The 51,168-nt window shown below is 36.6% G+C and overlaps 1 protein-coding gene across 8 annotated transcripts; it reads right to left on the bottom strand.

Annotated features, from left to right (window-relative positions):
• Positions 1-380: 380 nt before the first annotated feature.
• On the bottom strand, positions 381-42,149 carry LOC143273251 (sulfotransferase 2A2-like). Of its 8 annotated transcripts, none has more exons than XM_076571767.1 (7): positions 41,903-42,143; positions 40,637-40,845; positions 38,659-38,785; positions 28,303-28,419; positions 21,388-21,482; positions 4,708-4,885; positions 381-516 (listed from the first exon to the last, which is right to left on the bottom strand). In XM_076571767.1, exons 1-6 carry the CDS (start codon positions 42,033-42,035, stop codon positions 4,748-4,750), a joined length of 819 nt encoding a protein of 272 aa, XP_076427882.1. In that variant the 5' UTR covers positions 42,036-42,143; the 3' UTR covers positions 381-516; positions 4,708-4,747. The 8 variants fall into 8 exon arrangements, 5 of the variants coding, with proteins under 5 accessions (XP_076427882.1, XP_076427891.1, XP_076427910.1 ...); XR_013051180.1 differs by lacking the exon at positions 381-516 and adding an exon at positions 12,291-12,408 and having other exon boundaries at positions 4,747-4,885; positions 41,903-42,146; XR_013051184.1 differs by lacking the exons at positions 381-516; positions 4,708-4,885 and adding exons at positions 11,815-11,931; positions 12,291-12,408 and having other exon boundaries at positions 41,903-42,146.
• Positions 42,150-51,168: the final 9,019 nt, after the last annotated feature.

Raw genomic sequence — 51,168 nt, 5'->3', positions numbered from 1 at the left:
GGACACAAATCAAGGAGCCTACAGCACATGCAATGGCATCTCCATGGGAACCAATGCATTCTTCTCATCCCTAAAGGTATTACACACAGAAATGTATGTGCACACCCATGTGCACGATGCACACCTGCAACATGCACTTGTGTACACACACACACACACATACACACACACACACACACACACACACACACACACACACACATAGACTCACATAAAACAACCACAACTACTCCACTACTACTACCACTATAATTACTGGTATTATTACTACTAATATACTTTAGAAAAAAAACTACACAATTCAATAATAGGATATATTCTAAGACCATATCCACTCAGTCAACTGTACAATGACAGGAAAATAAACATCAGTGTCCATGTAAGATTTTAAAATTTTAAAATTTTATTTCCATGGAAACAGCCCTGGAGGAAAACCAGCCATTTTCTCCTGGAATACTTTATCAAAGTTTTCAGCTTGAGCTACTGTAAAGTGATTCTTCCAATCCCCAGGCACACCTGGAAAATGTGAAGCAGACAGAGAGATAGGTTAATGATGATTGTAAATCTGCTCTCATTTCTTTATTCACATGATCTTACCATCTGCTTAAGTAGGACCACACAGTTAATAAAGTACAACTAACAGTTACTCTATGGAGAACAACTTTTATGTTTTGAAAAGTATGCAAATAGACTTGTATCTCTGTGTAAGTAATGTCAACCATCTCTTATACCAAAATATCAACTCCACAATCTAACAACATGGACACTGCATCTATATTTTTAATGGCCATATTATTTCTCCTTCTCACTAGACATGCTTCCATCATACTATCGAGCCCAAGCCCAATAGAATTTCATATCTCAATTAACCAAACACACTTCAATTGTTCTTTCTTCCTTTTAGGGTTTACTTATAACTGTTCTGCAAACCATGCCACAACTTTTAAAACACCTTTAAAAATAATTCTAATTATGTGTCTGTAGCTGCATATGAATGCACATGCCTTCAGAGATTGAAGGTATCAGATACCATGGAGCTGGATATACATACAATGTTGAGGTACATATCAGTCATCTTGCTATTTCCAACAGATATAAGAGACACAAAATACTGCCTGCTGAGAGCCTCCCAGGATGCCTGTTTTCAGTCAGTATGGAGTTAGCTGATGCATGAAGATGATTTCACACCAGGTATTTTTTTTTACCCTACCTTGGTTCTCATAATCACATTCTAGGAGGTCTTTAGGCTTGGACTTAGATATCTCCAATAGTCTAAATTCACACATTCTATTATGTGTTCCTTATTCATGAAGTGCTGATGTGTTCCATATAGTCACTTCTTGTTTGTCTGTTTCCTTATTTGTGTGATGGTGAACATCTCTTTCTATCTTTTTCCATGTAGAATTCTACAGGCCCTATCCATTCTGTATTTTATTTCATAGCTGTGAAACTTTGATGAATTTCCTCTTTTTAAACATGCTTGAAATATGCATCTAAGATGTTTGAAGAGTAAAATATTTCTTAAATTATCAAAGGCTTCATTTATCAAAGTGTATCAGACATACAAAAACATTCTCAGTATGGAATTATTGAAAGGATTAGTGAATGAGTAAGGAAGATAGTGGCCTTGTTGTCATTTTGCTGATGAAGAAAAATTAGTACTGGAGATCTTTCCAGCAGTATAGTTATGCATGTAGATTTGAAGCCAAAAAGACTGACAATAGAAGTCATGTTTTTTTTCCTTTACTAAAATACAATATTTGTGTATAAGTTAACTTTAAATGCCCAGTGGTACACATTAAAGGAAATAGAATTATTGATACACAATAGTCAAATAATATACCATTACTTGCAATGTCTATAAGAGTGTCATCTATTAATACTGGAATCTATCAATGCCTATTGCTACTTTCAGCTTCATTATAATACTTATTATTTGGAACAAGTTGCGTTATTGTATCCCACAGCAATTTTGATCCTTATAAACCAGACTGTATACTGAGCTACCAGAATCTCAGCAAAATCACTATGTCTGCCAAATTGAATGAATCAGTCCAGATGAAAGAATCATGTTTGTGGAGGGGTACTCATGAAGTTCTCAGTCCAACCATCTCAAAATCTTGTGTACCTTTCATGCATGTATTTTTCTTCAGTGCTTCTTTCTAAAAACCTCCTCAAACTCCGATGTATCCAGGGTCAGTAAAACCTTAATGCATAGTGGCTTAACTCCTGTTGGAAAGGAACTTCCTCCTAGTTTCAGAGGCTGCAGGTCTCATAAAATGTTGTTGTCCATACCCTCCTGGCTTTTTTGACCTGTAGATAGTGGGCTTCTCCATAAGTCTTCCCTCTGTGTCTCACATTAATATCTTTTTGTACACCAGAGAAAATGAGTACTGACTCAAGTACCATGTCTAGTACTTAGTACTACACTAAATATCTACGGTGAACTAATGAGGGTGAAACCTTTGAAGTTTGTCAGAAGACATTTCCTCCCATGTGTCTTGATTGTGACAATGTCTGTATAAAAGTTATATCAACCAAACAGAACATCTCTCTGGTCTGTATTTCCAAAAATATCTAAATATTGAATCATAATGTTCAAAATTGTTTGTGGAAAAATTTTCAATGGAACTTTAAACTAAATTAATCCCATCTAGCCAGATAAGTGAGTCTCCTATGTAAAGAGTAGTTCTTCAGAGTATCTCTCTAGAGGCAAGGAAATGTATCTCTATGGTGTCCTGAGAAAAGCAACTGAAGGACAACAAAAATAAGTAGAGAGAATTCCTCTTGGTCAAAGCTAGTATAACATTTAACACAACTTTTCATACATTATGGTTTAAGGATTGGGTATCTAATGGTAAGTAATGAAATAAATTTTAGAATTAATCTTTGATCTACTCATACTTTCCATATTAAAAAAGGAATCAATCTAATGTAGGAATTAAGAAGATCAACATTTTCATCATTTTTCTTATTCTTTCAAAAAGGTTTCCCAACATATGCATCTCAGCAACTTCTGTACTAGAGTCATGAATCAGGTTGAGGGGTATAATGAAGTTTGTCTCCCCCTTCATTGATCTGGTGTCCTGTGGGATTCATGGCTTATACTGAGTTTAATACAAGAAAAACAATTTCTCAGAATAAAATTTATTTTCAAATGCAAAAGAAATGGGTGTCTTATATGATCACTATGATAATTAAAGCACATTTGACTTTAGGGCCATATCAGTTTTTTGAAATAACTACTATATATTTTCCTCCAAAAATGTAATACATGAAAATTCTATATTTTAGAAGAGACTAAACTAAAATCCCAATGTGGTTTCATTCTGGAAAAACATAGCTGGAAAAGAGGAAATTACACTTTTCCTCATGGAATTTTGTTCCAAATTTTAATTCACCTTCTCCAGTGTGTCTCAGATAAAACTTTTGTTAGTTTCAGTAGCCTTTCTCTATTAAACAAGCCACCTCTTTTTTTGGCATTTCATTGGAGCCATTTATGTACACATACTCTTTCATCTCTGCAAATTGTTATTCATTACAGGAAATCCAAGAATGGGCAATTTCTTTTCTTACTTCAGGTTCTCAGTTGTAGTACAGAGAACTCTATGTCCACAGAACCTGGAGCACAGGAGTTTGAAATTATGGATCAATGGCAGTGGATCCTCCTATAGGCCTTAGTCTTTAGTGTATAGATGACCATTTTCTTGAGTTGACATTTTTGTGTGCCCAAATCTAAGTATAATTTTCTCCTGTGAGGATACCAGGAGTACTGAATTAAATGCAATATACTAATGTCTTTAACTTACTTATGTCTCTATATATATTCCTGATGTCCTTAGAGTCTTATGACCTTATCCTCACATGTAGGTTGGAGATTGACTAAAGATTAAGGCTGAAGCATGTAAATAATTGGAAGAGGGAAATTAAACCCATAACTCTCTACTTCCTGCATTTATACCCAAGTTTTTTAGTCATCCCCCAATACTTCACATCTGACTCATTCCTTCTTCAACCCTGAGTCCCATCCTACCAATTATTCGTTAATTTGGTGTGGTGTATTCTGGCAGTCACTCCTCAACTCCACAGCTATGAAACCATACACACAATTTGCTCATAACATAGAGTGGTGGCACAGACATTTGGATGGGTATTCCCATTCCAATGGAGACAATTAAAAAAAAAGACAGTAACTATGATCATGAATCAATCCAAATTTAGCTTGAAAAATGCCATCATATTTTAACACTGGAGGATAATTCACTAATACTCTTAGCCTACACTGGATCAGCAATCCTGACCCGTTGAACATCTTTTTCCAGCAGTGAATGGAAGTGTATTTTGTGGCTATCATCCAATATATATCTGTGGTTCTTTCCATTAAACATTTTCTTTAGAGTTTAGGGCTATGATACAGATAGCCTAACAAAAACTCACAAAAACATGTCTCTTATTTTCCATTGAGGATATGGCACACAACCCTCTAAAATGCCAACATCATCTCCCAGATTTAAAAAAAAATCAATCTTTTCAGTATTTCTGAAGTCCATGTCATCACCACGGAAGGATTCCCCTCAAAGGTCTCTGAGAAACTATGAGAGATTAGCAATGACTGTTGACACATTCACAGCCATTTCTTGGAGCCTCATTGGAACAAAAAACCCTCCATGTATTCTTACATATTTTGGAACTAAAGAATTTCTTCACCTTTTCTCATGAGGACCAAACCATTAATATTCACATCTTTTCAGGTGAGACTAAAATTAGACATTTTGTTTTCTTTCATGGCTTGGAAGGAGCTGTATTTGAGGACCAGATCTAGCTCATCTGGCTCCAGTTTCTTTCCTAGGAAGTCACATATCTTCCTTATGGTTCCCCTTGTATTCTAAAAGAAGAAACAAAACAAAAATGAGGGTAATAATTAGAGAACTGTGAGAAAGCAGATGCAGAGAAGGTGACTACACCTAGAAGATGGAAAAAGAAACATGAGGAATGAAATGGCACCATGAAATTGAAAAAGTATTCAATAGGGTTTAGGACAGAAACAGGCTTTGTAAAGAGAGCAAGAGTCAAACACAACATTTGCATATTTAGTTGGCTTGCAATATGACTGATCTCTGGCCCCTAAAATACAGAAGCTGCGATTTTTTTTATGGGGGAGTTGACATTAGATGAGTCTCATATAACTTAGAATGTCCTCAAATTCACTTGGTATTGAATGAAGACCATCAACTTCTGATTATATTTTCTCTAACTGTCTATTGCTATATTCACAGGTGTATGCCAACCTACCTACTAAATGCAATGGGATGTGGGACTTGAGACAGTATGCTATTGAAGGAGTCCTACCTGGACTGATGAAAATTGCTGTGGAGACCAGACTGACCTCAAACACAAAGAGGCTTTTCCCCTTAAGGGCAAGCATTAAAGGTGTGCACCACCATAAGCAACCTGCCCTCAGAAGTTTAAAGATACTTACAGAAATACTTCTAGAAAGCAGTCAAGGTGAATGAAGGCAATATGCACAAATAATTTGATGGAGGTTCATGTTTATGCCAAATGATACTTTTTCCTATGGGTAACTTAGAATAACACAGATTTAAAACACTTTCATAAAAAAATGTTCTCAATATTTTTTACTTGGGACCACTGCCAATATTTGATTTTGTTTTGGAATTATGACTTCATGCTTTTACTTAGATAAGCATCAAATTCACAATTTGTTTACCTCAGACCCACATAGACTGGGATCACAGCTGTGCACTGCCACAACTGGCTCACTTCTAGGGTTAGACATAAGAATGCAAAACTTTGGAATAAGGAAGACTTTGCTTAGAATCCAAGCCCTACACATGGGCTTATAAAGGAATTTTTGGCTCTAAACTTTTATTACATATTTTATGACAGATTCTGTTAATATTTAATGTAAAGGTAAACAACCATGGCAATAACTGAAAATATTGCATTGAATGGTTGCAAAGGAGACTAATGGGAAAATGAAATAGCATGCAGCAGAGATGGGAAATGAAGTTTCCCAGGAAAAAAATTGAATTTTTTAATGAAACATTCAAATATTTCTCAAAAAATAAAGTATCTGATGGATGGCTTTGCTTTTTACATAGAAAATTTCATCCCCTGGAAGATAAAATCAAGAGAGAAAATTATTTTGGAATGATTAATTTTTTTTTGTTTTTTTTATCCTTAGTATATTTCATCAAATATTACTTTGCTGCCTCATGCCAGGGAAGTAGGTAGGCTGACCACTTATTTTCTCCTTTTCCTCTTCTCTTCTAGTTCCAATACCCAAGTATGATCCCAAGTTCTGCCACAGAAAATCTGTGACATCTCCCCCCATCTAGTGTGGATCCCAAAAACCTTCTCCTGCTATCCTGACTCTTACAACTCATAGGATTATCCCATGCCCCTACTTCAACTGGCCCTTCTTGGGGACCCACAGATTACTCTTGCAGGGAAAAAAGTAAGCTAAGTTTAGATTTTTGGCTCACTCTCCAATTTTAGCCCCATCCCCCAGTGTTATCCCCAGTTCTGCATCAAAACACCTACATTAGCCTCCTCCCTCTCTAGTGGATCTCAGAGACCTCCCTAAATACCCCTGCCATAAATCGTTGATTTGTCCTACACCCCTACTCAATCAACTATTTCCCATGAACTCACAAGCAAAACTGTACATGGAAGTAGTAGACTCAATGCAGAGCTTTATCTCTCCATTTCCTCCTCAAGTCCATTCTCCTAGTTTCATCCTCATCTCTGTGCAGAACACCTGGTATTGTATCTCCCGCAAATTCCCCAATATAATGTGTATAACAGAGGTCTTATTCTCCAAAGTTCCTTCTCCCTACTCATTGCTTTCCCCTCACCTCCAAATCATGTAGTCACTCCATAAGAAACCACAGGTCACTCTGACCAGGAAAGCAAGTAGGCAATCTATAGATCCTCACCTCTACCTCTATTATCTCAAGACTAATCATTCAGTTTCATTTACAGCTTTATATCAAAATTTTGCTGTGTCCTGTCCTCACTCAGTGCCCCCATTTCCAGGTGATTATCTATGCAGTTTTTGTGGAAAACTCTGCTTTCTTCCATCCTGATGTCCTTCCTATCACCACTCATAGGCCAGCCCCTTTTCTACGTGCCATGGAATGTTCCTGTACACTGTATAAATGATGCCCAGATTTGTTTAATGAAAAAGCTGTGTGGCCAATAGCCAAGCAGGATATGGTTAGGCAATAAACCAAATTATGGAGGAGGAAATGAAGGGCAGAGTGGGAGTGAGCCACTAAAGAAGCAAGATGTTATGGGCAGTTGATGCCACAGAACATGTGGCACAACATAGATTAATAAATATGAGTTAATTTAAATGTAAGATCTAGTTAGTAACAAGCTTGAGCGATTGACTGAGCATTTTGAATTTAATATAAACCTCTGAGTGGTAATTTCAGAACTGGCATGTGGGAGAGAAATGTTGATTTACATATGGCACCCACTGTGTGTCCCACTGTGTGAGATGTCTTACAAAGGCTTCTAGACACACAAAAACAGAGCCAAGACCAGCATTATTGCCACACCAACTCCAGTGTCGTCCGTGTGACATGAACAATTATGTCAATAATAGCGGACGGGAGATACGTGTCCTACGGGACTAAGCTCCCTGGAGGTCCCTGGCAGAGTGCCCGTGTTATGCCTCCTTCTCGAAGGAGACATGCTTCACAGATCATGAGCTCTCTGGGCTATGGGTTCTGTATAACTGCTTTTCTGATAATGTTCTAATTAATCTATAAAACACAGCCAAAATTAATGAATGCTTGGGTTGTGAACTGTGGAGGAAAGGGGAAGCTGGACATAGACCTTATTTAGATATAGCAGAATGAACTATTCCTTAAAGACCTCAAGCCTCAAGCCGCTAAGTAATAGAAAGTATAATAGTTCAGGCACTTCTAGGGAATGAACACTCACCCACTAGGAATCCCAACTAAGGTGATTTATGGCAGAAAACATTATCTGATAGGAGGCAGATAGTGGGCCCCTCTGTTGAGGAAGTTCAGCATGGAAAACTTAAGGACTAGAACAGAACCCTTTCCCCTTACAGGTGTAAAAGTACAAGTGTCCATATTCCAGCAGGTAAAAAGGTTTTATATTAGAAGAGATATATGGTAAAGAACTAAAGAAAGACTTAGGGAGGATCTGTAGCATCCAAATTGGCTAAATGGGTCATGAGAACCAGAAAAGTAGAAGTGAATAATAAACTAGCGAGCGGCTGAGATAAAGATGAAGGACACAGCTGCAAGAAGCCTACACAAGTCTAGGAACTGTACTAAGTTTAAAAAACACAGACTGCTCTTTGGGTCATAAAGTTCTTGTGAGTGAAAGGATATGTCTAGCGCCGATTAGTAACTGTGTGCTTGATGTTTTTTAAAGATGATGTAATTGAATTATTGCCAAGCTCTTGTTGTTCCCTGTATGACTTGATAGTTTTCTTTTCTGTATATAAACTACTGATTTGCAGAAGTAAAATTGCAGCAGATTCAAACCACTTTTGAGTGTGTTTGTTGTCTGTCTGTCAGTCGCCGAATCCTTGCCTTCCTGACTACCCAAGCCCTGATTCTCCTACGGTCATGGTACTCCCGGTGGGCCAGTCCGTGGCACATTATGATTCACGCCTCTCATGTATGCCACTATACAGAGACACATTCCCTGGCTGTGACATGTGGGCTTGACCTGAAGCATGACAAGTCATCACAGTTTCACACAGGATGAGGTACAAAGAGGCATCTTCTAGCCACATGGCAGATGGCAAATTTATGTTTTTTGTTCATAAAGACAGAAAGTATTAGAGATACACAATAAGGACATATTCAGACATAAATGCCTCTAAGTGGGTCGCAGCATGTTTGAAAAATGTGTGTAGGCATGGGAGAGGAAGAGAAAGAATAGAAACAGTCATAGACTTAATGATTTAAAAACAATTAAGTAAAATCTTTAAAAAAGAATTAGAATAATAAAAATTATTATAAGCCATATATAGATGTTTAGATTCTATATTATGTTGCATGTTGTGATTAGTTTTTTGACTATTAATGAGTGAGTGATAATGTCTCAGAGACATTTGATATGCTTTTGTTTCCACAGAAAATAAGAGCCAGTGGATTCATCCTGAGTAAAAAAAAAATCAGGTTTGATCAAGAAAAATCCACTAAAATCCTGACTACAGACATGAAAAAACAAGGTTAAAGTAAATACAAGAAAAATGGTGTGTATTTTACCTGCTCCAACATAAAACAAAAAACCATTATTTCTGGCTAGTTTGTGTACAATGCACAGTTTATATTTTTAATAAAGGTATATATATTACCTTTAAATATATCAGACCAAGAAAACAAAACAACAATAAAAATGTTGAGGGTGATCCAACATCCAAAATAGCTTTAATATTGCTAGCTGTGATCATCTAGCCTCACAACATATTCAAGCCAAACCTTAACAATTATCCGGATTTTCTCAGAGTTCCTGAAAGTTTACCAGAACCTACCAATCAGAAAAAAATAGTCTAGGAATCTAGACATACAGTCCCAAAATATTGGTTATAAATGTTTGTTTTCATTTAAGAAGGGTTGTTTACAAATTGAAATTGGTCATAATCTCTTTCTAAAAGAAGAAAGGGGATATGATATAGAAATGATAAAAAAAGGTTAGATTATTATGATGGGGAAAAAAGAGTAGATTATGGAATATTTAATCCCCCCCAAAACTGTTAATCTCTAAATATTTTATGTTGGAATGAATTTTACTTTATTTATACAAATATAAAGTTACTTTTGTTACAATGTATGTATACTACCACAATTGCTAAGGTAATTTTTATGCAACTCAATAATAAATGTAATGTATAATTAAGCAATACTGTTCAGTAGTCATCTATAATACTCAAATTTATAGTCTTGTTAGTTAGATGTTCTAGGTATACAATCATGTATTTTAAATAGATAGGCAATCTTCAAAACATTCAAAGAAGTACAAAATATGACATTTTAAATGTTTTAATAATTTAAGCTTTTCATGAAAGTGAGATATGTCTGTCTTGGCAGCACCGATCTACTTCAGAATATCAAAGAACCTGTATGGAGTTTTTTTTTTATATGAATAAAGCTAGCATGTGGGCAAAGAAGTGGCCTTTGCTTCAATTGCTGACAGTCACTGTAAAAACTGGATAGGGGAATACAACAAGTGGAGGCTGCCAAACTTTGCCAAGACAAGGTAGGAAGTCTTTCAGAATTCTCTGCTGCAAGTAAAGTCAGTAGGATAATCCAGGGCTGTACGCCAAAGATGGATGCCCCATATTTGCAGAGGATCTTTGGGTGACTGTTGATATAGCCTGATGTCCCTGTCATTGAGTAATATTTCATCCTTCTGGGATTTGATGGAGTTGAAAAATAAATATTTATAGATAAATATTCCTTAGTTATAATGGAAAGAAAATTAGATACAAAACTTTAGACTAAGATAAGTTACATAATTATTTTATCTATTTTTGCTATACACAAAAGGATTGGGTATTGGTACTGTAAATCTTAATAACTTTTTCCATTTTACATAGCTTTACTATGTTAATGTTAAAACCTTCCTATTAACTTAAACAAAAAAGAGGGAAATGTTGTGGAATATGTCTACACCCTGTGTAAATTATGTTATGATTGGTTTTATAAAGAAGCATATTGACCAATACCCCAGCTGGATAAGGTTAGGAGGAAAAACTGAACTACAGAGGGGAAGAAGAAGGGCACAGTGGAGAGACACATCTGAGATGCCCAAAGAGTAAGGTGCTCGAGGACAGGTAAAGCCACAGGACCTATGACAATAAAAAGATTAACAAAGATGGGTTAATTTAAATGTAAAAGTGAGAATTCAAACCAAAATTATTCAAAAGAGAAGGTTGAAGATATTTTATACTTATTAAGGTAAAAATTCACCATGATGATATTTCAATTCTTAACATTTATTCTCCAATGAAACGGCAACCATATTTGTAAGAGAAACATGACTAACACTTAAATCAAACACCAAATCCCAAAGACTTATAATGGGACACTATAGCAGCAAATTCCTACAAATGGACATGCCTTCCAGAAGGAAATTAAATGGATAAATAATGGAATTATCAAACATTATGGTGCAAATGACCAGGATATATATCTATAGTACTTTTCACCCAAACACAAAAGGTTACACTTGTTTCTCATTCCCTCATGGAACCTTCTCCAAAATTGATCATATACTCAGTTACAAATCAAGTATCCACAGATTAAAAAAAAAAACTTGAAATAACCCACAATATAAAATGAGCCCACTGTGAGTAAAATTTGCATTTCAGAAATTATAGAAAGCCTATAAAATCATGAAAACTGAAAATCCCCACCTAAATAACAATGGGTCAAAAAAGAAAGAAATATAATTAACACTTCTTAGAATTCAATTAATATAATTCCATGACCTACCGAAACTAATGGGACACAATTAAAGCTGTGTTAAAAGAAGGTTCATGACACTTAGAACCTGATAGCAGAAATTAGAGAATTCTCACACCAGAGAATTAATAGCACAATTAAATGCTCTAGAACAATAATAAGCAGATACAAATACTACAAAAGAATTCAGCAAATAATCAAATAAAGGACTACAATCAATATAATAGAAACAAAGAGAACAGTGCAAACCATCAATGAAACATCAAGTTGGTTCTTGAGGAAAAACAACAAGGTAGAGAAACATTTATCCAAACTTACTAAAAGGCAGGGAGAGAATATCCAAATTAACAAAATCAGAAATAAAAAGAGAGACATAACAAGAGACACTTATGATATTAAAGAAGTCATTAGGTCATACTTCAAAAATGTTTACACCACAAACTTGGAAAATCTAAAAGAAGTGAACAACATTTGTGTTAGATATCACTTACTGAAGTTATATGAAGTTCAAAACAATTTATATAGATGCATAATCCCCCAGTAAATAGAAGCAGTCATTAAAAGTCTCCCAACCAATAGTAGCCAGGAGTAGATTGTTTAAGTACATAATTCTACCAGATATTCAAAGAAGAGCTAATACCTATACTCCTCAAATTATTCCACAAAATAGAAATAGATGGAATATTGCCAAATTATTTTATGAGGCCACAGTTATCTGATATCTGAACCACACAAAGAACAAACAAAAATAGAATTATAGACCAATTTATCTCATGAACATAGATGTAAAATACTCAATAAAGTACTCACAAACTGGATCCAAGAAAACAAAATGATAATCCACCCTGTTTAGGTGGGCTTCATCCCAGAGATGCAAGGATGATTCAACATATGAAAATCTGTTAATTTAATCCATCATATAGACCAACTGAAAGAAAAACACCACAAGATCAGCCTATTAGATGCAAAACAAAAATTCCTTTGACAAACAGGAGCATCCCTTCATGATAAACATCTTGGAGAGATCAGGGATATGGGGACAACCTATACATACTAAATGCAATATATTGCAACCACTAGCCAACATCAAATTAAATGGGGAGAAAAATCAAAGCAATTCCACCAAAAAAAAAAAACAGGAATGTGACAAGGATTTCCATTCTTTCTACATCTATTTAACACAGCACTTGAAATGTTGTATACAAGAATATGACAACTTAAGAAGATTAATAGGAAAAGAATTGTAATGGAAGTAAAAAAAATTACTATTTGCAGATGATAAAATAGGATACATAATCAAACCCAAAAATTCTACCAAGGAGATCCAAAACTGATAAACATCTTGTGTGAAGTAGCTGGATACATTAATAACTAAAAAATTCCCAGTAATCATCATATATACAAATGATAAATGGGGTGAGAAAGAAATCAGGAAAACAACTTCCTTTAAATAGCCACAAGTAAGATAAAATATCTTGGTGTAACTGTAAGAAAGCAAGTGAAAAACCGGTATGACAGGAACCTAAAGACTCTGAAGGAAGAAATTGAAGAAGATTTCAAAGCATGGAAATGCTTCCCATATTTATTGATCATCGGCTTTAACATAGTAAAACTGGTCAGCTTATAAAAAGAAATCTACAGATTTAATGCAATATCCATCAAAATTCTAACACAATTCTTTAAAGATCAGAAAATAACAATGCTCAACTTTGTATGAAAAAATAAAAAGAAAAGCAGGATAGCTAAAGCAATCTTGGATGAGAAAATAACAACACTATCCCTGATTTAAAGCTATACCACAAAGTACTAGTAGTAAAACTCATATGCTTTTCTCATTAAAAACAGAGAGATTGTTCTTTTGATAAGATCAAGGACCCAGAAGTAAATACACACACCTGTGAACATTTGATTTTTGACAGAGAAGTCAAAATTACACAATAGAAAAAACAACATTTTCAACAAATGGCACTGGTTATACTGGATGTTTGCATGTATGAGAATGCAAATAAATGGAAATCTATCATTGTATAAAAATCAAGTCCAAGAAGATCAAAGACATCAACATAAATCCAGATACACTTATCCTGATAAAAGAGAAAGTGGGATATAGCCTTGAACACATTGAAACAAGAGACAACTTCCTGAGCAGAATACTAATTGAGCAGGCACTAACACTGATAATTAACAAATGGGATATCATAAAACTGAAGCGCTTGTGTAAGGCAAAGGAAAGTCTCAACAGGATGAAGGGCCATTCACAGAATGGGAAAAGATTTTAATCAGTTCTACATTTGACATAGGTGTGATACCTAAAACATATAAAGAACACAAAAAAACTAGGTATCAATAAAATAAATAATCCAATTTAAAAATGAAGTTCAGATCTACACAGAGAATTCTCAACAGGAAAGTATCAAATGGCTGAGAAAGCATCAAAAAATTTTCAAATCCTTAGCTATCAGGGAAATGCAATTAAAAACAACACTGAAATTTTATCTTACCCCTGTCAGAGTGGGTAAGATCAAAATTACCATTGACAGATTTATGATGAAGAGCACGTAGAAAAAGGGGAATGTTCCTCCACTGCTGGTGGGAGTGCAAACTTATGCAGCCACTTTGGAAATAAATATGACAGTTTCTAAGAAATTTGGGAATTGATCTACCTCAAGACTCAGTTATACCATACCACTCCTGGGCATATGTCAAAAGAACAGTCTGTACCACAGGACACTTATACTATTATGTTTATAGAAGCTTTATTTTTAATAGTAAAAAACTGTAAATAACCCCAATAGAAAAATGGATACAGAAAATCTGATATATTTATATAATGGAGTATTACTCAGCTGTTAAAAACAATAACATCATTAAATTTGAAGGCAAACTGATGGATGTAGAAAAGATAGTCATGATTAAGGCATTTCTGACACAGAAATACAAGAATGGTATGTGCTCAATCATAAATGACTATTATGTAGAAAGTAAAGGAGAAGCAAGCTACAACTGACAGACCAAGAGAAACTAAATAATTAGGTATGCCCAATGGGTTGGTATATGCATGAATGTCACTGTGAGGAAGTAACGCAGACATTGCTATTGGATGGGGGAGGGACTTAGAAGGGAGAATGCAAATGGGAACAGGATGGATTATGTGTGTGGAGGATGGATTGAGAGAGAATTAGGAGAGACAATAGAATATGGGGGCATTACTGTAAATTTAATGGTCTTATTATTAAATAAGAAACACAGAGCCAAATGCAGAATGAAAAGCCCAAGAGGTCAGAGCAGTAGTAAGAGCTGTGACTTAAAACCACCTTCTTACCCTTCCTGGCACTGTTGTCCTTACCCTCAGCAAAAGATCTATTGACTTTCTATTCTGCCTTCTCATTGGTTGTAAACCCAACCACATGACCTCCTCATCACTGCTTGTCTATATTGACCTCCAGGAATTCTATGGCTGGTATTGTGATTAAAGGTATGTATCTCCATGATGGCTGTGTCCTTGAACACACAGAGATCTTTCTGTCATGTGATCTGGTTTAAAGGTGTGTGCCACCACCACCCCAGATTCTGCTAGGGCTTGCTATTAGCTCTGAGCCTCAGGTAACTTTATTTATTAACATACAAATAAAATCACATTTCAGTACAAATAATATATCACCATATATCTCTGACATGAGATGGAAACCTAGAGCAATGGAAACATTCAGGAATATATGTGAGTGACCCAGTATCAAGGAATATGGCAGTTGAATTAGCCAACTCCTGTAACCAGGCAATATTTCCCACAGAAATACTGGGACACCAGCACAGCCAAAAAACCTTCAACTCACAATGTGTCCAGCCAACAAAATTTGCTTGGATAAAGATGTAGCAGAAATTGGTGGAGTGAACAAGTAATGACTGGCAGAGCTACAGACCCATATCCTGAGAGGGGCTCCCCTCTGAGGGCTAGCACCCAGAGGCGTATACCCCAGAGATTTAGGATAGCAAAAATGTGAATGGCAAAGGAAGTCAATGAAATGATATACTGCATTTCTCATCAATAGACTATATTGATGTCTGTCATCACATTGGCTTCACCACAAAGGAACTGATGGAAAAATATGCAGAGACTACAGTCAAACATTAGGTGGAACTCACAAATATCCTTCAGAACAGCGCAAGGATGGAGTGTAAGGTCCAGTGATATCAAAGATACCAAAAGAAAATCCACAGAATCAACTAACCTAGGCTCATAGGGGCTCACAGAGACAGAACAAACAATAGTGGACATGCATGAGACTGATATAGGCTCTGTGCATATATATTACATTTGTGTAACGTAGTGTTCATATGATAATCTTAATAATGAGAGCAGGGGAAGTCTCTGACTCTTTTGCTTCCTTTCAACACCCATTTCTGATATCACAATACATCATCCAGTCTTATAGATAAAGGAAGAGAATAGTCATCCTGCTATTTGATATACCATAGCTGATTGATATTATTGGGAGGCCCACCAATATCTGAAGAGTAACAGTGGAGGGGAATTAAATGGGTGGGGGTAGTGTTGGAGGAAGTAGGAAGAGGGGAGTGAGGGAAATTTTGATTTGGATGAAAAAAACAAAAATAAATAAATAAACCAAAAATAAATCTTGAAAATAACTCCTTAATCTAAAGAAGGAGAGGACTATCAAAGTTAAAAAAAACAGACAGAACCCAAAATAGACAATAGACAACATCAGGAAAATAAGTCTGTTCAGCCTTATTAATGAAAGAACTAAGCATGGAGAACAAGTTATGGATGGATAGGTAAGACCTGGAATGGGATTATCAAATGAGGAGGGGAAAAGGAGAGGGACTTGAGGGAGGGAGCAAATATGAGAGTGATAACTAAAATTAAAGAATACATCAGTGAATGTATGAAAACCTAGTATAATAAAAACTTCTTAAAATACATACACATATGATGACAATCTAAATAATATTTCCAAATAATGGGGAGGATAGTGTTCCAAATGACCATCTCTTGTCACCAAAGAAGCTTCCAGTTCTCCTATTGGGTTACATCTAATGAGTTCTTGGCCAAAGAGATCCCATGGGAACCCCTAACACAGGCCATTGCCAAGATTATAGGTTGTTCTCCACAAACTGACAGCAAAGACATATTGTTGAGAACAACACCTTTATAACTCATCAAACATGGAGATGCTGGTGATTACATACAGCTTTCAGCTCTGCATTCCATCATCTTTATTAAAAGATGGTCTTATACATACTATCAAAAGAGAAATGCAAACATTAATCCAGCCACAAATACTTTGGTCTACAATTTTGTCCTGCGAGATATGCTAAAGTCATGGTGGCACAAAGCTCATGGGAGGAGACAACGAATAATTTATTTTACTTAAGGCCCACTTCATGAGATGGAAACCATACCTGACACCGCTTTGCTGACCAGAGGTTAGATATCCTGGGGACCTAGTGTAAAGGTAAGTAATACTGATCTAACAATTTAGTGACAAAATGACTCCTAAGGATATTCGACTATGCTCAGATTTGTGTCTTGTTCAGCCATCATCAGAGAACCTTTCTCCTGAAGGTGGCAAGAACAAATAAGAGACCCTCAGACAGACATTACACAGAGTGGATATTTTGAACAAATCAGTTCTTAATGGTATGTTTCCACTAAATCTGTCCCTCTATAGCTCAGAGAACTCCTCAGAAGAAGAAGAAAGTGTAAGAGCCAGAGAGGAGGGAGGACATGAAGAGAAAAAGGCCCTCCACATCAGCATGAGAATAACACATATGAAGCCACATTCTGAAGCATGCTGCATTGTGTTCCATGTCTGCACCAGTTCTCCACTTATAAATTAGAGTTTCTAGTTTCATGATTTTACGGGCTTCCCAAGTGATCAAACATTGAGATCTCTTATTTTTGTGCCATTTCTTGTGATGCTTTTGTTCTGTTGATTTGTCTTGTCCAACTCTAAGATGACAGTATTGTTTCATCATATTGTATTTTATTTTGTTATACATTTTACAAATGAATGAATGAATGAATGAATGAATGAATGAATGATGAAAATCTAGCCACTTGGAGTAAAGGTTAACACCTGAACTGTCAATTATTCCTGCTGGGAGAGGGAAAATCAGGTTTATCCAGTGCAGTGACCCTGTATCTATCAAACACTCCAGGCCAGTCTTCATGTTCAGGTGTAATTGAATGACATATAATAGAATCCATAGTTTTGTGTGTGTGTGTGTGTGTGTGTGTGTGTGTGTGTGTGTGTGTGTGTGTGTGTGTGGCGCAGGGGGCGGGAGTGCTCACAGTTAGTTACAATTTAGTGTTTTACTTTTGTTCCTTATTTTTATTAGTATTAGAAATGTTCTATTCATTTTACATACTGACCACAGATCCCCTTACCACCTTCCTCTGACTCCCATTGCCATCCTCTCAACCAATAGTTCCATTCCCATCACCTCCAATGCAAGACCTACAAAGGGCAGTCAGCAGAGCCTAATATACTCAGTTGAGGCAGGTCCAATTCCCTACTCCTGCACCAAGGTTGTATAAATTGTCCCATCCTAGGATGTGTGAACTCTCAAAAGCCTGCTATAAAGCAAAGATGGTTCCTGATACCACTGTAAGGGTGCCCATTAAGCAGAGAAAATGTTATTCAATTCAATTGTCTTGCCTACGCAGAGGGCCAAGTCCAATCTCATGGTGTTCTTTTGCTATTGTTTTCATTGGGGGATATTTTTAAAAGGAATTTAAAGTTGACTGTATAAGGAAGAGGAGATGATTTGGAGGAATTGTGTGAGTGAAAGAACATGATGAAAATATATTTAAATTGCCATGTGTGGCAGTGCTTGCCTTTAATCCCAGCACTCAGGAGGCAGAGGCAGGCAGATTTCTGTGTTCAAGGCAAGGCTGGGCTACAAACTGACTTCCAGGACAGGCTCCAAAATCTACACAGAGAAGCCCTGTCTCCCAAAACAATTATATATATTTATATAATTGTTTTAAACAATTAAAAATTAAAAGAGAAATCAAAGTGACAAAAAGAAGTTATATCTATCAGTAGCCTTTGTCATCACCAGAGTCTACTTCTATAATTTTAGCAGTGGCTGTAAGACTGCTTCTCCTTTCCAGGTTCTGGCTATTGCAAACAGTGCTGATATAACCATAGCTGAGCAAGTGCCCTGGGTATATGCCCAAGAGTGGTATAGCTGGATCTTGGGGGAGATTGATTCCCAATTTTCTAACAAAGCTCCATATTGATTTCCAAGGTGGTATACAAGCTTGCATTCCCACCAACAGTGGAAGAGAGGTCCCCTAGCTCCACATCCTCTCCAGTATAAGGTGTCTTCAGTGTTTTTGAGCTTATCCATTCTGACAGACATAAGGTGATATCTAGAAAAAAATCATCCTGAGTGAGGTAACCCAGGCTCAGAAAGACAAACATGGTATGTACTCACTCACAGGAGGATACTAGATGTAAAATAAAGATGACTAGACTGCTACACAAAAACCCATGAAGGCTACCTAGAAAACAGGACCCCAAGAAAGGCACAAGAATCACCCAATGACAGAGAAATGGAAGATATCTACATGAACAGCCTGGATGTGAGTGGGGGTAATGAAGAACAAGATTAGAGGAAAAGAGAGCTTAGCAGAGTGTGAGGTCCCAGCTGGATGAAGAACAGAGAGGGAGAACATGGAATAAAAGGCCATGATAAATGAAGACCACATGAGAATAGGAAGAAGCAAAGTGCTAGAGAGGTTCACAGAAATCCACAAGAATATCCCCACAATAGACTACTAGCAATGGTCGAGAGGCAGCCTGAACTGATCTACTCTGGTGATAGGATGGCCAAACAATCTAATTGTTGTGCTAGAAACACCATCCAATGACTGAGGGAGCCAGATGCAAAGATCCAAGGTCAGGCCCAAGGTGGAGCTCCAGGAGTCCAATTGGTGAGAAAAAGGAGGGTTTGTATGAGTGAGAATTGTTGAGACCAAGGTTGGAAAAAACACAGGGACAAATAGCCAAACGAATGGAAACTCATAAATTGCCCCAGCCAGCAGGGCTTCAAAGGGTTCTCGACCACTCCAAGGATGGAATGATAGGGACAGAGACACAAAGGAAATACACCAAGTCAAGATTCTGATCAAGGTGCAACTTTATTTTTCTTCAGGAGGGTTTATATAGTTCCTGCAGGGTGGGGGGAGCAGGAAGCTGTTATCTGCATAGGGTGGGGCAAGCCAACCCAGCTGCAGGATGTTTGAATAGGATGTTTATACAGGATGTTGACAGGGTGAAAAGGTCAAGGGCTCTGACTCAATGTCCTTTTGCTAGGCAACCTGTCCATAAGATGTTCCAGTTCCCTGTCTTTTCGAGGGTCTGTATTTTTCCACTAACTAGAGATGCTGCCCTCGTCCCTGACAATGAACTATGAACCAATAGCTGAGGAGCCCCCAACTGGATCAGGCCCTCTGGATAAATGAGACAGTTGATTAGCTTGATCTGTTTGGGAGGCATCCAAGCATTGGAACTGGGACCCTTCTTTAGTGCATGAGGTGGCTGTTTGGAACCTGGGGCTTATACAAGGACACTTGACTCAGCCTGGGAGGAGGAGACTGGACCTGCCTGGACTGAATCTACCAAGTTGAACTCAATGCTCAGGGGAGCCTTTGCCCTGAAGGAGATGGAAATGGGGGGTGCGCTGGGAGGATGGTGGGGTGGGGGTGAGTGGGAGGGAGGAGAACAAAGTAATCCATGGCTGATATGCAAAATTAAATAAATTATATATAAAAGGGACTGCTTCTCCTTAACTAAATTTTTGAAGAATTCTAATGGTGGACAATTATTTTTTCTAACTAACTGTTTACTCAGCAAAAATTTGTTTTGCTCAATAAAATGTATATTTGATATCTTTATCATTGGTATATAAATGTGTAAATGATGGTTACATTTCACATAAAACTTTCAAACTACTTAAATTTTAGAGTTGCTGATCAAATGAGAATACTTTTTTTTGCTTATATGCTTGGTTTCATTATTATTTGCCCATCATTAGTGGGAATTTTTTTTAATTTCATGAAAATGATATAGAAAAATGAACTTCAAAATTATTTTCATTTGTAGTCTTTTGAAACAAGGTCTCTTGTACCCAAGGTTGGCCTCAAACACACCAGACAAACAAGGATGGCCTGTAGTTCTGAATCAGTCTCTACCTCTCAGTGCAAGGTTTACAATCATGTGACACCCTGCCAAGATAAGTCTTTTTTTAATTTTTAAAGTAAGAGATATTTATGACATGCACATATTACTCAAACATATTTATGACTTTCAGTGGGACATTTCAATGAAATGAAACCTGCAAATTAACATAAGGGTGTGGCCTATCAGAATATTTAGATACATTTCATTACTTAGAGTTGAAACATTTTAGATATTCTCTTCTAAGAATATTGAAATTTCACCATGCAGAAACCCTCAGTACTTCAGAGCACAGGACACCTTCCTCCTGAAAGATTGAATGCCTTTGTCCCTCTTCTTTCATGAAAGGGAGATGGCATACATTTCGGCACACCAGTGGTATGACACTGTTTACCCCTTCTCCACTACCACTGGGTTATCAGCTGTATCAAAATTGTTGCATAGACAGAATTGAAACACCACTAGAACAAGTTTGAGCTCCCCCAATCTACTTCAGGGTCAAGTAGGGTGGGCTAGGAGGCTGGAGAGTAAATGACAGACCACTGTAATAAAGGAAATAGGGTATAATCTCACATTTAGTGACTCTTCATGATTCTACCAGTGATAGAGAAGGTGGAATAGGGATACAGAACAATGTGGGGTGCTGCATGTTGTGAACTGCTAAAGGATTTTGTGATTTCTGAAAGAATAAGAGTTACCTTTTTCATGTCTTCATAGCTCAGTAACAGGAAGTTGTCATTTTCTCTCATAGACAGCCAGTCACGGGTGTGCTCAAACCATGATCCATATGGCACTGTGTGAAAGGGGAAGGAAATTATTGATTACAAAGAATAAAATTATGTTCTGTCTATTATTATTCACTTTCCTCAAATGGCAGACAACTTTACTAAGAAAAACAAAATCAGTATTTACTGCATTTAATGTGATATTTTATGTAGCCATATCAGAGGAGCAGTAGGTAGCAACTGAAGATCAGTAGGTTGGTCCACCAGGAAGGAAAGTTCTAATGGGTGAGTCTCAGAGAAATAAGGCCCCAAAGACTTTGGATCTAGAATGTCTTCTGCTAATGCTGAACCTTAACATTTATGCCACTGCTATTTTCTTGTGGTATCTAGCATGGTGTGAATGCATGCAGGAAGATCCCCACTTCCCTTAATTTATTAAGACTATCTCTGGGAAATATCTCATTCTAGTGGGCATTTTTATTTGTGGATTATTATAAAAATGATTTCCTATTAAACTATTCTGTTTAAAGCAATGATTTTATACAAAATAACAGTGTCAGTTTAAATGGGATTTTGGTTATTTGTGTTCTTTAATAAATAGAGTAATTGATTATGACAGAGTTTAGTTTAGTGGGGAAACTAATAAAGTCAAAAGCAAGATATGGCTTTTCCCTTCCTCATGATAAATCCTGCCCAGGATTGAAAACAAGCAGAAGGAATTTTCACATATCAAGTTTCATTTGTGGTTCCATATGGATTGTGGTTTAGACTAATGATTAAGGAAAACAATTGGGTTGAAGAATATTGTTTTAAAGTATGGTAATTTTTTATGTTGCATTTATTAACTCTGTGAAGTTATATTATGGTACCTGTCTAAACACCTGATGGTCGAATAAAGATCTGAAGGCAAGAATAAGGCATGAGAAAGGACAGAAGGGGCTGGCAGGCAAGAATATGTAGAATTCTGGTAGCAAAACAGATCAATGAATGAGAGAGAAGAAGGAGTACATCAAAGCCAGCCAACCAGATACACAGCCAGTGCCAGAAAGAGTAAGAGTAAGACTAAGATTTACACATGTAAGAGAATGGGAAAATCCCAGAGGCAAAATGTAGATGATATTATTTAAATTAAGGAAAGCTTGCAAGTTACAAGTCAAACTAAGCCCATGTATTTACAAATAAGAATAAGCCTCTTGTGTGATACATTTTGGAGCTGGGTGGTAGACTACCCAAAAGAGTAAAAAATGAAGAAAAACAAAATTGTGTCCCAGAAGTTAAGCTAGCTCAAGTTCTTTTAATCTTAATGTTGAAAGATGTGACATGGGCTTCAGTGTGCATCATAGCTAAAACAAAGCTTTCAATATGACTTACAGATAGGATAAGATATTTCTGTTAATAATTTGAGGTGAAAAACCTGGAGAAACCATCTAAAGTTTAGAAAGGCACATAGTTGAGTGAGGGACTCATTGAGGTCAAGAAATAAGAACAAACTAGCCAAGTTATTATTTGTGGATGGATATTTCTTGTTAGGATGGTTTGGCAATCCAAGATGATGATTAATTTCTTAGTCCTTAAATCCTGATAATTAATTCAAAAACAGTGATTAATTAATGTCCATTTATGCCCTCTGTTTCCTGATACAAAAAGCAATTGATGAATGAAAACACAATCTGAGATTTTAAAAGACAAATGAAAACATAATCTGAGTATATAAAAGATAGAAGAGTGATTATTTTTTATAAATAATAATTTAGGTTTGTGTTTCTTTTAAGATTGTTGATAAGGTTACCATTTCAGATAAGTAATAAAATCATTGTTACTTCCTTTGTAACACAAAATTCAGCCTGGCAGTAAAAGAATGGCTGAGAAATATATCTTACTGGCTTATATTCTGTTAATCTGAACCAAGTTGCTTGGATAAGAATGTATTTTGTTTCTTGGCATAATTTGTTTTACATCCATAATATGTAGAATGTTTAATCATTTGAGGGATATTGGAAATCATGTTTTCTAACTGTATTCATTGTAGTTGAAAAATAGAATGTATCCACATTGTAAGGTTTATATTGCCTGAGAGATTTTGTTCAGATATATAAGCTGTAAGAGAAATATCGAGGAAGTACAGAGAAAATAATGGAGAAATATAAATGTTTGTGCATGTTTTTTCCTTTTGTTGGCCCCAGAGAGTTAAATTTTGTCCTCTCTCTGGCCCCAGCAAATTATGTTTTACACCCTCAGATAAAGAAGTCAAGTTAAGTGATTAGTTTATTGACTCCAAGGCTTCCCCTTCAATCCTGAGCTTCTGAAGTCTGGTCATCATTTCAATGATGTCATTTGCCACACACACAAAGTTAGTAAGCAGATAAAATCCAGTTCATTAGTGAACTCATCACCTCACCGATTTACTACGGATGCCATGAGGAGACATCCAATTGGCAAGTAGCAGTGACAAAGGCATGAGTTGTTGAAAGGTGATCACAATAGTACATGAAGCCAGAGGATTCTGAGCATGTCCAGGTTGCGACTTTTTATTACCATCATGTCTGGAGAACTCTATTAATCTTTTCAGAGGGAGATCTCTTCCCACTAACATTCACCACTAAAGTTCCACAACTTGTGAATAGTGACTCCTTAAGACCAAAGACACCAAAACATAGACAACTAGAAATGGTCAAGGCATAGCCTTCCATATTCAACCCAATGCTTCATTTACATCCTAGTACTACTGTGATGTGTTTTCAATAGTCAGAGTGTACTAACTGTTTCTGGTCTACTTGTGCTAACTCTTCCTGCCTCACCCTCCATTACAGGCTTGTATTGTTCCTCATTATCTCAAGAACCAAATGAATCAAGTCAGGAGAGAAGATAAGACTTAAGCCAGTACCAGAGAAGAAGGATACATGAATTCGATGAATCTAAGAATTGATTGAAACCTGCTGGTGATAAATATCTACAGAGAATGTGTAGCAATAAAGTAAATTGCATAATATATGAGAGAATTAAGTCACTTAAAGAGATTGAAAGCTGGGCTCATGTGATAGCTCAATGGAAATCAATTGCCTTGTTTGTCATAAGACCTGAGTTTTGATCCTCAAAAACCATTCAAACATGGTGATGCAGCCTGATTTTTAAACCTAGTAACCCTTCAATGACATGAGAGTTGGTGACAGGAGATTGCCTACAAGCTTAGGACCTGCCAATTTGCCACACACAGGGATGAACAAGAAGAAGATTGTCTCAAACAAGATAGAAATCCTGGTTCAACACCTGATATTATCATCTGTCTTTAGCATAAGAACACCTAAATTCTCACATTTGCATACACATCATCATAAACACAAGTACATAAGTGCATAAAAGGAAAAGCTAGAAGCCAAGTGAAATGTTGTGTCACACATATGTAATGCCAAATGTAAGAAGGGAGAGCACAAGTACCAGGGATTCAATGTGATTTTCAATTACATAATGAATTTCTTGTCAACTTGGGATACAATAGATCCTGTCTCAAAACACAAAAAAAGACAGCATCTTAGTGAGTGCACCAAAAATAATCCAGTGATAAATACTGATAATAATTAATACCATTTCTGCTTTGGAAGTTGTTTTAAAAGGTATTTGTTTGGGGACATGAATTACAAAGTGTATGCCAACAAGGCTGTAGTTGGAAGATTTCCTGTGTCCTGACCTGCTGGCAGTAGGGACACATCCCACATACTTGTATCTCCCAAGTAAACACACAAAGCTTATATTAATTATAAGTGCATGGTCATGGCTCACACTTTTTGCTAGCTATTTTTTATATCTTAAATTATTCCATAAATATTAATCTATGTATCTTTATATGTTATTGGCTTTATCTGCATCCCAATACATGTACCTCCTTGAACAGCTCAGTGGCATCTCTTCTTGTCTCTCTCTTTGAACTTTCTGCCTGCTTCTAAGCTGCCTTGCCATGGGCCAAATACCTTTATTTATCAACCAATCAGAGCAAAACTTATTCACAGCATACAGAAAGACATTTCCCGATCACAAGGCTGTCCTCAATCTTAGTAAGTAAACAAGGATGGCCTTGAATTTTTTATCAATTCTTCTCCACCCAATTAATACTTACATCATCCTACTCAGCCTGTAAATATATATTATTTGCTAATATTTCAATAGATAGGTATCAAATTATGAGACCTAGTGGCTATATATACAACAAACAACAACAGAATTTTAGTGTCAGTGGTGAGTAATATTCAATAACCAGTCAAGTAAATACTTGCCAAATGAAAAACTTCTGGAGGAAGTCTGAAAGCTCCAGTTACAAATATATAAAGAATGGCAACTGATAATATGACAGAAAGGAAGATTCCCATCAATAAAGCAACCTGTTGAGTGAAATCAAATGAAGGTATGTATCAAGGTTTTATGACCACATTGATAATTATATTAATGACCAGAGTGAGGTAAAAGTGAACTGGTAGAGAGAGAGGGATATGGGGGAAGTGGAGAGAGAGAGCAGTAAAAGGAGAGAGAGACTGGGGATTGTAAACATGTATATTTGGAGAATATACAAATCTCTAGAAACTTGTAGTTAAAGAAACAAATTTTAAATGGTTTATTGTAATTTTATTTTTGTATGTTTATGCATTCTTATGTGAGTACAAGTCTGTGAGTGTGTGTCTACAGAGGTGAGAGTGTTGGTTTCCCCCAAAGCTAGAGTTACAGGAAGTAGAGAGCCACTCTATGAGAGTTCTGGAAAACAAAACACCTTCTTTTAAAAATCATTAAGTTCTTTTGGCCATTGCCATCTGTTATACTCCTATGATAATATAATTTTAAAGAATAATTCGCCGGGCGGTGGTGGCGCACGCCTTTAATCCCAGCACTCGGGAGGCAGAGCCAGGCGGATCTCTGTGAGTTCGAGGCCAGCCTGGGCTACCAAGTGAGCTCCAGGAAAGGCGCAAAGCTACGCAGAGAAACCCTGTCTCGAAAAACCAAAAAAAAAAAAAAAAAAAAAAAAAAAAAAAAAAAAAAAAGAATAATTCATACTGTACAATGAAAAGTATAAAGTAGCACAAAATGATCTCCACAACAAATACACTGTAAATGAATTAAATAGTGATATAAAAAGAAATGGTAGGATAATGATATGACAGTGGGTAAAATGCTTATTATATAAACCTGCTGACCAAACCTCAGTCTCTGTAAACCATATAAATTAGAAATGGACAACTGACTCCACAAGGTTTTCCTCAAGTTCTTCCAAATGTTCAGTGAGATGTGTGTAACCACACAGATATGCACACACATACAGTAGATCACAATAAATCAGAAAAATTTAAAAGAAAAATATATCACTGTGTGAAGGCAAGGTGAAAGATGTGGGACAATGCAACAAGAACTAAGATAATATAAGATAAGGATATGAGTGGAAATTCCAAGATATCTGTCATTCTATGGAAAAACAAATCTAAGAGATGTTATATTAAAATTACCTACTGTTAACTTGCTACAACCTATAACACCTATAACTGCCTTGGAACAGATTTTTATTGAGGAATTATCTAGATCACAAAAGCCTGTGGGTATGTCAATGAAAGATTGTTGTGATTGTTAATTGATAATGTAAAAGGTGAAGGGTTATTGTAGCAGCCCCATTTTTCTACTCAGGTGGGTTCAGGAAAGCATAAGGTAAGAGAATATTAACTGAGAACAAGAAAGCAAGGGCAAGCATATTTATTGTCTCTCTACTCTTGTCTCTGAACACAATGCCTTAACTACCTGCCTAGGCTTCTCCTCAAAAATAAACTGTAACTTGGAGTTGTACACAAAAATAACCATTTTCTCCTCTAGGTTGTTTTTTGTTAGAACAGATGCCAGTTAAGATAAAGGAGAAATATAGAACACCATATATACAAGACCAGAAAATATATTTCCCTCATAAAATTATAATCAGAGAAATTACATTGAAACTGGCAAGGGAGAAACACCAAGCAAATGTAAAGGAAGGTCTGTCAGAATAATAGATTTTTCAACTGAGATTTTAAAATGCCGGAGGGCCTGGAAAGCTGTATTTCAAGTTCTAAAGCCAACCAATGACAACTCAGTCTACTGTACCCATCAAAACTGCTTCTCATAATTGAAAGATAAAAAATATGCTAAAATATGCAAAATGAATTTATGATCATCAAAACAGTTCTACAAAATATACTTACAGGAATCTTTTCCAGTAAAGAGAAAAAAATGAATCCATAAGGCTGCAACAAAGCAAGCGTTATCTTCCATGTTCAAGTTGATTCAGCCTAGAATTATCTGAGAGAGCCTCTTTTAAGAGTTTGTAAAGGTCATAGTGGAATTGCTTTGAGTTTCTCTCCATTTAATTTGATGTTGGCTGTTGGCTTGCTGTAAATTGCCTTTATTATGTTTAGGTATGTTCCCTGTATTCCTGATTGCTCCAAGACTTTTATCATGAAGGGGTGTTGGATTTTGTCAAATGCCTTTTCTGCATCTAGTGAGATGATCATGTGTTTTTTTTTCTTTGTGTTTGTTTATATGTTGTATTACATTGACGGACTTTTTTATGTTGAACCACCCTTGCAACCCTGGGATGAAGCCTACTTGATTATCGTGGATAGTGATGGAGAAATAGCTGAGATCAACATGAGAAACCTGGACATATGTGGGAGTAATGAAGGGCTGGGGTCAAGGGAAATAGAGCCTGTGAGAGCAGGAGATCCAAGCTGGATCAAGAACAGAGTGGGAGAACAAGGAGTGGGAAACCATGGTAAATGAAGACCTCATAAGAAAAAGAAGAAACAAAGTGCTAGAGGCCCACAGAAATCCACAAATAAACCCCCAAAATAGACTGCTGGCAATGGTTGAGAGAGAGCCAGAACTGACCTACTCTGGTGATGGGATGGCCAAACACCCTAATAGTGGTGCCAGAAACCCCATCCAAGGACTGAGGAATCTGGATGCAGAGATCCACAGCTAAGCCTCGGGTGGAGCTCCAGGAGTCTAATAAGTGAGAAAGAGGAGGGTTTTTTGAGTGAGAATTGTTGAAACCGAGGTTAGATAAAGCACAGGGACAAATAGCCAAAGGAATGAAAACACATGAACTATGAACCAAAGGCTGAGGGGCCCCCATCTGAATAGGTGAGACAATTGTTTGGCTTGATCTCTTTGGGAGGCATCTAGGCAGTGGTACTGGTTCCTGTGCTCATTGCATGAGTTGGCTGTTTGAAACCTGGGGCTTATGTAGGGATGCTTGGCTCAGTCTGGGAGGAGGGGACTAGACCTACCTGGACTGAGTCTACCAGGTCTATCTCAGTCCTCGGGGGAGGCTTTGCCTTGGAGAAAGTGGGAAGTGGAGGTAGGATGGGGGAAAGGGGAGGGGGACAGGAGGGGGGAAAACAAGGGAATCCATGGCTGATATGTAGAACTGAATGGTATTATAAAATAAAACAAAAGGAAAAAAAGAGTTTTTACAGATCAGATTGGCTGATGACAAAGTATTTGAGTTGTTGTCCTGATTGATGATTGGTGTGTTAGGGCCCACAGCATAGGTAGCTGTGACTGGATTTTATGAGAAAGAAAGCTCAGCATAAGACACCATAACAAGTTAACATGAAGATTAATAAAATGCTTTCTGCTTCAGTTCCTTCTGGAGATAGGGCTCTGACTTCTCCCATAGAAAATTGCATTCTGAAAGATTAAGCCAGATAAACAATTTCTTCCCCTACATTGCTTCTGGCTTGAGAGAGCATAAAGCAAACTAGATCAATAGTTAAATAAGAAAACAACACAATCACCTTGGTAAAATCATCACAATGAGAGGAATCAACAATCACCTTTCACTAGTGCAGCTGAAGTGTTGAGGATGTCATATTTGCTCTGAATATATGTTGCTAGGATTGATTGATAAATAAAACACAGATTGGCCAGTAGTTAGGCAGGAAGGATGGTATAGGCAGGACAAGGAGAGCAAGAATTCTGGGTGGAAGAAGGCTCAGTCAGAGAGATGGTGCCAGCCAGCCATGGGGAGGAGGATGTAAAGTACAGGTAAGCTACAAGCCACATGGCAAGGTATAATATGGTGATATTTTATTTGTATTGAAATGTGATTTTATTTGTATGCTAATAAATAAAGTTGCCCAGTGGTCAGAGCTATTAAAGCCATAGTGAAAGCTGGGCAGTGGTGGTGCATGCTTTTCATCCCAGCACTTGGTAGGCAGACCTAGGTAAATCTCTTTTTATTCAAGGATACAGCCAGTATTGGAGACACACATCTTTAATCTCAATAACAACCATAGAAGACCTGGAGGTCTGTACAAACAGGCAGTGATCAGGCAGTCATGTGGTTGGCTTTACAACCAATGAGAAGGCAGAACAGAAAGTCTATATAAAGACGAAAACACAGGAAGTAGGTCTCTTGGCTGAAAAGGCTAGCTGCACCAGACAGGTAAAGCTCTTAGCTCTGATCTGTTGGCTTTCTTCTTTGCATTGGTTCTGTGTTTCTTATTTAATAAGATGGTTGGTAACATCTACAGTCCAGATTTATAGAAATGGGTTTATCTAAGATATAAGAACAGCTAGTAAGAAGCCTGAGCCATTAGGCCATTCAGTTTGTAAATAATATAAGTCTCTGTGTGTTTATTTGGGGACACTAGTGGGAGAGATTTGCCCTGACTACTGGAAGGCCAGGACACAAGAAAACTCCAGCTACACACTAGTAACTGAATATTAATGGTGCCAATTCCTTAATCAAAAGACACAGTGGAGGACATTGGATTAAAGTTCTAGGATGTTTATATTTGTTGTAGTCATCATATAAGACAGCTATAAACTTAAAATGAAATAATGGAAAAAAGAGATTCTGGGGAAATGGAGCTAGAAAACAGGGATATGTTGCTGATCTAATCTGACATAATAGACTTGAAATGTATTGAGCAATGATAAACATTACTTCATACTGCTTAAGGGAACAATTCATGGGGAGAATTGTACAATAACAAACACAGGTTCACCAAGTTATGCACAGAAAATAATACTAGATGTAAAACCATAGGCAAGCATCACAGTACTTTCATTTCCAATAGTTAACACTTCATCACAATAGAAAATAATTAGAATTAACTGACATCACAGGTAAAATGGTCTTTAAAGACATCTATAGAATAATGTACCCAAAGACTGAAGAATACACCATGTTCTCAGAAGCACATGGAACTTTCTATAAAATAGACATATACAAGGTCAGAAAGAACATCTTAAATAACATAGGGAAAATTAAATAATTCCTTATGTTCTACCCCAAAAGTATAAAATGACTATAAATAAATAAGAAAAACTCCACAACATAAACTCATGGAGAATAAACAACTCACAACTTTATGAGTCCTTGATGAAATCATGAATGGAAAGATTCTTTCAATGAAATGAAACAAAAATACCACAATATACTTTAAACTATGAGATGCAATGAAAAATTCCCTAAGAGGGATGTTTATAGTTCAAATTAACTATATTATAATGTCAAAGATATTTCTAATAAATTAGCTAAAGAATGGCCTTAGGGCTTTGGAAAAGGAATGCATCAAACATCAAAATTACAAGCTGGAAAGAAAACACTGACATTAAAAAAAGTTAGTGAAATGAAAACAGCAACAGCAACCAAACAAATCCAGAGTCAATGAAATAGTTTTTCCTTCAACATATAAATAATATTGACAAAACTTCAGATAAATGTAGATGAATTTCTAAATGGTCTTATTAAAGAAAAAACCATGAAGCCAAATATAGGGGTGAAAGCCTTAGAGAGATCAGGGAACTAGGGAAAGCCACTAGCCAACGTTAACTCACCAACTCTGCAGCTTCCATAGAGAGTGACTTCCTATCTAACCAGTCTTATATGACTTGCTGTTTGCCCTCTGATTGGTCTGTTAGCCCAAATACCTCACTTCCTCTTCCTACACCACTCATTTTCTGTCTATCTGTACAGACCTCCAGGCCTCTATGGTTGGTACTATGATTAAAGGCACATGTCACCATGCTTGTCTCTGTTCTCTAGTGTGGCCTTGAACACACAGAGACTTTACCTTCTAAGTGATAGACTTAAGGGCAAATTCTACCACTGCCAGACTTCTTTGTTTACTTAAAATGGCTTGCTATTTACTTTGATTTCAGGGTAAACTTTATTTATTAATACAAAGGTAAAATGTCACCACATTTCAACACAAATAAAATATCACCATGGATAAACTAAGAAAAGGAAGTGAAAGAGCAAAAGATAATACAGTTAAGTCATGAAAAAGGAATCACTCCTTATGACAAGCACCAGTGAATTCAAAGAATTATTAAAGTTTAAATTAAAATCATTCCACTAAACCAGAAAAACTAAAATATATGGATTAAATTTCAACATGGATTAAAACCTACCTAAATAAATCTAAGATGACATTTTAAAATTTTAAATAGGTAGACGTGGGGACAAGGCTCAGAATTTAAAAATAATTACTTTTCTTCTAGAGGGTCAGGATTCAATATCCAGTAACTACATGATAGCTCACAATGCCATGTTCCTGCCTCTGTGGGCACAAGACACATGTCCAAAAAACACACATACATGCAACAAATCCCTTCTACACATAACATAAAATAAACCTGTAAAACACTCAGGCCTGACTCTGCCTCTCATCTGCCACCTCAGGAGCCAAGGGAGGACACAGCAAATACTGAGGCTGAACAAATCAGCTACCACTGAAGCTCAAATCCTCAGCCTTTAGTTGGCTCTCTCCAAGATCTACCCTGTCTATGAGCTGCTGGAGATGATGGAAAGAGCTGGTCCTGGGGAACCATGACTACAGGATTTCCTTGATTTTGAGATATAGTAGGATATCTGAGAGGAGTCTAGATGAGGGTCCAGTATTGATGGTGTAGCCATAGCCAGAGACCCTGAAACAAACCAGCCATTTATTGCAATGAACATTTGAAATTAAAGCTGTTTGGGCAAAAGGGTTTGTGATGTGACACACAACAGCACCCAATGCAACTATAATGAACAAATATGCGGTGCATAGATGGGGAGTACAGAGGAGTGAACAGGGACAAGAATGCCAGAATTGGAGATGTGGCAGTTGTGACTGGTATGAGAGAAGACTGCTGACTGATAGCAGAGCTTATCATTCCCCACAGGGGTCAGTGAGATATTGTTTTGTTGTTTTTGTTTTTATTTTGTTTTCATTTTTTATTTTCTTTTATGTGGCAGGGTACAAGGGTGGAGGGTAGATATGAAAGGACAGGGCAATGAATGGGAATGATATGCATGATGAAAAATTCCCAAAGAATCAATAAAAATTATGTTATAAAAATACTCTAAGGCCTATAACAACAATGAGTTTGCAAAAGTAATTTAAAAAATTTCTAAAGAAAGAGAAATGTTCAGACCAGATGAATTTTTCCAGACCTTCAGAGAACACAAAGATTTTTGAACTGTTACATAAAAGAAGGAAAATAAGGCTCATTACCAAACCATTTTTGAAGTATCATCTTGATATGAAGAACAGACAAATATTCAACCGCAAAGATATCATATATACCAAGATCTATGATTAACATGGATGCAAAGTTTCTCAATAAAATACTTTGTTAACATATTCAGGAACTTATCAGTGATAGTAAAATGGCTGAACAGGTAAAGTTGTTTATTGCCAAACCTGAAGACCAAAATCCATATGTTCAAAAGAAAGAACACATTCCTGTAAGTTTTTCTCTGGTTTCCAGCTGCACATTTGGGTATACATGGACCCATACAGTATACATATATATGTACATGCACATGCACAAGTACACACACACACAGACACACACACACACACACACACACACACACACACACACACACACACTATATCCAAACAGCCATTCACCATGATCAAGTTGGCTTTATTCCAGAGACTCAATGAAGGGCTGGTTCAATACACAAACATTGATAAATATAAATTAAATAGTATAAATAGAATAAAGAACAGAAAAGCCATGATAATCAGTGTAGATGAAGAAAAGAATTTTTGATAAAATTTATCATTCCCTCATGTATAAAATGCCAAAGAACTTAGAATAGAAAGAGCATATTTCAACATTGTATTGGCCATATGTAGGAAAACTGTAGCTTACATTTTCAAGGTAGGGGGAAATCCAATATATTTCCAGTACAAGCAAGAATAAATTGAAGTGACTTCCTCCAATCTTTTTACATATAGTACCAAATTCTAAGATCGAAAAAAAAGATAAATGAACAAATAAAAGCTGTACAAATAAGAAAAAAATCAAGTCAAAGTACCTATTCTTGAGTGATACAACTCTATCAGTGCAAGACTGAAAGTGTTTAGCAAGGATCACTTAGATCTGATAAAGACTAACAAAGTGACAGGGTACAAAATTATCAAACAAACATAATTAGTTTTTCTCTATACGAATGATGAACAAATTGAGAAACAAATCAGATATATCAGTCTGTTAACAAATGTCTAAAGAAGACATCTCAGAATAAACCTAAACAAGTGTGCTGCCTTGTAAAAATGTCCCATATAATGTTCAGGTTACAATACTTGGTTCGCAGATGTTGTATCTTATGGGGAGATCAGCAAGTATGAACTTGCTGGATGAAATATGTCACTGGGGTGGGATTAAGGTATCCAGGACTAGCACTGTTTTGAGTGCTCTCCTTCTGTCTCCTGTTTGTGGCTTGAGTTGTGAGATCTCAGGTGTTACGCCCATGCCATGCCTGTCTTCCTGGTGCCATACTACCTGTAGTGGTAATGATTGACTCTTATCACTCTGGAATCATATGTTCCAAACAAAGCATTCCTTCAATATGTTGCCTTGTTCATGGTGTTTTATCACAGCAATAGAAAAGTAATGAATACACCCAGGAGGCAAAGCCCTCATTACTGAAAACCTCAACACATTAAGGACAGACTCTTATGCAGATGTCAGGAGATGGAAAATGTTTCCATGGTCACAAACTAGAGAAATTCATATTATGAAAATGCCCATCCTACCATAAGCAATGAACAGACTCAGTTGTGGTATTGTATTCCCCCAAATATTGTCCATGCTAATAAACTTATCTGGGGTCAGAGACAGAGCAGCCACAATATTAATCATAAAGGATAGGCAGTGGCACCACATGCCTTTAATCCTAGTATTCCAGAGGCAGAAATCCATGTGTTCAAGGATACAGACAGGCATAATGACTCATCACAACTTTAATTCCCAAAAACAAGCCTTTAATCCCAGGGAGTGGTGGTAGAAAGCAGAAAGGTATATAAGGCGTGAGGACCAGAAACTAGAAGCATTTGGCTGGTTGAGCATTTGGCTGGTTAAGCATTTGGCTAGTTAAGCATTCAGGCTTTTGAGCAGCAATTCAGCTGAGACCCATTCTGGATGAGGACACAGAAGCCTCCAGTCTGAGGAAACAAGACCAGTTGAGGATCTGGTGAGGTAAGATAGCTGTGGCTTGTTCTGTCTACCTGATTTTCCAGTGCTCACCCCAATACCTGGCTCATGTTTGATTTTATTAATAAGACTCTCTAAGATTCCTGCTACACTCAGTACAATACCAATCAAGGTTTTTAGTGTTATCAATAGAAATAAAAATTAATAATCTTCAAATTATTGTGGAATGGTTAGATGTTCATTCTTAAATTCAACACTACAGAACTGTCCCTAATCCTCAGGGATCATCGCAGAAGAGGCAGTGTAAATAATGTAAAAGTTGAAAAAAAGAAGGAATGGAAAATGTTGACATGTGGGCATGACAGAACAAGTGTACTCATGATCTTAAAGCTGCTGAAGCAGCTGCAAAGATCCTGCATAAGACTTGCTCAAAAATGAGGTATCATACTGTGATGAAGGCACTCACTGGACACTACAACTCCATAATGAAATTATTAATACTGAATGATTCTGGGTGGTAGGAAGTCACTGTCCTCAGTTGTGTCCCCAGTGAGGTGCCAACTAGGTTTCCATTGGTAGTCAAAACCCCACATTCCCACAGAAGATAAAAATCATGGTTAAATTGAATGGGCCACCAATAAATAGATGTGAAAGTTATAAAAAGAGAACTGTAATGAATGGGGGTTACTAAAGGTGAGAGGGAGATTAGAGAGGGAAAAGGGTTTTAATAAGCAGAATATAATTTATACATCTTTGTAATTTCTAAAGAACAAGTTCAATAATCAATTCATACAAAAGCACAAACAATTGCAGATAATCAAAGCAACCTTGGAAAAATATAGTACCTTATTTCCAGTTATACTACAGAGATAGAGTAATGAAAACAGCAAAGTACTGACACAAAAAAAGTGGATTAATTGAATAGAAAACCAAGACATAAGTTCACACAACTGCAGGCACTGTGTTTTTGAAAAAAATATTAAAAACATGCATTGAAAGAAAGATCTTGGTATCTTCAGTACATGGTATTTTGGACATTAGATTGCTATGTGTGGAAGAATGAATTTCCATCGTAATCCTTCATCACACACACACACACACACACACACACACACACACACACACACACACATTCATACCAATTGTAAATGTATCAAGACCCTCAACAGAAGACACAAAACTCTGACACAGTTGAGGAAATTATAGGAAGTGCACTTTGAGAGGTAATCACAGATAAGGACTTTCTAAATGCTACTCATCTCACTCAGAAAATAAGGCAAATACTCAACAATTGGGACCCCTTGAAATTAAAAGATTTCTATCCACCAAAGGAAATCATTAATCATGTGAAGATTCAGCTAATAAAATGGAAGAAAGCTTTGCCAGTTATATGCTTCCAGACAATGTGTATCTAGTATCTAACAAGAATTAAAGATAATAAAATATTCAATATAAAGAAAGAATTGGATCAAAACCTGTGGTATGGAACTAAAAAGTATACCATAAAAGAAAGGGAATGCCTCATATGAATTTTGAAAGTGTTCATCAACATTAACTAACAAAGAAATACAAAATAAAAACTAAAAACTACTTAGGAGTCCTTCTTATCTATGTCAGAATGGTCACAGTTATTTAAAAAAAATGCAGAGCTGTAACATAGAGAAAATGCATCTCAGAAACAACAACAAAAAGACAAAGAGAGGAAAAATAGTAAATGTTTGAAATACATGTTGAAAATGTTTGAGAAGAAAAGATAATTTAAATATAAAGGGATGAGAAAGGAGTAATGGACAAGACTGTTAAATGAGAATATAGGCTAATGTTTTTCTTGTTCTAAATTTCTCATGGTTTTGAGGGTCTTGTGGTCCAAAATTCAGTGAAATATAAGGAATATTGAAAGTAAAACATTTAATATTGAGTTTCCCAGATTCTGTTTTGGATACCAATGCTAACTGTATACAAATTCATTAAATTGTATAGACTTTGAGTCTCAATAATTTTGGTGAATCTGGTTTTTATTTATGTGCAAGCTGCTTTATAATAAAATTTAGTTTTTATTTTTTTTTAATTTTCAGAAAATTGTGGGAAAAGAAAAACATTGTTTGGACAGAAATTGCACAGCCATTATTCAAATCACTGTGGGAAGCATAAAAAAGGCTGAAAACAGAAATTCCATATGACCCAGCTATCAAATTTTAGATATATACTCTAACTAGGTAGGTATATAGAACTATAGACTTAGATATATACAACTACATAGATACTTGAACATTTGTGCTAATTGCTGCTCTATTCATAATAGCTACAGAACAGTTTTCGCCTAGATGCCCATCAACTGAAAATAGATGAGATTGTGATATGTACACACAGTAAAATTTCATTGAGCTTTAAAGATGAAATTATGAATTTCACAGTAAAATAGTTGGAACTTGAAAATATACTTAAGATGGTAACACAAGAACAAATAGACAAGCACTGCATCTTTTGTTTCATATTTGGATTTGAGACAAATTCTTAGCATGTTTACTTTGATGTGTATATAAAGGAAAGGAAAGCACAAAAGAGCCATTAGAAGAGTAGCAAGAAAAAAAAGACCTTAAGGAGAGAGAAGCACCAGGACACATATGGTACCAATATGAAGGAAAGGAATATGAGACTGATTGTGTGGATGCAAAGATGGGGTGGGTAAATTAGGGATAGAATTAACCAAAACGTAGAATATACAAAAATGCCATTAGTTTGTAAGCTCATTTAAAAAATTATTAAAGAGTTTAAATCAATGCAGCTTTCATGAGCAGATTCTACTGGTCCCAGAAGTTATTGGTTATAAAATGAAAACTCCATTGCTATTATTGGGATACCTCCTTAGGAATTGTTGCCTAAAATGGGCCTGAGGACTTGAACTCACAGAGATCCACCTGGCTTTTGCATCCTGAGTGCTGGGATTAAAGATGTGCACCACCACTGCCCAGCTAAGACCCTATTCCTAAAGCCAATCTCATAGTCTTGTCACACAACATAAGGAAAGAAAACTGGAAATAGCTGAAATATAAATTTCTGCTGTATAGCCCTCATTGTATACAAAAGGTTTCTGTAGGATTCTAGTGGGAGAATCTTGTCAATAATATTACTCAGCTATGGACACTGATATCTAAACTTCAACCATCGATACAACATACACCCACTGGTGCAATAACTGCAATTGTGGTATCAGAGTAACCAATCATTTTCTGATTGAGAAGACTTCACATCTGATACAGTCATCATGGTCAAATATTCATGATGAGAAAGACATAGGTCCTAGTGTTGTTGCTATCAATCTTGTTCTGTTAGGCACAAGGTATAACATCTTCCTCAGTACTAGAAAGACTAGATACTCCAAATATTGCCAGGATGGTTATTCATAGGTCAAGATGTAGCTGTGCTATTAGGCAGTGGCTTGTGAGAGCAGGAAGACTTCACAATTAGGTTTGTGATGGTAATGCTCTTTGGATCAACAGGTTGGTAAAGTATAGAGGAATAAGATGGAGCCAAGAGAAAATTACAGAATATATTAACCAAGTTGTAACCAAGTTAGATAACATAAATGACTGGGGATTGAATCCCATGATTAAATAAACAGAATATAGAAGTGACTGCTTATAGTCTTAGAACTCAGGAAGTGCAGGGAGGAGGAGTCAATCTCAAGATTACCCCTATCTGCTTAGAGAATTCAAGACCAGCCTAATCTATATCACACCTTATCTTCATAAATGTAACTGAGCCTTCCTCAACCCCTATACTTAACAGGACACTCACCATTTCCTTTGAGGAACCATTCAATGTAAGTTCCTAGTGACTCTGGATTATCAATAAGGTTTGTGTTACGTTGGAAAAAATAACCAGACACAAGAATATCTTTGGGATTTCTGATGATATAGATCACCTTGAATGGAAAAACATGTAAATGAATGTCAATATAGTCATAAACCAATTTTATCTGGCATAGTTTATATGAAAAGTCAATCAAATATCAATGAGGTTTCCAAAAATATTTATTATTTTTATTTGAACAAAATATGAGCAGAAGTACAAAGTATCTATATTTATCAGAATGTATAATTTTATATACACTTTTATAATTTTATTTGATTTAAAATAATGTAACAGCAAAAAGACTGAGGTCACTAACACTGTAAAAAAACAACAGCAACAAGAAAAAGACAAGATTGACTCAGTACCTGTAAAGATCAATATTTTATAGTGTGGAAGACTATCCATCCAGTATGAAAGGATTCTTATATACACGCAATAATGCATACTATGCTAAATATATCTGAAAAATGACAAACTAATTGGTTTCTATAACTATAACTATAAAAGAAAAACTCTCAAAAGAATCATGATGCAGAGTTTAATGCTAATAATTCATTGCAAAATGGTGAACACAAAGACCCACGAGCACCTAAAAAATGCTGAGATGGAAAGAAATAGATTTCCCAGAGAAAAGCATAGCAATTGGTTATTCCATACCATTTTCTTAGCCTTGAAAACATACATAGACTAACTTTGTACATACTGAACAGATTGTACCAAGGTCCTTAGGAATATGTAGATACAAATACAGATGTAACAAAAAATGATGAAAAAACCCACAAATTTGAAAGAGAGAAAAGGCTGATGGTAGTGGCAAATGCCTTTAATCCCAGCACTTGGGAGGCAGAGGAAGGTGGATCTTTGTGATTTCCAGGCCAGCCTGGTCTACAGAGCGAGATGCAGGAAAGGCACAAAGATACGTAGAGAAAACCTATCTTGAAAAACCATAAAAAAATAAAAAAATAAAAGAGGGCTATAATGGAAAGCCTGGAGAGAGGAAGAGGAAGGGGGAATAATGTATGTAATTATGGTACAATCTCAAAAATAGAAGAAATAATTTCAAACAAATTAATATTAAATAATTAATGAAATTAATATTTTGTCCCAATGCTCATTGTGACATTATTATATAATTCATCTTTTAGGCCTTAATTTCCCCAGACATAAGTTTTCCAAATCTAGATAAGACTCACATATATAGGTTTATGTTCACAACTTCATTGTGATAGTTTCAAGAGAGATTGTTTTCTACATTTGTCTTTGTAGTTTAAGCATAAATACTTATAGATTCTAAGGTGTGGGGACTTCCACAAAACTTTCTTATTAACAATGAGCAATGATATGTCAGAACCTGGATATTTCTGATTCCTTTAAGAGATCCCCTATCAGTGATGTTGGTGATTTTTGGGGCTACTGATCTTAATAGACAGCCAGACACAGCAAGACACAATGGATACAGATAAGTCATGATTGTTGAACAATCTCCCAGATTACAGCATTAGTGCCTGTTCAGGCTGCTTCCCCTATGAGCAACTCTGCTTGGTTGATTCACCCATTAGGTTTTGGCTATATGTAGAATCAATTTTAGCTAAATGACTTTGATGACAAGGAAAAAGCAAAATCCACTGTACACTAGAGTTTGAACTCTACTTTACGTGAATGTATAATCCCTGAATTCCCTGCTGTGATAATACACTCTTTCGCATTATATCTGTCCAGGATCACTGAAAGGGGGTTGATATCCTGGTACTCTGATATAATCTGAGGAGGGGACAGATTAGCATTATCTAGGGCATAAGAATCCCAATTTCCCTCTCCAAATCTACACAGAATGCATTTAAGGCAGAGGTTCAGGGCCCAATGCACTAGAATAAGTTTAATGAGCACTTGGCCAAAGATTTCTCAACCACTGGACACTGACCTTAGCCTTGGATCTGAAGAAAGACTTGGGGAAAAGATGGAAAGGGAGGTGGGAGGACATGAGGCGTGGTCCTTCCTTATTGATCAATATTGGAAATCCCTTTTGAGTCTCTATCCAGGGAGAGCGTTCCCAGATTGGCACAGATTGGATCCATTTGGGATTTCCCTTGGTCTGAATTAAGCAGACAGTCTCCTTCAGCCAGTTAGTTCCTGAAGAAGAAGGAAAAATTATAGACACTCATTTCAAAGCACTTCTGAAAAGCCTTAAATAGAATATACAACCATAAAATTTAAATGTAGCTATTTCCAAGAAAAAAAGCATGAGGTATTTGCTATATCCACATTGTGTAAGTACAAAATATATTCTTCCAGATGATTTAAAATACTTCACCTAACAAAACTGAGAATCTTTACTCAGCAACCCCAACCTTCCTATTGAACATTGCCTCCAGTCAAGAACCATTTCGTTTTGGTGAATTCAACTATTCCAATATTTGTCACGAATGCATACATGGAATCTGTCCTTGAGATTGGAACCTTTCATTTACCACAATGTCATTAAGTTGCATCCATCCTGCACTGTATGTATTGGTACTGCTTCACTTTAGCTTAAATAAATTCGCATGTGTCTATTTACCATACACACATGTATTTGTGGTTATATGCTCATTTCTCAATGAGTATTTCTCTAATATTATTCTCTGGGATATTATCCAAATCCTTTTCCTGCAGTCCACTGTCCTTAGATTTTTCATGTTATTGCCCTTTGATGTTAGCAACCTAATACTTAACCAATGTTTACTGCTTCTGCCACCCACCATACTCCTCCCCAAATGGCCATGATGCCTTTCTTTTTTTCCTTGAGTTTTGAGACTCTTTCTTCTACCTGAAGAAGGTCCATGGTAATTCTTCTACCTGATATTGTCCTCTCCTCTACAAATTCTTACATTCATGCCTTTTTTCTTGATGCTATTTTATCTGTTTATTCTCATCATTACCTCTCTTCTACACAGAGATACACCAATGCCACAATCTGCTTTAGGAAACACTGTCATTGCTCCCAGGATCAGCTCAGGCACTAAGACTATATTGGCTAGGTTAGAGTTTTTCCTCTGAGTGAAAATGCTCTCAGATACAGCTCTCCAAGTCCACAAACCATTGAACACATGAGATATATAAAGCATTGCATTCACCACCTAAATAAAGGATGATTAAAGCTGAAAACTTCCACAGACAGTTCAGGATCATTCTCAATGATATTCCTTACCTGATTTAGGATAACTCAGTATGACTGTGTCTTCATCTCTGATCACAAACTTATCACGGCTTTCTTCAATAATTTCTCTTTTATACACTATAGTAGACAAAGGTATTCCTTCAAACCAAAAGTAGGCTGACATTACAAAAACTCTTTCTTGGTGCTGTGAGATTTCCAACACTGTCCACCTGTTCTGCTTAAAGCAAATGATGAGAGGTAAAATTTATAGAGCAGTCAAAGAATCATTAATATCCCAATGTTTGTACTGAAATGAGCTGCTGATACGAAAAAATACAGATTGCAAAAACCAGTCAAAGGTTGCTGCATTACACTGTGAACATATTCAGAAATTGTTCCAGGGAATTTTGAGCCAGAGGTCATGACCCCAAACTAGAAACTCAATAACAAGTACTTAGACATTGAAATAAGGCTTAGTTAAAATATTTTCTAATACAATTAAGCATTAAGAATGGTTTCTATTCTCTGTCAACTGGGTGATCCCTGTGCCTTTCTTGGGGTCATGTTTTCTAGGTAGCCTCCCTGGGTTTGTGAGTAGCGGTCTAGTCATCTTTGTTTTACATCTAGTATCCTCCTATGAGTGGGTACATACCATGTTTGTTTTTCTGAGTCTGGGTTACCTCACTCAGGATGATTTTTTTGAGATCCACCCGTTTGCCTGCAAACCTCATGATATCATTGTTTTTCTATGCTGAGTAGTATTCCATTGTGTATATGTACCACATTTTATTTATCCATTCTTCAATTGAAGGGCATCTAGGTTATTTCCAGTTTCTGGCTATTACAAACAATGCTGATATGAACATACCTGAGCAAGTGCCCTTGTGGTATGATTGAGCATTTCTTGGGTATATGCCCAAGAGTGGTATAGCTGGATCTTGGGCGAGATTGATTCCCAATTTTCTAAGAAAGTGCCATATTGGTTTCCAAAGTGGTTGTACAAGCTTGCATTCCTACCGGCAGTGGAGGAGAGTTCCCCTAGCTCCACATTCTTTCCAGCATAAGGTATCTTCAGTGTTTTTGATCTTAGCCATTCTCACAGGCATAAGGTGGTATCTCAGAGTCATTTTTATTTGCATTTCCATGATAATTAGGGATATTAAGCAATTCCTTAAATGTCTTTCAGCCATGGGCTTGTATGAGCGAGAATTGTTGAGTCCAAGGTTGGATAAAGCACAGGGCCAAATAGCCACATGAATGGAAACACATGAACTATGAACAACTGGATCAGGCCTCTGGATAATTGAGACAGTTGATTAGCTTGATCTGTTTGGGAGGCATCCAGACAGTGGGACCAGGTCCTGTCCTCAGTGCTTGATATGCATGATATTGCCTATTGAAATCTGGGGTTTATACAGCAAAACTTTGCTCAGCCTGGGAGGAAGGGACTGGACCTGCCTGGACTGAATATACCAGGTTGAACTCAATCTTAAGGGAAGTGTTTGTCCTGAGGAGATGGGAATGGGGGGTGTGCTGGGGGGGAAAACAGGGGGGGGACAGGAGGGGGGACAACAAGGGAATCTATGGCTGATATGTAAAATTAAATTACATTATATTAAAATGAATGGTTTCTAATGTGCAAAAAATTTACAGGGACCATAAAAAAATATTGCCCTGAAAAAAATTGTCATGTACAATCATTTTTTTAAAAGTGGGGATTGTTTTTGATAAATATAGTGTCTTCGATACACCTCAGCCTCATTTTTCCCCTCCATTGCCTTCCTTTCTTTCCCATATTCATGATTCCTTCTTAATTTTCACTGCTATGTTGATATGATCACACATTAACATAACATACAGAGTCCATTTAATTCTGTTTGTATGTGAATATATCCTTAGATAGGCACTAGGAACTGAATAACCAATAAGGGATACCCCCTCCTGAGGCAGCTGATTCTACCTTCATTGACTTGTTTTGTTTTGTTTATTTTTTCATCTAGGGATAAGACAATGTAAAAATTTCCATTTCAATATTTGGGTTAAAAAACTGGTGCCATTATGGTGATTCATTTGGGTAAGTACACTGGTGAGAGTTCAAAGGTGTATTGCTCTGTCATGTCTGTAGGATATATCCTATCAACAGATATCTTCAGGCTCTGTGTTTTTCATGAGCCTTAAGTAGAATGAATTAATTTTTAAAAAATTTTGCAACTCTGTTGGTTTGGTCCCAGGTTTTGGCACCAAATTATAAATTTTGCAACTCTGGGTGAAAGGTATCTTAACTATTTGGAGAGTCAGATGACAACTAGGACAGCCCTGACGGCAGGAGCTGCAATGAGAAAGCTCACCCCTAGAGGGTGAGGTATCTTGGACACCTAAGCTGACAGGATAGCTCAGCCCTGGCGTTATCCCAAATACCTTGACTGGTTTGGGATAGATCATCCCTGGAAGGGAAGGTCTCCCAGATATCTTGAACTGCTAGGACAGCTCTGATGGCTGGATCTGAAATCAGACAGCTCAGTCCTGGAAGGGAAGGTGTTCTGACTGCTCAGGACAGTCAGGCCTGTAGCTGCTAGGACAGTTCATCCCTGGAGGAGAAGGTACCCTGACTGCTCAGGAGGGTCAGGCCTCTAACTTCTAGGACAGCTCAGCATGAAAGGGTGAATTGAGATCTTCACACCTAAAACTCTTTTGAGAAAGAAATTTATATGGGAAAGAGTAGTCCAGTAGAGTGGCTGCCTCCAAAAGTGTTGAGAGAATAGTCCACAACTGAACATGCAGGGTGCTTTATATAGAATATCTTCGGTGTGGATTCAACCAAATATTGGTTAGTTTTTTTTCTCTTCAGGGATTGGTTAGTTTTGTGGGTTAGGGGCAGAGTTGGCCTTGATATCAGAACCAAACTGTGTTTCTTTTACTGGCTTTTCTTGGCATTTTTACACTAATTCTAAGGCTAGGGCATATTTCTTTCACTGACTGATTCTAGGGACCAAGAGTGTTTCTTTGGTAATGGTTTCAGAGTCAGGGCATGTTTCAATAATTGTTACAGATTTTCCTATAAGTCCATGACCAATCTAGGATCAGGTTTGGCTTCATTATCATTGTCAGATGTGGGTTCCATCTGATGGAATTGGATTTAAATCCAGTAATAATGGTGTGACTATACCCATAATATTTTTTCTACTAAAGTACCAATAAATCTGGAAGGTAGTTCACTTGTATAGGTCACAGGATTTGTAGATATATGACATTTATGATTGCTTTTCTCCTCCTGTAGTGTGCAGAGTACCTTCCATTACTGTTAATGATAATCAGTAGAGATGAAGCTTCTTGTTAGACACCAGTGCAGTTTCTCCATGGTGAATTATATAAGTTAAGTTCTGTCTTCAGGAATAGGACCTTATCATCAGGTTGCGGAAAGTAACCAATAACATTGACAACAGCCTGTAATATTTGGGGGTGTCTATGGGATCCTTTTTGCCAACTATTCAAAAGATGAAAACCAATACCTGATACTATAGATTTTTTTTTGGTTTTATTATTATTATTATTATTATTATTATTATTATTATTATTATTATTATTTTACAACACCATTCAGTTCAACATAATAGCCACAGAATCCTCTGTTCTCCCCCTCTCGCCCACCCCTCCCCCCAGCCCACCCCCCATTCCCACCTCCTCCAGATCAAGGTCTCCCCCGAGAACCAGGGTTGACCTGGTAGACTCAGTCCAGGCAGGTCCATTCCCCCCTCCCAGACCGAGCCAAGTGTCCCTGCATAAGTCCCAGGATTCAAACAGCCAACTCATGCAACGAGCCCAGGACCTGGCACCAATGCACAGCTGCCTCCCAAACAGATCAAGCCAACTGACTGTCTCACCCGTTCAGGTGGCCTGATCCAGTTGGGGGCCCCTCAGCCTTTGGTTCATAGATCCTGTGCTTCCATTCATTTGAATTGACAACATATAAATTCTAGTTGGGACATGATCATCCCTATATGTCATAATACAATTTAAATTATTTTATTTACTTTAGAAAGCATCTAAATTAGTGGGTTTTCATATGGCTTTTCAAAATATATTTAGTATCAATTTTAGGAAACACTAGCCCCCACAAGTTGAATAAAATTTGATCTTACCTACTGTTTTGATATTTCACAGGATTTCATTTTGGAGAAATAGTGAAACTAACATTATATAATATATGCCATGACAAAAGAATATCACTTTGAATTTCTTTCTAACTAATTATTATTATCTGATACCAAATTGTGGTGGTTTGAAAGAAAATGACCAACAAATGGAGTGGTAATATTAAGAGGCATGACTTTGATGGAGTAGAATTGGCTTTGTTGGAGGAAGTGTGACATTGTTGGGGTGGGCTTTGTGATTCAACAAATGATCAAGTTACTCCTAGTGATTCAGACCACATTCTGTTGCCATTGTATAAAGATGTGAGGACTCACAGATTCAGTATTTTATCTGTCTGCTTGCTTCCTTTCAGGCCACCATAAGGATAATGGGATAACCCTCTGAAGTGCAAACTAACCACTCATTAAATATATTCCTTTATATTTGCTGAGGTCATTTTTTATTTTCATAACAATAGAAACCCTATCTAAGAAACAAATCTTAATTGTGATGGGGGAAGAGACAAGATATTAGGCCTGTGAGAAGTAAATATTCCATTGATTTTGTGGAAAATCTTCTCACTTATAAGAAGACCATAAAATGGGAGAGGAATGATGTAGATCAGTTGTTAAGAGTACTTATTATTCCTCCAAAGAACACAGATTCCATCTTGTTACACATATGTCACTGTCAACCATCTGTAACTACAGTTCCAGGGAATCCAATAATCTCTCCTGGTTTCAACAGGCACCCCAAATGCATGAGGTACACAGATAATCATGCAAGTAAAACACTCAAAACTAAAAGTAAAATAAATTTGAAACGTTATTTTAAAATAAGAAATGAAATTAGAATTTTGACAAAATTTTACTATGGATTTTCTGTGCTAATTTAATCATATTCATAATAGTAAATTTGTCAATCAATGAAGAGTGTATTGCTGGAGAGTGTCATCCCAGTTCATGTTGTTCCTTTTAGGTGCTTCCTTTAAGTCTTAAATATTTACTGTAATTAATTTCACTTCCTTTTTCAGGACTGGTCCCAGTATATTTTAATCTATTGTTAAGAGTATTAGTTTCTTAATTTTTTCAACATTTTCATTGTTATTTTAAAAGGTCATGGATCTTGTGCCATGCCATGCTTTCTTGTGGAAAGTAGTGATATAGTCTGAGTGTTTTGTGGAGGAGTCCTTAGAATCTGTAATATGTGTGACCATTTACTTTCATACCACCACAATGTGGTGTCAGATGATAACAATTTGTTAGAAAGGAATTCAAAATGATACTCTTTTGCTATGAGATTGGTGCTGCTAACTGGCTCATTTCCATGACATTGCTCATCCTGCTTTCTTATGGAACCCATTAACAACAACCAAGGGAGAGCACTACCCACCATGGTTTTGATGTTCCCAGAACTAACTAAAAAAATACATTGCAGCTGAATCTTAGGGAGGTATTCTCAGTTGATTTTCCCTCCATTCAGATGAATTTATGTTGTGTGAAGTGGACATAAAACTAGCCAGGACACAAAAACTCTCATTCTAGCTTCAGCTCAAGAATGTCTATTCCTGATCATGAACATTCCATAGCTTATATAGAAAAGGTAGCATCACCATAATCTTGTCGATGCAATCATCCCAGGGTTCCCTTTTCATGCATGTTCCATAAAAGATTTTTTTTTCTGGAACTGACCAAATTTTACAGAAGCTGAAATTACAGATTTTGGGTAAGAATTGTTTCACCTAAGGCAAACAGAAGTTTCTGACCAAGCTAAAACGAAGTGATTGTCACTTCTAAAAGGAAAAGGGCAGATGTCTACTTAGAACTGAAGGGCTCACATGGACGTTCAATCCTCCCTAACTCATTCTTCATAGTTTCCTTAGTCTGCTTTTCAAACAAACCAAGACCAACTGCCTAGGGCAGGTGCCTCCAAATCACTGGATTGGGTCCTTCCACATGAATAATTAACCAAGAAATGACCAAGACATAACTACATGACAGTCAGTTGGAGGCATTTTAAAATTGCAATTCCTTCTTCCAGGCTGAACCTGGTATATATAAAATTGCCTAAATATTAACGAGAAGACGAGTTTTATTAATGAGTAAACAATGACTTATGTCCAGTTACCTATCACTGGACTAAACAGCAAGTCTCTCCTATAAGCTCTATCAGGCATGATCTTTTTTTTTTCACATCTGTGTTTCTTTTTATTAACTCTTTACTATTTAAAACATATCAATTGCCTACAGCTCTTCTATGTTACATACAACCAAATGGTGACTTCAAAATACATAAACATATGATCAAAACTTAATAAACACATTAGGTGTGATATATTATATATGTATAACAATATAAATGCACAACATTTTCATATATACATACATATAAATGTATCTGTTATATTTTTACATATATAAGATATGTAAAAATCTTTAAAAACTTGGGAAATGAGGACCACAAGAGGAGGGAAGAAGCAAAACAGAGAGAAGGTAAAATGTAATGATTACAATATTTTTATAGGAGTTTCTCAACAGACTAATAGGGAAAAAATTAAAAAACCTATCAAACAACATATAGCTAGAGAGTTCATATTATACCATACAAAGGAAACAGGAATTTGGACTTGGAAAATGGTATATGCCATTGCTCAAGGCTAACTTACTAAAGTAGAAGTAATTTATTCTTGACATAACACTAACCAAGCAATTAAAGACCTGCATGACAAAAACTTCAAGTCCTTGAAGACTATCATAGAAGACTAATTGTTTTATTACAATTTAAATAAGTTAGATTAACATAATACCTTAAATAAGACTAAAAATACATATATAGTATAAAAATTAACTTTAAATTTGTATCAATAAACTAAAATCCATAGCAATGTAAAACATTTTAAAATAAGTTGATGCTTTTTAAAAGTAGGTTCAGCAATCTACCCTTTTATCTTTTATATATCTATATCAAACAGCTCATGCTGGAGAGGAGGTAGAGTAAGGGGAACACAGTTTCATTGCTGGTGGGAGTGGAAAATTGTACATTCTCTTTGAGAGTCAGTGTGGAGTTCTCTCAGAACATTGGAAATCAACCTATAAAAAGACCAAGCTATGCCACACTTGGGCATATACACAAAGAATGTGCAATTATACAACAATGATATTGTTCAACAATGTTCATAGCAACTGTTTTTATAATACATAGCAAATTGCTCAGTCTTACTGCAACTTCATAGGCCATGATTTGTTGATACTCATGGGAGACCTGCCCCTTCCTAAACAGAAACGTAGAAGGAATGGTTTGCGGGTGCCTCCAGAGAGAGGTTGGGGGACTTCCTGTGAGCCGAGAAGGGATGGGAAACTATGGCTTGAATGTAAAAATATACATAAGTAAATTTATTTTAAAATGAAAAGTAAAACAAACAAACCAAAAATCAAATCATGTCGAATACTCTGAGCATGGATATGCTCCACTATCAATAGCAGCATTCTCTCATACCAGTTAAACATGTCATGCCTTCAGTTCCAACCCACTTGTCCCACTTTACTACTCCATTTTCCCAACATCTCCATTATTTGTTCATCATAATGGTATAGGGAACTGGGGAGTGTCTTGCAGTATATCTTTTTGCCTGAAAAGCTTTACTTACTGATAATGTACATTGCAATGAGCTGTTGTTCTGGTTCAGGGCCTCCACATTCTGTTACAGCATCAATACTGTACCCTCACCTAGACACATCTTGGATATGTCACTATCACACACAGTCATGGATATCCTGTGACTAGGTTCTGAAGGATCGGGCCTTTTCACCGTCTCCACCAGCTCACACATTGGGCCAATGTTGGGGTGACCCAATTCAAAGCCCTAGATTGGGCCTCAGTGGTAGCTGAATTATTCAGTGATGGTCTTTGCTGTGTCTTTTTCCAACCCAGTGGTGACAGGCAAGGGTCAGAGCAAGTCCTGACTATTTTTAAAGTTCCTTTTTTTATGTATAGAAGTGATTTTCTTGCATGTATGTATGTATGTGTTTGTTGCAAAGGTCTGGTGACCCAACAGTCTAGGCAATGACATTGTGAATTGTTATACAGGTACTAGAAATTGAATCCTGCTTCTCTACAAGAACAGTGAATGCTTTTAACTGCTGAGCCTTACCCCCATCCACAAATGCTCTCATGGCAAATACTGTTACCGAGTTCACACAAGTATCCAGTATCCTGACTCCTCTCTGCTCTTCTCACCCCAGTCCCTATCCTGATCATATCCAGGTCTTAAACTTCTATTCCCTAGACTCTCATTTGTATATAAAACAGTCAATTTGACAATGTCCACTCTTGGCTTTCTTGATCTTCTAGGCCACTTTCTCTCATCTTATTCTGTTTTAGTCTTGCTTTCTTGATCCCTACTTAGTGGCCTGGCCTATTCTGCTGGCCATGTTCTGTCTATTACATTCGCTGTCAGCTCTGGACTCTTCTAGATGCCCCTAGGTATATTCTCCATCATATCTAAAATAAATAACTTCCCTGTAATCATAAAAAAGAAAGAAAATATTACTTAATTTTCTCCATTCTGAACATCCATATTTAAATATAAGTGTGTCTATAGGACCCCCAGGGAGAGAAGTGCTGTGTGTGAGGAGAAAGTACTAACATGAGTGAATGTATGGCACTTGGCAGTAGAGGAGCAATACTGAGAAAATGAAAATGGAGTGCATGTATGAAACACTTTTATATTGAAACCCATTATTTTATACACTCAGTAAAAATTACCAAAAAGTAGGAAAAAACTGAAATACAAATACACAATTGTGTACAGAATTGTGAACAGAAACATAAGTTTTAAAGATCTTTTACCATAGACTGGTTAAATTAGCTTTGAATGTCTATAAATACAATTTATTATTTATTTTTCACCCAAATGTCACAGACCAAAAATTGTCTACAAATTTCTGTAGAGTGTTTTGCAAGTCAGACATTACAAGGGTTGTTTTAAGCTGCAATTCTGTGAAGCACATTGTACTTAATTAGCTATGTCTAGCAAACAAACATTTCATGACTCAAGACTACAATATTTAGGGCTGGAGAATTGATTCAGAGGTTAAGAGAACTGTACTACCCTTACAAAAAAAACAAATTTAGTTCCTAGGATGCAAAGAAAGGAGCTTACAGCACACGTAATGTCAACTTCATGG

This window comes from Peromyscus maniculatus, chromosome 1, assembly GCF_049852395.1.
Source record: "Peromyscus maniculatus bairdii isolate BWxNUB_F1_BW_parent chromosome 1, HU_Pman_BW_mat_3.1, whole genome shotgun sequence".
Classification (NCBI taxonomy): domain Eukaryota; kingdom Metazoa; phylum Chordata; class Mammalia; order Rodentia; family Cricetidae; genus Peromyscus; species Peromyscus maniculatus.
Note: the sequence above shows the minus strand (reverse complement) of the source record. Positions and strands in the feature narration are given on the sequence as shown.

What these genes read in the sequence shown, in the direction of transcription:
- LOC143273251 (XM_076571767.1), bottom strand. Translation starts at nt 42,035, where the DNA reads ATGTCAGCCTACTTTTGGTTTGAAGGAATACCTTTGTCTACTATAGTG. An exon ending in TCTTCAGATCCAAGGCTAAG is followed by an intron (nt 38,786 to 40,636) that starts GTCAGTGTCCAG and finishes TTTCCATTCAAG; the next exon opens with GTGATCTATATCATCAGAAA. An exon ending in CCATCCCATCACCAGAGTAG is followed by an intron (nt 21,483 to 28,302) that starts GTCAGTTCTGGC and finishes CCTTTCACACAG; the next exon opens with TGCCATATGGATCATGGTTT.